The sequence below is a fragment of the Melospiza melodia genome, unplaced genomic scaffold, assembly GCF_035770615.1.
Source record: "Melospiza melodia melodia isolate bMelMel2 unplaced genomic scaffold, bMelMel2.pri scaffold_47, whole genome shotgun sequence".
Lineage (NCBI taxonomy): Eukaryota > Metazoa > Chordata > Aves > Passeriformes > Passerellidae > Melospiza > Melospiza melodia.
Window position 1 is genome coordinate 640,954 of NW_026948793.1, and position 71,791 is coordinate 712,744.

Below are 71,791 nucleotides of genomic sequence, written 5' to 3' on the forward strand. Positions count from 1 at the left end.
TACAACCACTTTAACACATTTTTAACATTTTTAAATTTTTTCAAAATATAATTTCAGAGTTTAATGTTCTACTGACTGAGTTAGTTGGGCTTCTGATATTTAAAGTCTCTTTTACAGTCTCTGCTAGGAAGAACAAAAAGTCCTTTTGAGTTAGGTGAAAAACGTCTTGACCGTAATGGTCCTCGGTGTCCTTTGTTTATTATCACTGGCTTCTTAATTGCAGTAGGAAGCTTTCTTTTGTTGACAAGAGTTACATTTATTAAGCTGTTAGGTCTCACACTGAAGCTTTTGCCAGCTGCGGGGCGGAGGGAGAGTGCTCCCGCTGGAAGAAGCGCTCCGGTCCCGCGGCGCTTGTGTCGGAGGGGGCGAACCCCCCCGAGGATGCCGCCGCTGCTGCCGCTGCGCCCATGCCGAGTTCGGAGCGGCACAGCCCTACAGCCGCCCTGAGCCACGGCTGCTGCTGTGCACTCAGAGATATGCTGAAGTGTATTGTATATCACCTGCCATGGCTTGCTCGGTTTCTTTGCTGACTTATCATCTTCTAACACTGCTTCCCACAGTATATCCCCAGATTTTCTCCATTCCGAAAGTTCATGTGGGTTAAGGAAAGTTTCTTCAGCATAAAGGTAGGCTAATAACAAATCTATCCCCTTTATCCCTCGCCATTCTAGATACGTGGCGAATAACTTATATGCTGCTTGCCATTTCATACCTCTTTCGTGAGCGCTCTTGCAGCTTTCCAGGCTTCTGGCAGCAAGTATGGCTCAGATCACCGATGTGAACCCCGAGGGTGCCTCAAAATTCTGGCACCTATGATTTAAAATATATTATGTTGTTCTCATTTACAGAATACACCCTGTGGGAAGAGGGATCGAAGTGTTTATTATGCTAATAGCAATGAGTATGTAAATAATGAGGCAAGGGCAGAATTGACAATCAACCATCTAGCTGGAGAAGGACAACACAGCCTACCAGATGATCAAGCAGCAGGTATCCTCAGAGAAGTATTGGATGATATCAAAGAGATGGCTTTGAAAGCTTTAATCCAGGTATTGGATGGCAGCACCCCCAATTTGGACTACCTTGGGTGGCTGCAGCTAAAGCTTTAGGACAATCAGACCATCTTGGGTGCCTGTTAAGTAAGTAAATGTGACCTCACTCACATTGCGTGGCCTGATCTCAGACATAGAGACCATCAGACATGCCACCTTGCAGAACAGCAATAGAATTTTTATTCTGGGCACATGGGCATGGCTGTGTAGACTCTGAGAGTATTTGTTGCATGAACCTCTCCAGCCACAGCGAGTCAATCCACAAGAGCATTCAAGTACTGAATGAAGAGTTCAAGAAGCTTCAAGTGGAAAACAAAGACTGGTTCAATAAACTCTTCCAATCCAAGGGATAAAAGGGTTGGATGATGTCTATCTAAAACAGGACATTTAATTTTCCTAGTTGTTGTTGTATTGTTAATTGTCTCATGTTTGCTTAGATGCTTTTAGAAAGTCTTACAAAATTCTTTCAGTTTTGTCTTTGTTGTAAAACAGAAAGCGGGAAGATACCCAACACAGGCTCCTCATGGACTCATTGGAGGAGAGAACTGGAGGTCAGGATGGCACAAAAACCTCTCAGACACTCAATTTTGGAAGGAAATTCCTTAAAAGTACCTAAAAGTATACCTAAATCCATAAAGTACCTTAAAAACCTTGAGTATCTAAAGCTATTAATGAGCCCCACTGAGTGTCAGTACAAAGCTCCCCAGGGACTCACTAAAGCAGATAATTGGGGCCATGATTGTAAAACCTCTCACAGAGTCAGTATCAAAAGGGAAACACCAAGTACCTTAAAATAACTTAAGTACCTTAAAGCATAAATGAGCCCCACTGAGTGTTGTTACTGAGAAAGCCTCTCCAGGGAATAATTACAGCAGATAATTGGAGGCCATGATTGCACAAACCTCTCAGAGACTCCAAGGCAAAAGCCAAACCCAAAGTTCTTTAAAAAACCTGCAGTCCCAGGGAGCATGAAGGAGCCCCCAGGGCCATTCCTGAGCAAGGCTCTCCAGGGACTCCTTCCAGCAGATCCTTGAGGCCACTGGTATGTGGGCTAGGGGGGGATGCTGAGGGCAGGACAAGGGGCTGACAGTGCCCAGCCTGGCTGGGGCTGTGCCAGGAGGCCCCAGGGCCTCAGGACAAGGTGTCTCCTCACAGCCCTTGGTGGCACAGACCCTGCTGCTGTGCCCCAGGGCACCAAGACTTGGCTTCTCTTTGTCCCCACCTGTCAGCACTGCCTCCAATTCTCTGCTCTGCCTGGGGCCTGGGGACACTTTCTCATTTGTGCTCCTCAGTGGGACCCATTAAAAGTCCAAGAAACTTTGGAGTTGGATTCTGCCTTGGAGTTCTGGAGAGGTTTCTTCAGCTCCCTCTCAGGGACTCATGTTCAGGGCCTCAGCACAAAGCCCCACAGGCTCATTAATGTTCTTGTGCTGTGTCTGTGCTGCTGAGCTGGGCTGGGCTCCTGGCACAGAGGCAGCTCCTGGTAACCAAGAAGAGCTTCAAAAGCACATTTCTCTTGATGAGAAGCTCTTCTGCCAGCCCAGCAGGGCTGGAGCACTGCCTGCAGCCACCCTGGGCCCAGCACAGAGGCACAGAGAGCTTCAATCAGTCAGGGCTGGGAAGGTGCTGAGAAGTGCCTGGGGCAGAATCACTGCCAGGCCTTGGCACAGGAATCTCTGGCTGCAGGACAATGCAGCTGCAGCTCCTGGAGTGAATTCCTAAAGCTGGACCATCCCAATGCCTACAGACCCTGTGAGTACATTCTCTGATTGTCTCTTGTGCAGAGCAACCAGGGGTGCCCAGGGCTGTCCTGCAGAGCAGGGTCCTGCAGTCCAGGGCACTGTGCTGGGGCAGGGACTCTGCTGCCTGCCAGGGACAGCTCTCAGCCAGCCCTGGCAACTGCTCCCAGCACGGGGGGACAAGATCTAGGTGGAAGGAGACAGCTGGTGCTGCTTGGAAGTGTTCTCCTTGTGTCTGGAGGTTGCTGCATTGTTCAGGACTGCTCCCAGCAGGGCATTTAACTGCAGAGCATTTCCAAGTAGATTATACAGGGAGCACGGCAAGGCAGGGGCTGCATAAAAGGGAAAAAATTATTAATCTACTGCTTTGGGTTGCTGGGATGGAAAATTGCATGTAGATATTCATCTCTCAGTTCATGTTTAGAAAAAAATAAATAATTTTATCTCAGCTCTGAATAAATCAAGCAGTGACAGAAATCAGCACAGGACCCCTCACAGGCAGTGTCAATATCACTTCTCCAGCCTCCTCAGGGTTGCACAGATGTTGCCATCAGAGCCTGCAGAGCCAGAACTGCCCCTGGGCAGGGAGGGGTCTGCAGAGCAGAGCTGAGCCCCCAGGGCTGGGCTGGGCTTTGGCAGCACTGGCAGGTCATAGCCCTGGGCACAGGGAAGCAGCTGCTGGCAGGGACAGCTCCAGGCAGCAGAGCCCTGGGCAGGCAGAGGGGAGAAAGTGCCCCCAGGCTGTGCTGGGATATTTAAAGTCCTCTCCAAACACAACTATTCCATGGTTACTTTTCTTACAGATCCCCATGCCAAGACACAGCAAATGTCCAACAGCAGCTCCATCAGGCACTTCCTCCTGCTGGCATTGGCAGACATGCGGCAGCTGCAGCTCCTGCACTTCTGCCTCTTGCTGGGCATCTCCCTGGCTGCCCTCCTGGGCAACGGCCTCATCATCAGCGCCGTAGCCTGCGGCCACCACCTGCACACGCCCATGTTCTTCTTCCTGCTCAACCTGGCACTCACTGACATGGGCTGCATCTGCACCACTGTCCCCAAAGCCATGCACAATTCCCTCTGGGACACCAGCACAATCTCTTACACAGGATGTGCTGCTCAGCTCTTTTTCTTTATGTTCTTCATTGGATCAGAGCTTTCCCTCCTGACCATCATGTGCTATGACCGCTACGTGTCCATCTGCAAACCCCTGCACTACGGGACCCTCCTGGGCAGCAGAGCTTGTGCCCACATGGCAGCAGCTGCCTGGGCCAGTGCCTTTCTCAATGCTCTCATGCACACAGCCAATACATTTTCCCTACCCCTGTGCCATGGCAATGCCCTGGGCCAGTTCCTCTGTGAAATCCCACAGATCCTGAAGCTCTCCTGCTCCAAATCCTACCTCCGGGAACTTGAACTCATTGTGTTCTCCATTTCTTTACTATTTGGTTGTTTTGTGTTCATTGTTGCTACCTATGTGCAGATCTTCAGGGCTGTACTGAAGATCCCCTCTGAGCAGGGACGGCACAAAGCCTTTTCCACCTGCCTCCCTCACCTGGCTGTGCTCTCCCTGTTTCTCAGCACTGGGTTTTTTGCCTACCTGAAGCCCCCCTCCATGTCCTCCCCATCCCTGGATCTGGCCCTGTCAGTTCTGTACTCGGTGGTGCCACCAGTCCTGAACCCCCTCATCTACAGCCTGAGGAACCAGGAGCTCAAGGCTGCTGTGAGGAGACTGCTGACTGGATGGTTTTGGAAATATTAAAGAGCTGGCCTATTTCTGCCAATCATTTGTAAAAAAAGTAATTTTTTATACTTTTTGTTCATTTGGTTGTGGGTTTTTTCTTTTATTTACTTTTTTTAATCTTGTCCACAAAGAAAGGTCACTTTTTATGCCATTTCCCATTTTGTTTCTCTCTACCATCCTATGGTCACAGACTGTGTCAAAGAGGGGCTATGCCCTTGCTTCCTTTAAACGAACTAAAGGATGTACCAGCAAAGTTTTCCGCAGAGATGCCCTTTTGTTGCCTTCTCTGGAGCTGCAGCAGCAATGTCTGTGTGCAGAGCTGGGGCAGATCAGGGCTGGCACAGCAGCTGTGCCCAGCAGCAGCAGCACTTGGTGTTGCCAGTGCTGCTGCCATGGCCCTGCCCCGCTGCCCTGGTGGCCCTGGTGTTGCTGTAGGGCCTGAGTGCTCTCGGGGCCGGGCACAGCCCTGGGGGTGGCAGTGCCAGGGCTGCAGCAGGGACAGGCCATGGGCACTGCAGGGGCAGCGCTGACGCCTGAGCCCAGGCCCTGGGGGCTCCAGGCTCCTTGCCCAGGCTCTCACAAGAACATGGACAGGCCAATGCTGAGCACAGAAAACCCCCGTGAGCAGCCCCAGGCTGGCCATGGGCAGGCTGGGGAAAAACAGCATGGCTGGGGCTCTGCAAGGGCCCTGGGGCAGATGGGAAGGAGTAACAGAGCAGGGGCTGATCCATCCCCAGTGCGCTGGACAGCCCAGGGCAGCGTCCCAGAGCATCCTCATGGATCTGCCAACAACATCCCCCCTCTGCAGCCCTGGCCTCTCCCCCAGCTCACACAGGTGCCCCATCCTTGCAGGCACGGACATGGCAGCACTGGCTCAGCTGCCCCTGTTTGCATTGCACACAGCAGGGGGAGCACCCCCATGCTGTTGCTGTGGTGACATGAACCTGAAGGAGCACAAATGCCATCAGCCCTGGGGCCAGCAAGGGCTGGGGGATGCCAGGGAAACCACTCAGCTTTGTCCTGGCCTCTGCAGTCAGCCAGAAAGTTTGTTCCCATCAGCTGGGAATTTCCTGTCCCACTGCAGACACTGTTGCTCAGAGCCAGGGCTGGCTGGCATCCACCCCAAAAGTGCCCTGAGCATTTCCCTTACTTCACCTTTGCTTTCTGTACTCTTTGCTTGTAGAAATTTCTTCCTCTTGCTCATCCCTGTTCCCTCCCCTGCAAACAGCCAATCCCTGTTTGTCCTTTCCTCTCTGGCCCCACTCCTCATTGCAGTTCCTGACTTGCCACCATGGGAATGTCCCTCGGGCAGCAGGATCATCCTACAAGTGCTGCAGGAATTGTCTGCAGGCTCCTGCAGTGCCTCCTGCTGCTCCCTTGCCAGAGGCACCCCAGGCCAGGGGGGCACATCTGGGCTGCTGTGTCTGCCTCTGGGGCTCCCTGTTCTGGGTAATGAGGAGGAGCTGCAGAGGCTCTGCAGGACTGACAGGATGGGCTTTGGGGCTGGCAGGAGAAGCTGAGGGACCTGGGCTGCTGGAGCTGCTGAAGAGGAGGTCCAGGACTCATCCTGCAACTGCTCCAAGGGTGGTTTCAGAGAACCCCAGAGTCAGCAAGGCCGGATAAGGCCTTGGATTCATACAGTCCAACATGTGCCCTGGCACCGCCTTGTCTACCCTGAGCTTCCTCTTCTCCAGGACAAACAACCCCAGCTCTCTCAGCCACTCCTCACAGCACTTCTGCTGCAGCCCCCTCACCAGCCTCGTTGCCCTTCTCTGGACACGCTCCAGCCTCTCCGTGTCCTTCCTAAACTGGGGGGCCACAACTGTACACAGAACTCAAGGTGCTGCCCAAGCAGTGCTGAGCAGAGGGGAAGAATCCCTGCCCTGCTCCTGCTGGCCACACCCTTCCTGATGCAGGCAAGGAGCCATTGGCCTTCTTGGCCAACTGGGCACACTGCTGCTTCATGTCCAGCCTGCTGTCCATCAGTCCCTGCAGGTCCCTTTCTGCCTGGCTGCTCTCCAGCCACTCTGTCCCCAACCTGCAGCACTGCAGGGGTTGTTGTGGCCAAAGTTCAAGATCCGGCACTTGGACTTGTTCAACCTCACCTTGTTGGATTTGCGCCCTGGATCCGGCCTGTCCAGGTCCCTGTGCAGAGCCCTCCTACCCTCCAGCAGATCCACACTCACACCTAGCTTTGTGTCATCTGCAAATTTGCTGATGCTGGACTCAGTCCCCTCATGCAGATCATCAGTGCAGATATTGAAATCCACGCTGGCTGGCTCTGATCCCTCAGCCATCCTGTGGGTGCCCTGGGATGGCACTCAGCGTGATCTGTTCCATAACCTTGCCGGGCACCCAGGTCAGGCTGACAGGCCTGGAGTTCCCCAGATCCTCCTTCCAGCCCTTCTTGGGGATGGGCTCACATTGGCACCTCCAGCCCTCTGGGCCCTCCCTGCTGAGACAGCACTGATGGTAAATGATGGAGAGCAGCTTAGGGAGCTCATCCACAGCTCCCTCATCCCCCTGGGATGGATCCCATCTCCTCCCAGAGACACCTGTGAGCATCTGAGTGGCTCAGCAGGTCTCCAGCTGCTTCCTCCTGGATTACAGGGGGCTGTTCTGCTCCCTGTGCCCATCCACATGCTCAGGAGAACTCTTGTCCTGAGGACAACCTGTCTGATTTTTGAAAATTAGGACAAGGAAGCGGTTAGGTACCTCAGCCTTTCCCTCATATTTGGAAACCATATTTCCCCCAATAATGAATGGATATTTGCCTTGTACCTCCTTTTGCTATTAATGTATTTATAGAAACATTTTTATTATCCTTCACAGAAATGGCCTGGTTAAGCCTTAAGCTTTCACCTCTCTAACTTTCTTTCTGCATGACCTAATAACATCCTTAAACATTTCCTGAGTTACCTGCCTCTCTGTCCAAAGGTGATGCACCTTCTTTTTTTACCCCAAGTTCCTGCAAAAGGCCCATCACGTACAGAACGTCACCTCTTGCCTAAGGTACACCTCACACGAGAAAAATACAAGAGTCTATAAAGTAAAAGAGGGAAAGCAATCTAGTAAGGTAACAGAAGAAGAGGCTGAGAAGGCTGACAAAAACTGGGACCCCCTTGACCACTTACTTCCTCCTACCCTTGCAGTACCTCAAATCCTTCCTCCAATTCCTCTTGCTGTAGACGCAGTTCCTTCTCCTCTCCCAGTTGTCATTCCTTTACCACCTGCTAACCCAGTTATACCTCCACCACCTTCCCCTCAACCCTCTGCTCACTCTCTTTACCCTTCACTACTGTTCCCTTACCTCTACCATTTCATGCACCCCAATTCACCAGCAAGTTCCTGCTCTGCCTCCCACAGCACAAATGAGAAGCCAAACAACATCTCAGAATCTCATGCCCAAGAGTGAAGTTACCCAGTCAGCCTCCACAGCTGATGTTGTAACACCCGGTCCAAAGTGGGTAAAGTGGAAAAATTGTTCCCCCTCAGAGAAGTTCCCATGTGCAGGGTGGCCAGTGAGATTGGCCAGTAGGAATAGCAAATCAAATAATCCATTTTTAGCCCCCAATATTTATATATGGGGAGAATTGAACTCCACCTTTAACATCCTATTTTCCCCAGAAAGGACTCGATTAATAAGAACTGCAGGAATGAAAATTTGGGAGCAAGAAAACCAACCCAGGCCCCCAGGTGACAAAAAAAAAATGCCTTTAGTGGAGCCTAGCTGGGACTCTAATCAAGAAGAGGGGAGAAGGAACATGAGAGATTACAGGTCCCTGATGACCAGAGGGATAAAAGAATCAGTCCCTAGAGGGAATAATACCAGGTTAGCGTTGGACGGCACCCAGGAAAAAGATGAGACCCCAGCACCATGGCTTAATAGGCTAAAGCAAAACTTCCAGATTTACTCTAATGTTGACCCAGACAGCCCAGAAGGCCAATCTTGGGTTCCCTGCAGTCGGGGATGACCCCGAGAATCCTTTTTTCTCAGCCTGATGTTTCCAAGAAGGAGTCTGAATTCTTCGGCTCTGGTTTCCAAGGTTGTTTATTGTTTCTTATCTATAACATTTTTTCTCTGGCCTGCCGAGATGTTTTTAGCAGGTCAGACAGAGGCACACTCCCCATCCCAGGGCTGGTGTCTACATTTTATACTATGAACTACGTGTAATTTATTTATCATTATTTCCCAATACCTATCACCTATGTTAGACAGTCTACTTCTACTCTAAACCAATCCTAAAATGCCACCATCACCAAGAACATGGAGACTAAGAAGAAGAAGGAAGAAGAATAGGACAACACCCAAGTCCCTCCATCTTGCCTCCTAGACCTCTATATAAAAATCCCCAAAATACCATTTTATACCCTGTGACAGATTCATTATCACTCTACTTAAATTTTGTGACTTGTAATTCTTCATACAAGGGTGGTAATTTGCTCCATGGGTTAAGATCAAAATCCCAGGTGTCTTTGGCTTCCTGCCAGGACTCCCCAGCCCCCTGCCAGGGATCCCCAGCCCCCTGCCAGGGGCACATGTCCTCCAGGGCACCCAGAGGTGTGTCCTGGGTTCCGACAGGCCAAGTCCTTCTCAAGGTAAAATTTGTCACTACATCCTGGCAAGATATCAGATGAAAGTTAGAAAGAATAGAGGACTGGCAGGAAAAAAGTATTAATGAACTGCTGTGAGAAGCCATAAGAGTATATATAAGAAGAGAAGAAGAAAAGACAAAAAATAAAAATTAAGATTATGGCAGCCATAGCCAGAGAAAGTGTGGGAGCCAACAAATACATGCCAGTAGAACCACTTAGAAGAGAAAAAGGTTTTATTGGACCAAAAGGGGCGAGGGCTCTACCCAGTGACAAATACTGTTATTACTGTGGAGAGAAAGGATACCTAAAGAGAAATTGTAAGAAACTCCAATTAGATGAAGCCATAGCCTGGGAGCAAGAAACTCTAGAGAAAAACTTAAAAAGAGATGAGAAGTATGTGGAATAGGTTCTATGCCCTGGAGAATTGAATGAATCATCTAGAAGAGCCCTTAGTAAATTTTGAGAATGGTCCCCAGAATGATGAATTTGAATTTTTAGTTGATACCAGAGCAGACAAGTCATGTGTGACTAAAATACCAACAGGAATCACAGTCGGTAAAAAGGTCGGCAAAGTACGAGGGGCCAAAGGAGAACCATTGGAGGCCCAGATTATAGAAGATGTAGAAATTACAGGAAATTTAAGAGAGTGTTGAGCTAATTTCATTTACATCTCCAAGTTAGGTTGTAATTTATTAGCACATGATTTACAAATCAAATTGGGAATTGAAGTATTACCAAAAGAAGGAAAAATGGTAGTACAAATAATGGTCTTAACTAAGGGAGACATGGATGAAATCAACCCAAACGTGTGGGTGGGGGAGGGAAAAATTGGTTGTTTGAATATTCCACCAATAGAAGTAGAGCTGCAGAAAGAAATCTCTGCCATTTGGGTAAGGCAGTATCCAATTTCCCCAGAGGGAAAGAAAGGACCAGCCCCAGTAACTGACCAGTTGTTAAAGGAAGGATTCAAGCACCATGCATGTCTCCACATAATACTCCCATACAAGCAGTGAGAAAAGCTGATGGAAGGTATCAATTACTACAAGATTCAAGGGAAGTTAATAAAAGAATGGTTGCGAGGCACCCAGTAGTACCAAACCTGTAAACCCTTTTAAGCCAAGTACCTGAGGAGCATGCATGGGTCTCTGTCATGGATTTAAAGGATGTCTTCTGGGTGTGTCCCCTGGCTGAAGAGTGTCGGAAGTGGTTTGCCTTTGAATGGGAGGACATTGAAAAGAAAACAGCAACAAAGGTGGACACATCTTCCCTAGGGGTTTAAAGAACCCCCAACCTCTTTGGCAAGCTCTAGAAGAAGTCCTAGAACAGTTTAAACCTGAGAATGGGGGACGTATTTTACAATACATTGATGATTTACTTGTATCTGGGCGAGAACAAGACAAAGTTAGAAGTTCCAGTGTACTAGCACCTAAATTTCTTATGGGAAAAAGGGCCTAAAAGTATCACAAAAGAAACTGCAATTTGTGGAACAAGAAGTAACATATCTAGGACATATCATGGGCCAAGGGTATAAAAAGTCAAGCCCCAAGAGATTTTTGGGAATTCTGTCCATCCCTGCCCCAAAGACCAAAAGAGACGTTAGAAAATTACTAGGTTTGTTTGGGTATGGCAGATTATGGCTTGATCAGTGTACTAAAAGTGTTAAATTTCCATATGACAAATTGATAGACTCAAAGCCTGAAATTTGGACCTCAAGTGACGATGAACAGCTTTGGAATCTGAAAATTAAATTGTCCTCTGCCCCTGTACTGAGCCTATCATACCTTATAAATAACTTTGACCTATTGGTAAATGTGGAAGAGGGGACAGTTTGCAGAGTCCTTACATGGGATTGTGGAGGATGCAGGAAGCCAGTCGCATCTCTCTCCAAGTTACCAGATCCAGTAGCCAGAGGGTGGCCAGCTTGTGTGCAAGTGATAGCAGCAACAGCCACCCCAATAGAAGACACACAGAAACTAATCTGAAAGGGGAAGATCCAGGTTCACACCCCACACAATGTAAAAGCTGTTTTAAGTCACAAGGCCCCTCAGTGGCTAACCGACTCCCAAATACTAAAGTATGAAGTCGTCCGAATAAGTACCAAGGGCCTTGAATGTGTCACTTCAAAATGTTTGAATCCAGCCCAGTTCCTCACGGGAAAGCTGTTAACAGACCTGGAGCATGATTGTTTAGAAATTATTGAAATGCAGACTAAAGTGAGAGAAGATTTTGAAAAAGGGAGAGAGAAGATTTAGAAAAATTGTCCCATATGGGACAATTTTATTTACAGATGGATCATCACAAATGGTAGCCAGTAAACAGGTCTCAGGGTATGCAATCATAGATGGGCAGAACATGCAAGTTGAGGAAATGGGAAAGCTACCCTCAAATTGGTGTGCCTGGTGCTGTGAAATCTGTGCCCTGAAGAGAGGGCTAGATTTACTAGAAAAAGACAAAAGAACAATCTATACTGACTCCCAGTATGCATTTGGGATTGCCCATACATTTGGAAAAACATGGGAAGAACAGGGGTACCTTAATTCTAAAGGCAAAAATTTAATACATTAAGAGCTAAAAGAATTCGTAATACAGTCCCTGAGGAAACCAACAGAGATAGCCAAAGTTCACATAGAAGGACATCAAAAAGGGGACATGCTTAAAATGAAAGGAAATTTATTAGCTGATCAAGTAGTGAAAGAAGTAGCCTTGGAAAAAGGTAGTCCAATTAAAATTCTTAAGATAGAAGGAACACCTAGTGGGGAAAGAACAGAGGAAAGACCCACCTTTGATGAGAAAGAATTAAGAGAGTTAGAAAAGATGAGAGGACAGCAAAAAGAAAATGGAGAATGGTGGACCCCTGATGGACAGCAAATTTTAAATAAAGCTCCAGCCCAAAAGGTGATGACATTGTATCAACTCCAAAAAGGAGTTGACCCATTGGGGAATACAAGGATTATGTGACCCCTTTCCAAGGGATCAAATGTGCATGGGAGTACGTACCATAAGAAAGGCAGTTACCAGGGGATGTTTAACTTGCCAACAAATTAATCAGAAACTAATGAGAAGAGTACTGTCTGATCTGGGGGAAGAGAGTTGGCCTTGCGGCCGTTCCAGAGGGTGCAGGTAGACATCACAGAAATGTCCCCTGTCCAGGGACACAGACACTTATTAGTGACCGTGGATCACCTCACCCATTGGGTAGAGGCGTTCCCGACCAAAACAGAGACAGCCCAAATAGGCACAAAAGCAATCCTAGAAAACATCATTCCCCAATATGGGTTGATAAATAATGTCGATTCTGACCAAGGTCCACATTTTGCTGCCAAAGTCTTACAACAAGTTGTTGAAGCCCTGGGAATGAAATGGAGGTTGCACAGCCCATTGGCATCCCCAGAGCCCCAGAAGAGTAGAAAGAATGAATAAAACCATCAAAAACACGTTAACTAAATTAGTTACAGAAACCCAGATGAATTGGCTTAAATGTCTACCCTTAGCACTGTTACAAATTACAACAAGGCCTCAAACAGGTATAAGAGTCTCACCTTATGAAATGATGTTAGGACTCCCCTTCTTGACAACCCCGTAAAGCATGGGAATTTATCCAGAAGGAGAGACAGCCACCCAAAAATAGGTAAAGGCCATCGGAAGGAGATTCAAAGATCTGAGGAAAAAGGGCTATGTCCTTCAAACCTCTCCCTTAGACACTAAGGGACATAACATCAATCCAGGAGACTGGGTGTTAGGTAAATCATGGAACTCTGCACCTTTTACATCTAAGTTTGAAGGCCCTTTTCAGGTCCTACTCACCACCAATACAGCCATACGACCCAAGAGAAGGGGTGGACACATATAACCCAGACTAAAGGACCTGCACCACCTCCCACTGAAGAATCAAAACCAACCACATCCCCTACTAAGTCTTCTAATGAATGGACTTGACCAATCACTCAGACAATCTAAAGCTAACCCTCCAGAGGAGACCTAAAGACTATTAGAGTGTTTATAGTCAAAAACTTGTTAAGAACTGTTAAAATAATCAAAACTTGTTAAGAACTGTTAAAAATTGCAGTTAATGTTATTTATATTTTACTTTTGAGTTTGAAAAGTAGATACTTTCCTGTTGCATTTATTATTAGTTAGTGTTTATTAATGAATGTACAGTTTTTAGTTTGTGTTGGAGCCTTTGTTTTGGTGTCTATTGTGATTTTGTAGGATTAGAGATAAGAGTTAATACCTCGTTATTTGTTTGGAGTATTTTTTCTATCATTTTGGATACCGATAATTCTTAAAGTCGTCTGATCATTGAGTTCAAGGTTTTTAGATGAATGTTTTTGTGTGAAAAAGTTTAAATACCCCAGTTAACTCCAATCTTAGTGTACAAAGTAATCTCCTATAAAACATCCCTCAAGGCAAAAATAAATTAGTAAAGAAAAGTCAAATGTGTTGACACTGAGAGAATAAAAACTCTGTACTAAAACCAATGAGCTCTTCTGTAGGAGAAAAGCATAACCAGGAGGCAAGGCTGGGTGAGTCTACATTCTGCCTAAAAACAGCCACTCCAATCACTGGGTGCAGCTCAGTAGTTGTAGAGTTTAGGGGAATGCCTCATACCAGACTCCTGGGAATGCTCTTACTGATCTAACTTGTTTAACATCACACTGGGAAGTCAGAAGAGCCCATGTGCTAAATGTTACTACCCCCTTTACAGAGGGGAAGAAACCAGATCTTTTATATGAGTACATACAAATTTAAACTTAAACTGTGCCAACATTCCTCTGTTAGCATCCTGTCTAGGGGAAGGCAAGACTTACTGGATTTCACAAAATACAGCCACTTAGCAGCAAGGACTGCCTGGGGAGTGTCCTATAGCAGATGCTTGGCTTTGCTTTGAACGTAAGTCCAATCAAAAAGGCAGAGCAGACTTAATAAAAGAGAAAGAAGTAACAACATCAGTAAATGAGAAAGAAGACCTAGAAACATCTCGTGGGAAAAACTTGTTCATAGATTTAGTGGAAAAGATCAGTAAAGAGTTAAATGTTACTAATTGCTGGATCTGTGTGATGCTGAATTTTGCCCCAAAAGGCGAGAATAACTGCTTAAGAGACTCAGCTTAAGTCAGATAAGCAGGAGGTATTTTATTGCGACGCATCGGAGAAATCACAAAGTGGATTTCTGAGTTTCTCGTAACAAAGCAAGCCTTTTATACAATTTTGAATATAGGATTACATCAGTTCATATACATAATCATTTCTTTGCATTGCATATTCATAGGGGGCGTGGTGTAGGCGGAGCGTGGGCGGGGACACCTCTTTTGAGGATCATCTTGGTGGTCGTTCTGGTTGCCTTCATCATGGGCTGGGGTCTCCTGATGAGTCTTCCTCCTTAAACTTTTGAACTCCTCTCCCAATTTGGTCAATTCCCAGTCTCTATGGCTTAGCAAAGTCTTTAGAGTCAGTTTGACATTGTTAGCTCTGAACATGCTTAGCCCATCAGTTCTTCTTATCCCTATCTCTTTCCTGTCATTGTGTTCCATGTTTAGCTGATTAATTGCTCTATGTGTTTCCTAATACTATGCTTTCTTCAAATGCCTCACATTCTATGTTTTAACTCATTATTTCTTGAAGACTATCTGTTTTGGAGCTTCAAGGTCAATCACTGAGAACCATTTAAACTCCTCCGATACAGATGTTAACAAGGTATAAGGATTAGCAACAACTGGATGTATGTCTTTCACTATTTCATTAATAGCACTTAAGTCCTGTACCAAACGGTACTTACCATTAGGTTTCTTTACTGGAAAAATTGGAGTATTATACTCCGATTCACATTCCTGTAATATTCCTTGAGCTAAAAATTGTTTCATTAACGGGGCTACTCCCCTCCTTGCCTCAAGCTTCAACGGGTATTGCTTTATCCTCACTGGTCGGGCTCCTTCCTTTAGTTCTACCTTTACTGGCTGCGCAGCTTTAGATTTTCCGGGGACCCCTGACTCCCATACCCAGGGTACTACAGCCTGCTCAATTTCTTCTGGAATAGGAGAGGCATCCACTTCCTTGGTCACAAAAATGCCTGCTATTTGTTCCTCAGGTATTTCCAATTTCACCCTTCCCCCTTCAAATATTATTTTCACATTAAGTCGGGACAACAGGTCTCTGCCAAGAAGGGGTGTGGGGCAGTTTGGCATATACAAAAATTGGTGATCTAATTCCTTCCCCCAAACCTAAGATTTAAAGGTTGTAAAACTGGTTGTTCCTCTAGCTTCTCTGTTGCCCCCACCACCTGTACCGTTGTGTCACTCAAAGGTCCCAATCGTCTATTGAGTACAGAATAAGTAGCTCCAGTGTCTACCATAAATTCTTGATCTTTTCCATCTATTTCTAAAACTACCCTTAAATCCTTTTCTAGTCAGCTTTGATTCTGATAGTTTCCTAAAACTAGTGCTTGAGCGACTTCTGCTGGTCTTCCCGTGAATTTTCCCACAGGAGCATTCCCCATTGGACCTGTCCTTAATCCCATGTTTCCCATGCCCATACCTCCTCTTACCCGGCATTCATTTTTCCAGTGTCCCAATTGTTGACAAAACGCACACTGGTTTGGATCCAACCTCCCCATGTTAGGTGCAAACCCAAATCCTCCCCGACCTCTTGCCAACCCCCTTTGTCCGCGATTAGCTCCTCCCCGACCTCGACCCCTAATGGGTCTTCCTCCTGCCCTTGTCTGTTGCATTACAGCTAGAATACTAGCTTGTTGTCTTTTTGCAGTTTCTTTTTCTCTGTTGCATACCTTCTACACTACCTCCAGCATTTTATCCAAACTCCTAGTATCCTCTCTTTCCAGCTTTTGTAACTTTTTCCTAATATCTTCTTGTGATTGCCCCATAAACAACAATGCCAACTGAAGTTTTCCTGATTGATCCTCTACATCTAAATTAGTAAACTTCTGAGCTATGTCTTTTAATCGTTCTAAAAATGCAGACGGAGACTCATTCTTGTCCTGCTTGACTGAATACAACTTAGACCAGCTCATAGTCTTAGGTATTCCTGTCCTAATTCCTTCTACCAACAATTCCTGATATCGTTTTACAGCCCTTATTCCTCTCGTAGAGTTTGGGTCTCACTTAGGTTCCTCACTTGGTACCAATTCATCAACTGTCTCATTTAGTTGTCTCAACCGAATTTCTTCACGAGCCTTTTCTCTAGTGGCTCTAATAACCATTTCCTTTTTCGTGGAATCTATTATAGTATCTAATAATACCTGTAAATCATTCCAGTCCGTATTCTGAGTCTTTATTATCATTTTAACCACCCTTGCCACCCTTTCAGGATCTTCCCGATAACTCTCCGCTGATTGCTTCTATATTACTAAATCCCCGGGGGAGAAAGGCACCTTTATAAGTATCCTTTCTCCCTGTGGTCCCACAGCTTCCCTCAACGGTGCAATTAACTGTGGACCCTTCTGCCCCTTCCTTCCCGTGTGAGTCCGCCCTGCTAACGGAGTTCTTTTAACACTCTCATTCTTTTCACCATCACCACCATCACTATCACTCTCACTAGATCCTGTTTTTATAGCTATATCCGCAGGGGGAGCAGGGGGCACATTAGGAGCAACCGGAACCCTCGGAGGTGCTATGCAATAAGACAAATCTTCCTCGACTGAAGGGTACAAATTACGCTCCTTTCTTTCTTTACATCTCACACACTCCCTTTCATCATTCACTTCTAAAACCAAGATACCACATTCCTTTTGCCATTCCTCTTTCCGATATAAAACGAAAAACAAATCCAAATATGGTATTTCATCTCATTTCTCATTTCTCTTTAAAAATTGCATCAAAGATTCCATTATCCCCAATTCCAGTGTACCATTCAACGGCCATCCCGCTTCCCCAATCTCATATTCAGGCCACCAATGATTACAATAATCTATCATTTTGCTTTTATCCAATTCTTGATAATACCCTTCATTTTTCTACCGTTTCAATATACAACCTAATGGTGTATTTCCAGGTATTTTACCATTGGCTTGCACTAAGGTTTTAAAAGTTTTAAAAGACATCATATTACAACCTTTAATTCCACCCTTAATCCCAATAAACCAATATACCTTAAACCAATATACCTTCTCGCTGTCCTTCCCTAAAACCAACAGGAGGCGAGTTCCGGTCCTGCGTCCTTAGACGTCTTATGGCCGGAGCCTAGGCTTTTTACTAACCACCAAATCCAAATCTAATTATCACCTTTTTCCAATATAAATCACCTTTGGGCTTACCTTGGCAGTTGTCCAACAGGCGCGGGGTGTCGGGCACGACCGATTACTCCCCGAGAAGTGCTCGGTGCCGGCTTGGAGTGGATCGGGATGCGAATCGCCCCAGCAGCCCTTGGAGTCCTGCCGCGGTCGCCAGAAAACTGTTGCCCGATTGATAAATGACACAAAACTTGGATAAGTTTTGTAGGTGCTTTATTAAGGGCCCGGAGAGCTTGGGGACTCACGTCCCAAAGTCCGAGCCCCCAAATTCAGGTATGGGTGCTTCCCTCTTATACATGCGATTCACAACAAAGTCTCCAAGAAACAGTTTCTCGTTCCCCTTGCCTAGTCACAGACCCCTTGTGATACATTCCTTAGTTCACAAACAAAGTCATTAATCCTCTGCTTATCTTATTCTAAGAGCATTGTATGCTGCCTCCAGACAAGTTAGCATTCTTACTTTCCTGCACTAGTTTAATTATTTATTAAATCCCTAAGACTACCTGCTAAGTTACACACAAACCCAACACACACTTTCAACGGCTACAAAACTACTTTTTAACAAACCAGTTCACACACAACTCACTATAATTAAATATTTTGCTAAATTTCATTTCTTTTCCAACATTACAATGGCCCTTTGGCTCCATGAGGCCCTGAAATGCAGCAATGGCCTCTTGGTTCCACAAAGCCCTTCTTCTTCACTCTGGCCCCTTGGGAAAATGCAGCCCAACAGACCCACAAAGATATCCTTGGTTCCACAAGGCCCCACGTGTCACACCGGCCCTTGGGATCCACCATACCCTGCAGGGTCACAATGTTCCTCTTGGTTCCTTAAGGGCCTACAGTGTAACAGGTTCCACAAGGGCCTGCAGTGTCACCATGGTCCATTGTTTCCACAATGCTCCGCAGTGTCACAATGGTCTCCATAGGAAGGAAACAAGTGAGCCCTAGTGGTGCAGGGGCAGTCACCAGAGAGGCAGTCACCAGAGGCCAAGCCTAGCCAGACTTGTGTCATCCTGTTTTTTCAAGATTTTCTAAGCCTTCTGATGTTGACATTCTTGTAGTGAACTTTCTCACACACTTTCTAGAAATTATTCATTGTTTTGCATTCCTTTATGGAGGAGGAGAGAGTTGAAGGGCTGTTGGTTTGACCAGTATCATTGGAGAGGTGTCACTGTCACCTTCCAATCCGCTGTCACTTTTGGAAAACTATAAATGTTGGAGTCAGAATATAAACTTCCCTTTTTTCTTTCACCTTGAGAACAGCCATGTGTGCTTCTGTTCTTTCCTGTCCTCTAGTGACATCTAGTGACTGCCAAAGTGTACTGCAGCCTAGGCTGAGACAGAGTCCAGATTGCCGGTATTGTCCCCCCTCTTTGGTGCTTTGCCTGCTGTTCTTGTGGTGATGGCAACCACTGTGGGTTTCGAGAAGGATTCCCTCATTTTGGACCTCTGGAGGGGGTCCTGGAGTGGAAACAGGTTTCTATTTCCTGGAATGATTTTGAGCGATTGTTTCTGTGGGCCCGAGAGCGAGGGCTCTTTTCGGACTCTGGGAAGGTGTTCTCCAAGGATGAGTGGTCTCTTGTGGGGGTCCGCCGCCTGGAGGCCCTCTTTGATGATTGCACTGTAGACGTGGGATTGCTGCTGGTGCAGTGGCAAAAATGTGAGGATCTTTGGCAGGGGTCTGGCTCTTGTACCCCTCGGAGTTCCCAGTGGAGCCCTTCTGTCTCAGACATGGAAGAGGGGGAGTTTGAGTTTCTGTGCAATGTGGAGCTCTCTCCCCACCCTGGGACGGTGTTCTAGGGGACAGGTCCAACTCGGGGCATGGCAATGGTTCCCCCGGGGTGGATTTGGCTGTGCCAGGCTCCCTTGTGCCGCTCTGCAGTGATGCGGCTCCACGGGCTGCACCTCTCTCGGCACCCCTCCCCTCCTCCATGTTGGGGACAGGGCCCCGTGCCGGTCTCGTCCTGTCGCAAACATCTTTTCATTAAAATCCTTTCATTAGGATTTTTCCTGCTGAAGCTGAGACCTTTCAGCAACAAAGTGTAAACAATGGTTATCTGCTGCTGTGCAATGCAACAGGTGCATCCGTGATTGGTCTCCTGTGGATGTTTGGATTTACTCACCACTCACGGCAGAGCTGCTCTTGCTCTCTGACAAGACACAGATCTTTGTTATTCATTCTTTTCAATTCTATTTTTAGCTTAGCCTCCTGAGAAACCTTTTCCTTTCTATTTCTTTTTAGTTTAGTTACAATGTAGTGTATATATAATAAAATAAACAATTAAGCCTTTTGATCATTTAGTCAACATTCTTGTCTCTCTCTCATCCTGAAAATCCCTGTGACCACAGTCACATGTACCAGCCCACATAGGGTTTGCAGGCAGTGCTGGCACCTGTGCCCTGCCGGGGCTGCAGCGCGACAGGGCACTGTGGTATTTACCTTTAGCGTGAGTGCCGACACAGCCAGTGGGAGGCCGGTGAGTTCCCAGGGCCGTGGCATCTCCTCATTGAATTTGTGGACGCTTCTGTCATGCCAGGTGACTCTCTGTGTCCGAGGGACCCCGTGCGTTTCTGGCAAGAAGCCAAAACTAAGACTAATGAGATGTCTGAGCCTGCCTCCTCGCGGCATCTGCTGGGTCATGGAGCAGGCTCCTCTGGCTCTGCCAGAGCTGCAGGGGGTAGGGGGGGCGAGTGGTGTTGACCTGGCTCCTAGTCAGTCATCCCCTCTTGTTCCTGTGGGGCCCAAGTAGCAGAACACAGCAGGTGCTGTGGCTTTGGCAGGGGGTTCCCAGGCTTTCCCTATGCTCAGGGGTTTTACTCACAACACTCATGAACCGCTTTTGTATAAGCTGGAGAGGGAAGTCCATGATGCGGTTGCTCAGCATGGTTTGGGGTCTGCTGAAGTTTTGCAGACTCTCCAGAGGGTTGCTACGGACATGCTGATGCCTCATGACCTCGATCGTGTGGCACATTCTCTTTTTGACCATGTGCAATTTGGTGTTTTTGAGACCAAGTGGGCTCGTCTGGCGGCCTAAGCGGTGGTGCAGAATGCTGCGCTGGTGCCACAGGACCCCAGGCATGGGGTTGTCACTGACATGCTGTTGGGCACGGGGCTTTATGCCAATGTTCAGGCGCAGGCTGGATTCAATCCCCTTGTGCTTGACCAGTGCCACATGCTGGGCACGGCAGCGATTGTTCAGACCCTGGAAATGGCTGCTCTGAGGCAGCCGTTTGCGACCATTGTCCAGGGGGTTGATTTGATGAGTCTTTCATGGCATTTGCGGCAAGGCTGACTGCGTCTGTGGAGAGGTAGGTGTCTTATCCTGTGGCAAAGAAGATTGTGATTGCAAACCTTGCGAGGCGCAATTGCAAGGATGCTTGTAGGAGGGTCATAGTGGCTCTGCCTGGTTTTCCTACTGTCTCCCATATGGTGGAGGCCTGTGCAGATATCATCCCCTCGGGTTGGAAGTTGGCTGCCATGGCTGCCGCTGTGCAGCCAGTCTGGGCAGCACCGCAGGGCAGGCAGCCACAGCAGGGGACTGCGCAGGCTGGCAAGAAGTGGGGTAAGAAAGTACAGGTCAAATTCCCCATGTTCTTATGTGGTCAGTGTGGTAGGCCGAATCACATGTCCAATGTCTCCAAGGGGACTCTTCATGTTAATAGCCAGGCTTTACTGGGCTTGGGAAACATGAAGCGGAGCATGCAGCAGGGACGTGCCCAGACACAAGCTTCTCTCCAGACCCTGGAGCCGATGGAGGTCTCCTTTGCCGGCTTGCAGCTAGCACCCACAGATCAGCAGGTGTGGATGTCTGCACCACAGCAACAGTTGTCTTAGAATCTTGTAAAATACACAAGGTTCCCCTGGATTCCTTTGATCCCTTGGGTGGGGGCATGAGTGCTCTCCTGATGGGGAGGTCTTGTGCCACCCTTCAGGGCATCATTGTGCCCCTGGGGCTCATTGATGCAGATTTCACAGGGCAGATTTGTGCCATGGTCTCCACACCCACCTCCTCCCGTCACGATCCGGAAAGGGACGCGACTTGCTCAACTTGTGCCTTTTAAGTCCTCTGTTGGCAGGACAGCTGACCGGTTGCGTGTAGCTGGTGGCATTGGATCCACTGGGCCACCTCAAGTTTGCTTGACTGCTGTCCTGACCAAGGACCATCCTGAGATGCTGTGTACCCTGTCTGTTCCTGGTGCGACGCCATCGGAAATCCACCTCCGCGGGCTTCTTGACAGCGGTGCTGACATCATGGTTCTCTCCCTTTCAGCCTGGCCCCCATAGTGGCCCCTGGATCCGGTGGGGACGTCTGTCGCGTGCCTGGGAGGGACAGTGCAATGCTACATGAGCCAGCGGCCCATGCTGGTTGCGAACCCAGAGGGACAGACAGCCTGGGTTAGGCCTCATGTTACTTCAACTCCTCCCAACCTCTGGGGGAGGGATCTTCTTCTGTTTGGGGGTTGTGCATAGGGATGGATTTTTGATGGGGGCCACTGCAGTGAAGGGCTCAGAGTGTCTTACGCCTCCTATTCGGTGTCTGGTGGACAAATCTGTCTGGGAGAAGCAGTGGCCCCTCCCTCAAGATAAATTGGTCGCCCTTCAGGACCTGGTGTAGGAGCAGTTGGACCAGGGTGAAGCCGGCAGGGGGGCTTTGTACAAACCACGAACCAGACAGGGCTGCTGTAGAACGTGCCTCGAACTGCTTTAATTTTCAGCATCAGTCTCATTATATGGTTATGACAATGGGAAGATGCCAGCAGCTCACATTCCAGGCAGCAGACCAGGAACTTAATGTTACAACTTACTTTATAAGTTTTTTGACCAATCACACAAAGCAAAAGCACACTGACAGCAGTTCTATCCAACCACTATAAGCACAAGTACCTTTGGTAAAAACAATACTTGCTTATTTCTTATACAATACTTGCTTGTAAACCTTAAAACACAATGCACAGAGCTCCATTATTAAGCTTTAATCTTCCTAATATCTTGCTAGATAAACTTTGTGTAGCTTACAAAGCTATTCCAGACAAGTGTTAATGCACACACCATTGTTCTATTTTCCCTTGCTTTTCTACAGTTTAAATAATTTTTCTGCTGACCTATCTCATGGCTGCTGCATAGCTCTGCTCACAGTTCTGCTGTGTCTGAGGCCTGCATCTTAAAGCTTTCCCAAAATCCTCTAATTTTGTGGATTCCCACACAAGGTCATCTGGAGCCTTCTACCAGTCTCTGGAACACTCCTGTCTTCTGCATCAAAAAGAAATCTGGGAAGTGGAGGTTGTTGCAAGACCGCCAAAAGGTTAATGCCGTGATGGAAAGCATGGGGACATTGCAGATGGGCATGCCATTGCCTACCATCCTTCCCCCAGACTGGTCGGTCCTCATTGTGGATCTGAAGGATTGTTTCTTTACGATTCCTTTGCATCCCGATGACAGACTGAAGTTTGTCTTCTCAGTGCCAGCGATTATCGAGGCTGAGCCCGCGCAGAGATATCAATGGAAGACATTGCCCGAGGCATGCAGAATTCTCCTGCCTTGTCTGGAGTTGGCAAGCAGATTCCTGATGCACGTCTGTATCATTATATGGACAACATTCTGGTGGCTATGCCCACCCAGGATGAGCTGCTGAGGATTCAGCCTCAGTTGCTCGATGCTTTGCATGCTCATGGGCTGCAGGTGGCTCCAGAAAAGGTTCAACAACAACCACCTTGGAAGTACTTGGGGGTCAAAATTCTGGAAGGGACAATCCGTCACCAGGAGGTGCAATTTGTGCATTCTGTGAAGACACTGAATGATGCTCAGAAATTGGTAGGTGTCATCACTTGGTTACATCCGTACTTGGGGCTAACCGACTCACAGCTGTCTCCTCTGTATGATCTGTTGAAAACAGACTCTGATCTAAAGTCACCTCACACACTGACCCCTGAGGGGCTTAAGGCGTTGGAGGTGGTTCAGCAAGCTGCTTCGGCTTGCCAAGTTTATCGCATTGATCCCTCCGTTCATGTCACTGTGTTCATCAGCACTCCAGATTTGTATCCCACGGGCATCATTGGCCAATGGAGTGACAAATGGTCCAATTCCTTGCATGTGTTGGAATAGGTTTTCCTGCCCCATCTGCTGCAGAAGATGGCAACTGCATTGTTTGAGCTGATTGCTCGCATGATAATCAAATGCCGGCAACGGTGTTTGCAATTGATGGGTGTGGATCCCACAAAGATCATACTCCCGGTGCAACGGGGGATTTTTACTGGAGCTTTGCAAACAGCGTGCCCCTGCAGAGTGCTCTGGAAAATTTTTCAGGGCAGATCATTTATCATCTGCCCAGTCATAGGTTACTGCATATGGCAAAATTCGCACAAATCCCTTTGCAGCCAAAAAATACCCAGGAACCTGTGCAAGGACCCACCGTCTTCACTGACAGTTCAGGGAAAACAAGAAAGGCCATTGTTACCTGGAGGGATGGATCTGAGTGGCAGGTTCTGGAAGCTCATGAGGATGGGTCAGCCCAATTGGTTGTAACTGAGGGCTGCTGTCATGGCATTTGAGAAATTTTCCCAGGAATCTTTCAACTTGGTCACGGATTCCGCCTATGTGGCCAATACCGCACAGAGCTTGGGTCATTCGGTTTTGAAGGAGGTCAGTAATCCTGCCTTGTTTCATTTACTGAAGACCTTGTGGTGTGCCATTCAGGCCCGGGTTCATCCATTCTATGTTCTGCATGTGAGGAGTCACACCAATTTGCCGGGCTTTATAGTGGAAGGTAACACGAGGGCTGACAAGTTGGCTAACCCAGTGTGGAGAGCGCCTCAGCCTGATACACTCACGCAGGCGGAGGCATTGCATGGGTTTTTCCACCAAAACGCACATACCCTGCAGAAGCAGTTTCAGCTGACGCCCACTAAGGCTCGTGACATTGTTGAGTCATGTGATGACTGCCATGCACTTGCTCCGCCTTTGCCGGCAGGGGTAAACCCCAGAGGCCTTAGGGCCTTGGAGCTTTGGCAGACCGATTGTCACGGTTTGGGCCTGGCACAGAGCCAGTGCCCCCATGAGAATACCCTCTCTCTGGTGTCTGCTGTGACATGTGACCAGGAATAAGCAAAGCAGGCTCCAGCTTAAACATAAAGAAAACATTATTACCTAAACTACAAGAAAAGAAGAAAAAAACTGTAAGGGAAAATTGAAAACCTTACAAAAAGCACTTTCCTCCTCTCCACCACCAAAATTTCCCAATCCGATACATTCCCCCAAATCACCAACTGCCCAATCTGGCACCATCCTTTAAAATACTCAAATTTCAGTCCATGAAGAGGAGAGGAGTCCTTCTTGCACCATAGGCTTCCCCTGGAAACATGCTGAAACCTCGTGTGCTTCCATGTCACTCAGCACCGTCCGGAAAGTCCTTTGCCATTGCGACATCTTCCTTCCATGCCCAGTGCTCTCACCACTGTGCATGGACCAGAGCTGCTTTTGGGGTTGTCTTTTAAGGATGCCTTGTCTCACTCCAAAAAAGGCACACTCTCTCCTTTGGGACATCTGTCCCCCCATTTTTTTTTCCCATCCCCTGGGGCCGAGGGGTACCCACAATGAACCCTCCTGGTTCTGAGGCACTGCCTCCCCCTAAATGCAGTGTCTGTGTCACAGGAATAAAACTGGTTCAGTCTATTGAAGCCCCAAAACAGATAGCCTTCAAGAAATCATGAGTTAAAACATAGAATGTGAGGCATTTGAGGGAGGCATAATGTTAGGAAACACATAGAGTAATTAATCAGCTAGAGCATGGAACACTATGACAAGAAAGAGATAGGAGTAGTAAGAACTGATGGGCTAAGCATGTTCAGAGCCAACAGTGTCAAACTGACCCTAAGGACTTTGCCAAGCCATAGAGACCAAGCCAAGTATACCGGAAATTGACCAAATTAGGAGAGGAGTTCAAAAGTTTAAAGAGGAAGACTCATCAGGAGACCCTAGCCCATGATGAAGGCAACTGGAACAACCACCAAGATGATCCTCAAAAGAAGTGTCCCCGCCCACGCTCCGCCTACACCACACCCCCTATGAATATGCATGCAAAGAAATGATGATGTATATGATCTGATGTAATCCTATATTCAAACCTGTATAAAAAGCTTGTTTTGTTACCGGAAACTCAGAAATCCATTTTGTGATTTCTCCGACGCGTCGCAATAAAATACCTCCTGCTTATCTGACTTAAACTGAGTCTCTTAAGCAGTTATTCTCGCCTTTTGAAGCAAAATTCGGCATCATTTTCTGGCGACCCAGATGGGACCAGACAGGAGATCCGGGCCTTGAGAGGTCCTCCCGGGCCGAGTCCGGGGTCAGGACTCTCCAGGCGCCCTGACAAATTTTTGTCAGAAGAGACTCCCCCCCCCGGACCAGCGTTTTCAGAAGACGAAGAGTTCCCTGCATCTCCTGCTCCAATTAAGAGGTATTTTAATTGTTTATTGGTTTTAAGATAAAGCGCTTTGTTGGGAAACGGGGGTCAGACGTGACTGCCCGACGAGAAAGCTGAGAGATGCTCCGGTAAAGAATCCCTACTGGGTTAGAGTCCCAGAAATATAAATGCAAGTTAAAGTCCTGCTACTAGACTGGGTTAGAGTCCCAGAAATATAAACGCAGGTTAAAGTCCTGCTATTGGACTGGGTTAGATTCCCAGAAATATAAACACAAGTTAAAGTCCTGCTGGAAGGAGTATTTGTTTATCTTACATCTGTTTTTTACTGTGTGAGAAACTGTTTTAAACATTGTGCATTGTGTTATAACACTGTAGATTAAAGGTTAAGAGCAATCTATAACACTGTGGATTAAGGGTTAAGAGCTAAAATTGCTCTCTGAGAGGTCTGTCAGCCAGTGATCTTTTGTGTCTGTTCTATGTGTCTGTTGCGAAATCTTACAAGAAACATCTTTATCCTGTCTACGGTTGCGATTGCATGAATCTAGCAAACCAGTATCTCACGGTCTGTAGGCAACCTCTCGTGACCAAACCTGGTAAAACAGTCTGTTCTGATATAGACCATAAGGTAGGAACTATTTCATAAAGGTGTGCAGGTGTGGGTGAGAGTGAATGAAACGCAGCATTGCTGCGAAGTGAGCAGGAGTCCCACTCTGAACTAGCATATAGTATCTGCGAGAAAGAGACTGATCCGATTAAATGGGCACAGAGAATAGCCATGGGAAGTCAACAGAGTAAGGACGTAAATATGAAAACCCCCTTAGGATGTATCTTAAAGCACTGGAAGGACTTGGGAAGGATTCCAGGGGGAAACATAAGTAAAAAGACACTCTTTAAATATTGCACACAGTGGTGGCCGTTGTATAAGTTAGATGACAATGAGAAATGGCCACTGGAGAGAACAACTAATTATAACACTATTTTGCAATTGATGCTCTTTCTCCGTCGACTTAATAAATGGGACGAAGTGATGTATGCTGACATGTTCTTTACCCTAAAGAACAAACCAGAGTGGCAAAGAGAGTGCGAGGTAAACGTAGCACCTCAAGACCCCCTGGTACTAGCCCTGGAAAAAGATAAGAAAAGTTCAAAGCCTAAAGAACGTTGCTGTGATGCATGTAGCATTGGGCAACAATGTCTTAAATTAACAAGAAGAGATAGTGGAAAGGAGAGCGAAATAAGCCTGTGAGAATACCATCCATTCGCCCCAGGACGGGAAGGGCCTCTTCCCAGGCCAAAAGAAGAACAAGGAGATCCTAGCCCATTAAAGGAACTAGAACGATGGTAGAAATCTAAGTTTGGGCACGGCCCCCAGAAATTAGACAACAATTAAGAAGAAGATAGCCCATTAAGATCGGAGATTGAAAAGAAGAAAAGCAGTCCGCAAGGACCAGATAGTACACAGGGATCGGGGAGCTACAGAGATGCTGACAGCCCACCCAGACTAGAAGCCGAGAGGGAAGAAAGCAGTCCACATGAAACAGAGAGCCGAGAGGAGACACGCAGCCTGCCCGAACTAAGCCCATGTAGAGATAGTAGCACACCTAGGAATGGAAGTTTAAGGAAATCAGGTTCCTGTAGAATAGAAACGAGCACACCAAAGACAGGAGACAGAAGTAACTCACTGGCAAAGTTGAAATATAGTGAGAAGAATGACAGTGAGACATGCGAGAGGGAGGCAGAGAACAACTCACAGAAGCTGAATATAGTAATTCAGATAGAGGATAAGAGAGATAGAAGAAGAACAGAAGATGAGAGGGACAGTAGCCCGGAACAAAATAGGCGCCGGCAGATGCGAGAAGAGAGGCGACAGATGCAGAGCAAGAGGCAGTTAGACTGTGTTAACCATGCTAGGAGAGTAGTAGAAAAAGAGTTAACAGAAATAGAAGAAGAAAATGAAGAACGAGAAAAAAGAAAGAGAAAGGAGAAGAAAAAGAATAGAAGAGACATTGAGGTGCAAGAAGAAGATCCCCGAGAGGGGACCAGCCATTCGTATTATACCAGATCTGTAGCATGGAAGGACGCACAGCAAAGAGAGGAGGGGAACCTTACCATAGCTACTCTCTGACAACTTATGCCAATGGTAGGGGAAAAGACTAGGATAAAGGTGCCGTTCTCCACGAGTGACCTGAACAATTGGAGAGAGGAGGCAAGAAACTTCAGGAGAAATCCAGAGGGGGTAGCAAAAAAGTTTGAACTAATAGCAAAGAATTTAGACATTGATTGAGAAGATATAGAAGTGATGCTGTCAGAATTGACAGATACAGAAAGAGAACTTGTATTAGAGACAAGAAAACGACATGCTCAAGTATTATCAGAGAGACTAGAAGATAATTTCCCCAGCAGTAAACCAGAATGGGACCCGGGCAACGAAGAGCATTATCGGCGACTAGTGCAGTATAGAAAACTAATAGCGATGGGCTTGCGTAATGCAATCCCTAAGGCTATCAATTGGTCAATGTTATATGACATCAGACAGGGAAAAGATGAGACCCCATCAGAGTTTTTAGATAGACTTAAGGCAGCTATGAGACAATACACACCTCTGGACCCAGCAACGGAAGAAGAGAAAAAACACTTGTTAAGATTAATGATGGGACAGAGTAACCCAGACATCAAGAAGAAATTACAAAAGCTTGAACATCCAGAAAATAAAAACCTGGAGGTGTTGCTGAATGAGGCATAGAAGGTATATAATAATAGAGAAGTTGAAGAAAAGAAAAAAAACGACAAGAAGATAGCTCAAGTAGTGACTGTGGCAGTGGCAGCTCAGAAGACAGGTTACTTGGAACCTAGAACTAAGAGAAGAGGTAGAAGCAACCCAGTAGGAGAGAGAAAGAGACTCCAACCCCACCCAACTAGAGTAGGGCCAAATCAATGTGCGCACTGCCTACAGATGGGACACTAGAAGCGAGAATGCCCCCAACTAAGGGAAAGGCTAATGGCCACTACTACTAGCACACATCAAGATAGTGAATGAGGGAGACCGGTAGGCCGTACCCTAGAAGACCCACTAGTTAAAATAGAGCTAGGGGAAGGTAAAAAGGAATTAGACTTTTTGATTGATACGAGAGCAACTTTTTCAGTCTTAAATCAAGAATTGGTACCTAAAAGTGATGAATTTGTACAAGTTGTGAGAGCAACAGGCCAACCAGAAAAGGCTTACTTTTTGAAACCCATTAAATACAAAATTAGGAAACAAATGAGAATTCATCAGTTCTTATATTTACCAAATTCACCAAAGCCCTTATTGAGAAGAGACTTATTGGAGAACTTGGGAGCCATAATAAAGTTCAACAAAGACAAATTAGAATTTCAATAAACGAAGAACGACTGATCACGGCCCTAAGCCTAACAATCAGTTGTGTAGAACCTAAACCTGAGAATCACAATTTCGAGTGAATCCTGAGCGAGGCATACCCATTAGTGTGGGCTACTAATATACCTAGAAAATCAAAACAAGCAGCACCGATTGTTGTTGAACTTAAAGACGGGACAAGACCGATGGTAAGAAAACAATATCCTTTGAAGATAGAAGACAAGAAGGGGATTAAGCCCATAATCAAAAAGTTTCTAGAACTGGGGTTATTGGTAGAATGTGAATCAGATTTTAATACACCAATCCTGCCAGTAAAGAAACCTAATGGAGCTTATAGACTAGTTCAAGATTTGAGAGCAGTAAATGAAATAACTAAGACATTACATCCATTAGTTGCTAATCCATACACGCTTTTAACTAGACTGAAGGATAATTTAGCCTGGTTCACCGTATTAGATTTAAAAGACGCATTCTTCTGCCTTCCCTTGGCTCCCGAGAGTCAAAAGATTTTTGCTTTTGAGTGGGAATCTGTAGATAAAGGAAGAAAGACCCAGCTTACCTAGACGGTATTGCCTCAAGAATGGGTTAACTCCCCTATGATTTTTGGAAACCAGTTAGCCAAAGAATTAGAACAGTGGGAAAGGCCGCCGAGAAACGGCACCCTTCTGCAGTACGTAGACACCCTCCTAATAGCAACAGCAACAGAAGAAGAATGCATTGAATGGACTATTTCCTTGTTAAATTTCCTAAGTTTAAGTAGATATCGAGTTTCTCAACAGAAAGCACAGCTGGTGCAAAAAGAAGTGGTGTACCTAAGATACGAAGTCTCCAGAGGACAGCGATCCCTGGGAGCAGCTAGAAAAGAGGCCATCTGTCAGATGCCTAAACCAGAGAGAGTGAGAGATCTGCGCGCCTTTCTGGAGATGATAAGTTGGGGTCAGCTATGGATCTACCAGTACGAGATACTTGCTAAACCACTGTATGATTTATTGAAGGAAGCTAAGGACGTTCTAGTCTAGACCCCAGAGGCAGAAAAGGCCTTCAAGAAGTTGAAGCTGGAGCTAATGAGAGCACCGGCCTTAGGCCTCCCAGATGTATCAAAACCATTCTGGCTGTTCTCCCATGAACGACAAGAGATGGCCCTAGGAGTCCTAGCGCAGCAGTTGAGACCACACAAGAGAGCTGTAGCCTACTTCTCCAAGCGATTAGATGAAGTAAGTAAAGGATGGCCAGGCTGTCTGAGGGCAGTGGCCGCAGTGATAATCAACATAGAGGAGGCCAAGAAGCTCACGTTAGGCCAAAAGGTGACTGTGTTAGTATCTCACACTGTGTCGACTGTGCTAGAACAGAAAGGCAACCATTAGTTGTCGCCTTCCAAATTCCTAAAATACCAGGCCATCCTGGCTGAATCAGATGACGTAACCATTCAAGTAACTAACATTGTGAACCCAGCTTCATTTCTAGAAAGGAGACCCCCAGCAGAACCCATCGAACATGACTGCCTAGAAACAATTGAAGCCGTCTACTCCAGTCGCCCAGATCTCAAAGAAGAGCCGCTCGAAGATGCAGACAACTAGTTCTCAGATAGCAGCAGCTTCGTGAAGCGAGGAGTAAGAATGGCTAGCTATGCAGTCACTACTACAGAAAGGGTAATTGAATCTAACCCCTTGCCTGCAGGGACTTCAGCCCAAAAGGCAGAGCTGATAGCTCTGACTCGAGCCCTAGAATTGGTAGAAAACATGCAAATTAATATATGGACAGACTCTAAATATGCCTTTTCCGTTGTACATGCTCATGGGGCCATCTAGAAAGAAAGAGGACTATTGACTACACAAAGAAAAATAATCAAACATGCAGAAGAGGTTCTGCGACTGCTAGATGCAGTCCAACTCCCAGCACAAGTGGCCATAATGCATTGTAAGGGACATCTGAAAGGTAACACTATTCCAGAAATAGGAAACAAGAAGGCAAATACAGAGGCTAAATTGGCTGCCACAAGAACTAAGGAAGTAGAAATAGTGGCCCTAATACCAAGAGAGCTGGATACCAATACCCAGCCAGATTACCAAGAATCAGATCATAGATAGATTCAAAGAAATAAGGGCAAAATGTTAGAAAATAGTTGAGGTCAATTAGAAACAGGACAGTTAGTAATATCAAGAAACGTGATGTGGCAGTTTGTAAAAGCAGAACATGAAAAGGCCCATTGGGGTCTAGACCCACTTTACCAATATTTGCAGACCAAGATAGCAAGACCGAAATTATTTACCACTGTAAAACACGTTACGTCCCAGTGCGAGCGGTGTCTGAAAAACAACCTGAATACGAGAACCAAAGTACACCAAGGAGCCATAAACCGAGGTAAATTCCCAAGTGAAATATGGCAGATTGATTTTTCTGAACTCCCAAGAAAAGGGGGGTTTCAGTATTTGTTGGTGTTAACTGATACATTTTCTGGGTGGCCTGAAGCATTCCCTTGCAGGACAAATAAAGAAAGAGAGGTAACTAAAGTATTGTTGAATGAGATTATTCCACAGTTCGAGATACCAAAGAGCATTTCTTCGGATAGAGGTACACATTTTTGTGCAAAAGTAGTGAGAGCAATAAGTAAAGCATTACAAATCAAATGGCAATTACACACACCTTATCGTCCACAGGCCAGTGGGCAAGTAGAAAAGATGAATCACCTTATCAAACAGAAAATTGCCAAAATATGCCAGGAGACTAATTTACAGTAGTATCAAGCTTTACCTATTGCTCTGCTAAGGCTGAGAGTCAAACCAAGATCAAAGGAAAAGTTAAGCCCATTTGAAATTTTGTATAGTAGACTTTATGCTATGCAAGTTGTAAATAGAGAAGCCATAGACCAAATCGGAAATCAATACATTTATGATTATGTAATTACAGTAGAGAAACAGTTTGATAAAAATGCTACTGTGATGATAGAGCACCAACCTAAACAACCTGACTGTAAATTGCATCCATTTAATCCCGGTGATTAGGTGTATGTTAAGAATCTTTTAAGAAAACCCCTACAAGAAAAGTGAGAAGGACCTTTCCAAGTGCTGCTGACCACCTTCACCGCGGTGCGGATCAAAGAGCGACCTACGTAGATCCATTATTCACGAGTCAAGAAAGCTCCGGAGAACAAACAAGAGGAAAAGAACAAACAAGAAGAAGAGAACAAACAAGAGGAGCAGACGTCATGATCCTGACTCCACCTCAAACCTTTGCAACTTTGATCATTAGACTCTTGATAAGTATAGCTCTTCCCCAAGACTCTTCCCCAATAGACCCATGGTCTCATGCACACCAGTGTATCCACCCAGAGTTAAGAATGAGCAGACCCTATTTCGAGGTTTATGCCTTACGTAATAATCAGCCATACGCAAGTGAAGTATGAGATCAGCCCTCCATGATAGCATACAAGGGAGACCAAATCCAAATTGAGTGTCGAGAGCTTGACCCAGTAGAAGGAAGAGAAGAAAAAACAAGGCGACTAGTATTAACAATTCAACCCTCGATGCCAGCCTCTGAACATAACCTTATTACCTTTAGTCCCGTGAGAATGGGTAAGCCCACTACTTAGATTCAGCAAAAGGGCCCAATTTCATGTCAATGGAGTGACTTCAGGGAAGATCCACCCGGATCACAACCCCGAACCTCAGTGATTTATAGAGAAGATTCGCTTAGAGAATTACATCCTCAAAAGATAACCTATAACCCTCACCCCCTTCTCTATCCTGCAAGAAAGATTGTAGCATCTAGTGGTCCTGAAGAAGAGAAAGCACAGTGTGAGATGGCATTTAGATTAGATCAGTCGATGACGTTCACATGTGAAAGGGAGTTGAAAACGCAAGAACAGAGTTTTAGCTTCCCCGGGCGTGCCGTCCAATATAGGGTAGAATTACCGAGAGACGTGATCCCATTGTATCCAGATCTAGACTTGCCCCAAGAAACCACCCTACCAGTAGAATGTAAAGCAGTACATAACCTAATCTTTATAAGGCCTCAGGTGATAAGAAAATCTAACGAACTAAAATTATTGTTAGACCCCACTTATTCCCTGAAAAAGGTGCAGATGAACATTCACACCAATATTACTTATTTGCAAAAAGATTGCCGACAATTTATACAGCAAAGCCTCAAGGGATGGAATGCATGGCTAGCGACAAGGTCTCATCACAGAAGAACAAAAAGAGATCTAAGTGAGTGGATTGGCACCTGATTTGGCATAGTAAACACAATAGATCAAGAGGTATTAGTAAACAAATTAAGTACCGTCACGTCGAGCTTCAGAAAGCTTAAGATGTCCCTCAGTTCATCCATGCTTACATTAGCTGAAACACAATCGCTAGTAGTGAAATTACTAACCATGGTAGCAAACCATACTGCAGAGGATTTTGTAAAGCTTGCTGACTACACAGGAGAACTTAGCAGAGACATTGCACTCGCTATCCAATGCTCTCAAACGCAACAATGAGTACAATCAGTAGCGGCAAGAATAATGAGAGAAGGAACGTCAAGTATATTACCTCAAGAAATAAGGGAAACGATATTAAAGGACAATCATACTACACAATTTGAGAGGGACCACCAGGCTTGGTGGCAATTAGCGAACTTCACTTATGAACCTCAACAAGAACACATTGAAGCTTATGTCCTCACCATTAGTGCAGCAGAAGAGAGAGCTATCTTTCCCATCCTCACTCTAGGGACAATACATCAAGATGTCATTGTCAAGCCAATAGACCATAACGTCTAGGCCAGTTATGATTACACCAAAAAGAAGTGGCAATCAGTTAGCACAGAAGCATGTATTCCCAAAGGACAATTAGGCTATGTTTGCGAAAATGCTGTAGTAGAAGCTGAAGATTTATGCTTAGATGCTGAAAATAGTGTATGTACCTTAGAAATGCTTCCGCATGATAGAACACAATCACAAGTTTACTATATAGGAAATGGGTGTGCTTGTGTAAGGACAGCTTGTGACAACGTCACTATAGATAATTGCCAAGAAGAGACTAACAATACTAACTTCTGTGTATGTAACTTTACCAAAATCGTAGGTTGTGATTTTCATTGCACTGTCCCAATAACTACCCAACAGCTAATTAACGCAGATTTCAACCTATATCAAGAGGTACCGAAATTACAAATAGGGATAGACGTCAAGATTCTTAAAGCAATGCTCGCACATCGCAAAGTAAAAGAATTAGTGCAAAAAGTAAATCAAACAACTAAACGAATGGTATGGCAAGTAGAACATAATTCAGAAAAGATAAAAAATGTCCTGACCAAAGTAGAACAAGTGAGCCAGCATCATTAGTGAGATATCTTTACAAGATACTCCCCAACAGCTACACAAGTCTTCCACTACCTAGTGCACCCAATGCTAATAGTCATAGTAGTTTTGTTACTATTAACTCTCACAAATATTTGTATGTGGTGGAAACTAAGAGTCATAATGAAAAAGACCCAAATGGTTTGAGCTATAATACGAGCATATCAGCGCCCTATAGAGCCAGAACTTGACGAAAGAATTCGTAAGTTATAAGAAAAAGGGGGGAATGAAGCCCCAAAACAGATAGCCTTCAAGAAATCATGAGTTAAAACATAGAATGTGAGGCATTTGAGGGAGGCATAATGTTAGGAAACACATAGAGTAATTAATCAGCTAGAGCATGGAACACTATGACAAGAAAGAGATAGGAGTAGTAAGAACTGATGGGCTAAGCATGTTCAGAGCCAACAGTGTCAAACTGACCCTAAGGACTTTGCCAAGCCATAGAGACCAAGCCAAGTATACCGGAAATTGACCAAATTAGGAGAGGAGTTCAAAAGTTTAAAGAGGAAGACTCATCAGGAGACCCTAGCCCATGATGAAGGCAACTGGAACAACCACCAAGATGATCCTCAAAAGAAGTGTCCCCGCCCACGCTCCGCCTACACCACACCCCCTATGAATATGCATGCAAAGAAATGATGATGTATATGATCTGATGTAATCCTATATTCAAACCTGTATAAAAAGCTTGTTTTGTTACCGGAAACTCAGAAATCCATTTTGTGATTTCTCCGACGCGTCGCAATAAAATACCTCCTGCTTATCTGACTTAAACTGAGTCTCTTAAGCAGTTATTCTCGCCTTTTGAAGCAAAATTCGGCATCACTATGGCCACACAAGAAAAGTCCAGCCAAAAGGCCACTCCAATCATCTCTCTCCCCACTCAGCCAGTCTTCTCCACTTCCCTCGGGCCTGGTGCTTGTTATCTCATCTCTTATCTCTCTTCTAATTCAGCTCTGAGGAGGATCAGCATTTTTTCAAGGTCCCAATCATGCAAGAAAAGGGTTAAAAATTTCAGTCTCTGCCTGTCCCAGAGCTCTGGCACTCCCATGCTGCTGCTGGGCACCTTCTCGCCACACTCCCCTCTTCTCCTCCTCGGCCGGCTGCTATGACGTTCCGTTGCTGGCTCTCCCCTCTCCCTCTCTCTCTCTTCTGGGGGGGTGGGGGGGGGGAGGGTGGCTACCCAATGTCTCTTGGAGCTCTTCCACCCTTCCATCCTCAAGGGCCTCCTCACCCCCCATCTCTGTCCAGCCCCCAGCAGCAGCAGCAGCTGGACAGGGGAGGGAGATTGGAGCTCTTTCCCTCGAAGTTCCAAGAGAGCCTCCCAGGGCCAAAGCTCTGGTTTTTAACCCCCGTGTGTTCTCGGAGGTGTGTCCAAACCCCCGGCCATATCAGGTGCCAATATCAAGATCTCAGCACCCATTGGTTTGACCACAACCCAGCACACCGATGTCACCACAAAACCAAACCAAATCCAGGCAATCAAACCAGAAATCAGCCAAGAACTCTTCCTGGGTATGTGTGAGACACAAAGACAGTGAGGGCAAAGATAAAAGGAATATGGGCCAAAAGCTTAACAGAGCTCAAACTTAACAGGACTTAACCTATAACTTAACTTTAACTGATACCTTCAACTCCCCAATTTAGCAAAACAACAGCACTTAACACTATTTAACCTAACTTAAAACCTATGAGTTAGAAATTTAAAAGAGGAATTACACTTCACAATCTTTAACTTAGCTAATAAATTAAATTTAACAACTTAGAAAAAGAACAACTCTTAGCAGCATTTAACTTTGTTTAGACCTCGTGACTTATACTTGCTTACTGATAACTGGATATCTGACTGACTCAGCTATCCAAGGCACTCCAACCCCTCAGAGAGCAGCATTTTTGCCACACTTCCCCAGCACAGGCACTTCTGTGTGCACACAGACGCAAAGAGTCAGTGCAAGGCACCTGTGAGAAATTCCCCTGAGGGCAGGGAATGCTCCCTGTGGATCCTTTGGCATCTCCCCAGTGAGTGAAGGGCTGAGCCTGGAAGGAGGGGGGGATCAGCCCAGGCTCCATCGTTGTTCGGGATCCCCGAGTGCAGCAAACGGGAGAGGCCCCACTCAGAGGGAGTCGCTGGCCCAGGAGAGCTCCAAGGGCTCCTTTTGGAGTGCTGTTTGTAGGGCCCCAAGAGAGGGGCTTCAGTCCCAGCAATGGCTCATCCTGGCTGCCCTTGGCACCAACAGCTTTCTTTGGCAGTGTGAGAAGAGGGATGTAGTGCCACAGAGGGAACAAAAACAGTTCCCAGGGCTGATCCTACAGAAAGCAGGAGCTGGCTGGGCAGCAGCAGTGGCTGGAGCAGACAGTGTTTGTGATGAGCTGCAGAGGAGCTGAGCCCAGGGGCTGCTGGCCAAGGCCGAGGCCCAAGGAGCATTTCTCAGCTGGCAGGGCGGCCTGAGAAGGGGAGGGGGGAATGCAGCAGCACAGGGCCTATGGAACCAAGGGACCATTGTGACACTGTGGGGCGCTGTGAGACCAAGGGACCACTGTGACACTGTGGGGCCCTGTGAGACCAAGGGATCATTGTGGCAATGTGAGGCCTCATGGAGTCATGGAGAGCACTGTGACGTTGCTGGGCCTCATGGAACTAAGGGGACCGAATTGATGCTGTGTGACTCCATGGAATGTAGGGATCATTGTGACACTGAGAGGCTCCATCAAACCAAGAGACCACTGTGACACCGCGGGGCCTCATGGAAGCATGGAGGGCATTGTGACCCTTTGGGGTGTCATGGAACCAAGGGACCATTGTGACACTGCAAGACTCCACGGAGCCAAAGGTCCATTGTGACATTGCAAGGCCTCCTAGAACCATGCAGACACCATTAAGAGACTTCACAGCCTCATGGAACCAAACATCCATTGTGACATTGCAGGGCCTGATGTCATCAATGGTCCATTGTGACACTGTGGAGCCAAAGGAGACCATTGTGACACTGCAAACCCCCAGGGTCCAAAAGTCCATTGTGACATCGCAGGGCTCATGGAACAGAGGAGTCACATGACATTGTGGGGGCCTGGGGAACCACAGAGACCATTGTGACACTGCAAGGCCTCATGGAATCATTTGCACCATTGTGACACTGCAGAGCCTTCTGGAACCCAGGGACCATTTGACACTACAGGACTTCTTGTAATCAAAGGACCATTGGGACACTGTGGGACTCTATGGAAACAAGGCACCATTTTGGCACTGTGGGGCCGCATGAATCCATTTTGGCTCTATGGGGCCTCACAAAACTAAGGGAACACAGAACAGGTTTGGCTGGTTTGGCCTCCCAGGGGCCACCTGACTGGTCCAGCTGACATTGGCATGTTGAGGGTCACTTCTCATCTGCTGCTGAAACACTGGGATTCCATGCTTTTCTTGCCATGGAAAAGAACTCTCCTCCTCCTCCAGGAACCCGTGGCCAAAATTGGGATTTCACCTCCATATTTCCTTATATCCAGAGATTGTTCCCATAGGAATATGGCCAGGACAAGTCTGGCTGGCAATGGTTTCACAAGGATCACCTCTCATTGGTCCTTGAAACACTGGGGAAGGCAGCGTGCTTTCCTTCCTATGGGAAAGAACTGTCCTGCTTCTCCAGGCACTCATGGCCAAGACTGGGCTTCCACATCTAAAATTCCCTATCTTCAAAGAATGCTTCCAGACAAAATCTGCCATTCATGACAAGTCTGGCTGGCCTAGGCCTAGTGAGGCTCTCACCTGCCTTCCAAACACTGGGGCTTGATGCTATGGAATAGAACTGTCCTTCTCATCCATGTGCCCATGCCCAGAATTGGGATTTTACCTCCAACAGTGCCTGTTGTGACAGACTGGAGGAGATTGTTGGCTCAAGACATTTCATGTGTGGGGGAGGAAGAAGGGGTAGGTCCCGCCTTACCCTGCCCTGTGACCCCAGAGCTGCCCTGCCCTGGAACCCCAATCCCCCCAGAGCCTCTATGCCAGCCCAGCAGTGGCTGCCAGTCCCTGGCACAGCACAGGCAATGCTCCACAGCCACCTCTGCAGCCCCCAGCCCAGCTCCTGAAGGACCAAATGAGCCCAAGGCCCACCTGGGGGAAGGGCCCAGGAAAACCAAGGTGTATTTAAGGCTGACCACAAGGCATGCACACCTCTGCATCCTAACTCCTCTTGGAATTTCCATCTGAACACTGCTGGAATCCAGGAGTTGATAGCTATGTGTGTGCTCCTCTAAATATTTTATGTTTTTCTCTCTTTCTGTGTCTTCTTCTTCTGTTTCTGTGCTCCTGCAAATTTTGATTAACATTCAATTAAACAGGCTTAGAGTTTGTGAAGTTGAATGGGCCAAGTCAATGCCTTGAGAAGTGTTTTATGTTGATTCAAAGTCTGTTATAGTTTGACATGAGAAGAATTTTAAAAAGTAATACAAAACTTTTTGTGTAACTGACAACCTGTTAAACCACTAAGATACTGAACACACCTCTGTGAAACACAAATGTTAAAGATGAAAAAACCCAGGAACCTCCTCTTTCTTTTCCAGTCAACAAAGAAGTAGTGAGCCCCAGCCCCAGCCCCCATCTCAACTAAAGCAAAGCAAAGCAAAGCAAACCAAACCAAGCCAAGCAACCCTGCCGTGGGCTGAGCCCCTTCCCCCCTCACCAGGCTGTCCCCTCCCCATCAGCCCCACTCTAACCAAACCTAACCCCAACAACTACCAAACAAGAAAACAAAAGAGGCTACAAAACCCCAACCAGAACAAAGCTAGCCACAGCTACTAGAATCTTACCATCAAGTCCCCTCTCCCCAAGACAATTAAAATAAAAAACCCCTACAACCGACAACACATACAAAAAAACCCTGCAACTAAAATTAAACACAAAACCTCACAAAAATGGACCATAAAACCAATCCTAACCCAACCACAACTTCTACCACAAGATACTGACAGGTCAGATGTTAACCCTTTCAATACTTCAATCCTCCCTCGAGTAAAAGAAAAACAAAATGCAAGCATATAAAAAAACAACACAAAGCCATCAAAGTCAGTAAAGAAGAAATTAAATCTCAAAAAATCTATTTTTCATTAAAACACATAAAACTATTGAAAAAATTCAAATTAATATCAAAGAAAAACCTCCATGCTAAAAGACAAGAACTGTTAAAATAACTGTAATTACATAAAAAGTTTAAACAGGGGAAAAAAGAAGTAATCCAGAATTCCCAAGAGAAGACACATATTCCCAGAGATAAAAATAATTTTAAAAGTAAATTAAGAAAACTTTTACCTTTAAAGAACTATTTTTAAAACAATACCCCATAAGTCAACATGGCCCATCAACAAGCTGTACAAAAGCTTGTAGCAATAAAAACAACTTCACCATAACAATTTCCCAGAAAACTGTTATCCATGACAAAATTAGGTACCACAAAAAAATTTTTTCCTCCTGTAAAAAAATCTCCATAAATTTACCAAGAAAAACATCCCTCCCAAAGTAATCTAAAAAAAAAGACTAGTCTAGAAAGAGTAAAGCAACGAGAAATTTTAAGTTTAGTTTCTTTACATTGTCAGTAAAAAAAAAAAGTTGTAAACAAAAATAAGTGTTCTAAAGTGTTTTATTCTTACTACCTTTTTCCTTGTAGTTACTTTTAATAAAATTTTCTTCATACCCTATTAAAATTTTAAGGCTACTTTACCTTTCTCCTAATCATATCTCACAAAAAAAGAAATACATAAATAATTAATTGACACTAAAACCCACCACACTCATCTATACATTACTTCAAAAATCCCAGGAACTCAAACATCTTTACAAACCAAAATCACTATAGTGCCATGAAAAATTTTTGCCAAAGTTTCTCTGATTTTCTAAAGTTCTTCTGAGCTCCTGAGAAATTCTTGTTGGTATTTCTCCAGTGAGTCAAAGTCACAATACTCAAATAATTTTAAATCTTTTTAAATGTCTCCTTGAGAGAGTTGTCTGGGAGATGGGGTTTCAGGGCTTGTGTGTCCTGCTTGGCACAGCCCAGGCAGGGCTTTCCCAGCCACATTCCACACTCCATTTCCCAGCTGGAGCCGCTGCTGCCTCTGAGATGTGCTGCCCCGGCCCCAGGGACGCTCTCCTTGTCTGCCCATTCCCCCACGGTCTCTGGGCAGGGATGGCCTCAGTGGGGGCTGCTGACATCCTCAGCACCTTGGAGGCTGCTGCTGAATTTTCCTGCTCCAGAGGCTTGTTCAGCCTTCAGCTCTTGAGTGCAGGAATTCAGTGTCCCAGGGCTCATTAACATTGAGAACACCTTAATAAGGCAAGCCCCTGGGAGTAATTTGATTTTAATTTTCAAATCTTTTGTGGTTAATTAGATGAATTCCAGTAGTCTATACAAGTTGAATAGATTCTATTTTAAAAGACAGTGAGAAACGATTACTTAGGTCAAATTTAGGGTTTTTTCCCTGTCAATTAATTGATACGTCCTATCTCCAGCTGACACTGAATCCAAGTACCTCCTCATGCAGTTTACATAGATATGAAAATCAAGACCCTTCATGGCAGACAATCAATCAGACTCTGTCCCTACCCCCACCCCACCATTACCTCCATCCAAGCCTGGCACTCAGAGCAGCCTTGTGCAAATCTGAGCTCCCTCCAGCCCAGGCTGCACCTGCAGCTTTCAGCTCCTTGGCTCCAACTCCCACCTGCTTTCCTTGGAGAAGGAGCTGCCTGACACACAGAGGGCTGTTCATTTGTTGTCAGCCAACAAAGCCAAGGCAAGTCACAGCTCCATCAAATGCAAAAGTCGTTCTTCTCCCTGGCTCTGCCCTGTCCCTGATCCCCACAGCCTGTCCTGTTTCCTTCATCCCTGCATTGCCAGGGACTTTCTGGGACAAGGGAGCTCTATTCTGCATGTGGAGGGATGTCCAAGTGCCACCACTGGAGAGGGAGCCACAACTCATCAGGTTTTTGTCTTTTGAGGGATCAGGAACTGGTGAGACTCAGAGGCACAGAAACATTCTCTTCATGGCCAACAGACCACAGTGGAACAGGACAGAATTTACTAACAATCACGCTCTTCCCTGAGCTATGCATAGTGTCTCAGCAGTACCTGATCAGTCCACCATCCATAAGTGATTTCCATACTAAAAAGTAATTTTAGACAAATGTGGTTCTGTGATAGATATAAACACAATTAAGTTCTTGTTCAAAAAAGTTCTATCAGGATGCTCATCCTGGAGTGCGGGAAAAACAGCTCAAACTATTCTTGATTTGCAAAGTTCTCAGTGGTGGATGGAGATGGGAGGTCAGGCTGCTCTTGGTATTGAGGAAAAGCTGAAACCAGCCTGACTCATTTCATCTCCTCATGCCCTGGCTGATCTCCCCTCTTTCCTCTGTCACCCATTGGCTTTTGTCTCCCCCCAGCCCCCTGTGAAGAGCCTGGCTCTGTGTTCTCCATCCCCTCCTCGCTGGCACTGCCAGGCTGGGATGAGGAGCCCCTCAGCCTTCCCTGCTCTGGGCTGGACAAGCCCAGCTCCCTCAGCCTCTGCTCAAAGCCCAAGGGCTCCAGCTCCATCTTGGAGGCCCTTCCCAGACCCTGCTCCAGCTGCCAGACATCTTTCCTGTCCTGGGGAGCCAAAACTAGGCCACAGTGACCTGGATAATCCCCGTCCTTGATGTCCTGGTCACACAGCCTTGATGTCCTGGCCCCTTGTCCCCTGTCAGGCTCTGGGGTGGATCCTGTGGAACATCCTTTGGTGGAGGCTGTGGCTCCAGGTGGGCCGGGGGGATCCCGGGGGACAGGGAACCTGCCGGGCATGAACAGCATTGGACTTGTTGGGAGAAAATGTGAGGGGGAGCTGGGGCAGAGTGACCAACCCAGTGACCTGACACAGCCCTGCTGGGATGTCACACAGCTGGTCTCTGACGTCACAGCCAAATCTGTGATGTCACAGCCCATTCTCCAATGTCACACAGCTGATCTCTGATGGTTGGTCACAGCTGGTCACAGCCAACTCTGTGATGTCACAGTCTCCTCTGTGATGTCAGACCTCTGCCCTCTGATGTCACAGATGGCTCTGTGATGTCACAGAGGCAGTATATGATGTCATAGCTGCTCAAACACCTCACATAACCCGCTCTGTGATGTCAAAGCCCACTCTGTTACCTCATGTTACCAGATGATAAATTGTCTCCACCAGGTGAGCTGACACCCGGACCTTGTTCTCCAAAACCCCAGGCCTGTGGAAACCACACAATGCCCATTGTGTGAGAAGGGGAACTGGAAGTTCAGCAGCCTCAGTGTCCTGCCAGCTCAGCCAGGCCCACGGGAACATTGGGGTCCACGACCACCAGGGACCACCAGAGAGACCCCAAGACAGAACAACACATGGGTGAAGGGGAGGGGAAATATGTGAATGATTTTGGGGTAACCATTATCATATTTATGTTTAGTCTGGGAAAATCAATGAATATGTGTGCAATATACAGAATATAAAGAGAAATTTTCCTTTACTCAGCCTGCATGGCTTTGGGAGGAGCTGTCCCCTGTGCATTCCCCTGAATAAATAATGCTGCTTTTTAATGCTGCATTGGTGTTAAGGAGTTTTCTGTTTTTCCAAATTTTTGGTAACACTCCCACTGCCAAGGAAAGTTCTGTCTGCTACTGTTCACAAACAGAGAAGGGCTGGTGGCAGATGTTGGGCTCAGAGGTTGCCTGGGGCACAGTGACCATGAAATAATCAAGTTTTCAATGTTCTGGGAAAGAAGGAGGGGCAGCAACAAAACTTCTACACTGGAATTTGGAAGGGCAGACTTTAACCTGTTATGGATTTTGATTTTGGGAGCACCAAATCAGGTCCCGATTTTTTGAAGGAAAACATCCCTTAAAAACAAAGGGGTCCAGGAAGGATGGACATATTTCAAGGAAGTAATCTTAAGGGGAAGGAGCAGCCTGTCCCAGTGTGGCAAAAAATGAGCTAGTGCAGAAAATGACTGGCCCGGCTGGCCATGGAGATTTTGTGGGAACTCAAGGGTAACAAGAGGTGCATCAACTTTGGACAGAAGGTCAAGCAGCTTAGGAAATGTTTAAGGATGTTGTGAAGTTGTGCAGAAAAAAAGTCAAGAGGTGAAAGCTCAATTAGAGTTTAACCTGACCATTTCTGTGAAAAAAAAATAGACAATGTTTCCACAATTAAATTAATAGCAAAACATGGGGTATGGAAAACCTCTACTCTTTATTGGATGCAGTGGGGAATATAGAAACTAAAGATAAGGAGAAGGCAGAGCTACTTAACATCTTGTTTCTCTCAATTTTCGATATTAGGGCAGGCTGTCCTCAGGACAAGTGCTCTGCTGAGCTGGTAGATGGGCACAGGGAGGAGAACAGCCCCTGGAATCCAAGAGGAAGCAGTTGGTGACCTGCTGAGCCACTCAGATGCTCACAGGTGTATGGGATTGGACGGAATCCATCCCAGGGGGATGAGGGAGCTGTGAATGAACTCCCCAAGCTACTCTCCGTCATTTACCATCAGTGCTGGCTCAGCAGGGAGGTCCCAGAGGACTGGAGGTGCCAGTGTGAGCCCATCCCCAAGAAGGGCTGGAAGGAGGAGCTGGGGAACTCCAGGCCTGTCAGCCTGACCTGGGTGCCCGGCAAGGTTATGAAACAGATCACCCTGAGTGCCATCACAGGGCACCCACAGGATGGCTGAAGGGTCAGAGCAAGGAAGCATGGATTCCAATGTCTGAATGGAATGGTCTGGATGAGGGGATTGTGTCCAACATCAGCAAATCTGCAGATGACACCAAACTGGGCGTGAGTTTGGATCTGCTGGAGGATGGAGGTAGGAGGGCTCTGCACAGGGCCCTGGACAGGCTGGATCCAGGGCCCAAATCCAACAAGGTGAGGTTTAACAAGTCCAAGTGCTGGGTCCTGCACTTTGGCCACAACAACACCTGCAGCACTACAGGCTGGGGACAGAGTGGCTGGACAGCAGCCAGGCAGAAAGGGACCTGCAGGGACTGATGGACAGCAGGCTGTACATGAGCCAGCAGAGTGCCCACGTGGGCAAGGAGGCCAATGGCTCCTGGGCTGGATCTGTAATGGTGTGGCCAGCAGCAGCAGGGCAGGGATTATTTCCCTGTGCTCAGCACTGGTTGGGCAGCACCTCGAGTGCTGTGTCTAGTTCTGGGTCCCCTGGGGTGGGGAATTAGAAGGAATTTGTATCAGGAAGAGTAAAGAAAGCCAAGGTGAAGCAGAGGAAATGCTCAGGGCATTTTGGGAGTGGCTGCCAGGCTGCGCTGGCTCTGAGCAACAGCGTCTGCAGTGGGACAGGAAACTCCCAGCTGACGGGAACAAACTTTCTGGCTGACTGCAGAGGCCAGGACAAAGCTGAGTGGTTTCCCTGGTGTCCCCCAGCCCTTGCTGGCCGCAGGGGCTGATGGCATTTGTGCTCCCTCAGGTTCATGTCCCCACACCAACAGCATGGGGGTGCTCCCCGTGCTGTGTGCAATGCAAACAGGGGCTGCTGAGCCAGTGCTGCCGTGTGTGTGCCTGCAAGGATGGGGCACCTGTGTGAGCTGGGGGAGAGGCCAGGGCTGCAGAGGGGGGATGTTGTTGGCAGCTCCATGAGGACACTCTGGGACACTGCCCTGGGCTGTGCAGCGCACAGGGGATGGATCAGCCCCTGCTCTGCTGCTCCTTCCCATCTCCTCCAGGGCCCTTGCAGAGCCCCAGCCATGCTGTTTGCCACCAGCCTGCCCACGGCCAGCCTGGGGCTGCTCACGGGGGTTTTCAGTGCTGAGAATTGGCCTGGGTGTGTTCCTGAGAGAGCCTGGGAAAGGAGCCTGGAGCCCCCAGGCCCTGGGCTGAGGCGTCAGCGCTGCCCCAGCAGTGCCCATGGCCTGTCCCTGCTGCAGCCCCGGGACTGCCACCCCCAGGGCTGTGCCCGGCCCCGAGAGCACTCAGGCCCTGCAGCAACACCAGGGCCACCAGGGCAGCGGGGCAAGGCCATGGCAGCAGCACTGGCAAAACCAAATTGGCGCAAACAATGACATCACTTTTTAGAAAATATTTAAAATTTTAAACAAGGACAAAGAACCTCCAAAATGAAACTAACAAGAAGTATTAAAGGTTATGTTAATTACACATGATTTGCAAATACTGGCCAGCAGTTTAATGTTCCTGAAACCATCCAGTCCTCAGTCTCCACACTGCAGCCTTGAGCTCCCGGTTCCTCAGGCTGTAGATGAGGGGGTTCAGGGCTGGAGGCAGCACTGAGTACAGAACTGACAGGGCCAGATCCAGGGATGGGGAGGACATGGAGGGGGGCTTCAGGTAGGCAAATGTGCCAGTGCTATAGAAAAGAGAGACCACGGCCAGGTGAGGGAGGCAGGTGGAAAAGGCTTTGTGCCGTCCCTGCTCAGAGGGGATCCTCAGAACAGCTCTGAAGATCTGCACATAGGAGAAAACAACGAACACAAAACAACCAAATGATAAACAGACACTGACAGAAAGCAGCCCAAATTCCCTAAGGTAGGATTTGGAGCAGGAGAGTTTGAGGATCTGTGGGATTTCACAGAAGAACTGGCCCAGGGCATTGCCATTGCACAGGGGCAGGGAAAATGTATTGGCTGTGTGCACCAGAGCATTGAGAAAGCCACTGGCCCAGGCAGCTGCTGCCATGTGGGCACAAGCTCTGCTGCCCAGGAGGGTCCCGTAGTGCAGGGGTTTGCAGATGGACACATAGCGGTCGTAGCACATGATGGTTAGGAGGCAAATCTCTGTTGCAAGAAAAAAAAAAATCAGAAAGACTTGGGCAGCACATCCAGTGTAGGAGATGTCCCTGGTGTCCCAGAGGGAATTGTGCATGGCTTTGGGGACAGTGGTGCAGATGCAGCCCAGGTCGCTGAGGGCCAGGTTGAGCAGGAAGAAGAACATGGGCGTGTGCAGGTGGTGGTCACAGGCTACAGCGCTGATGATGAGGCCGTTGCCCAGGAGGGCAGCCAGGGAGATGCCCAGCAAGAGGCAGAAGTGCAGGACCTGCAGCTGCCGTGTGTCTGCCAGTGCCAGCAGGAGGAAGTGGCTGATGGAGCTGCTGTTGGACATTTGCTGCTGCTGGCCATGGGGACCTTTTCATGAAGAAAGGACAGCAAATATTTAGAGGAGATACTTGTCACCAAAATAAAAGCCATTTTCCATATACCCTCCTCTGGAATAGACACACACACTCTTTTTTTTTTTTTTTTTGGAGTTCTGGGGTTCTTTTCAAAAGCTTCTCCCTTTCTCTGCTGCTATTCTTGGATATCAGAAAGCCTCAGAATTTCTGTTCCCCCCAGGGAAACAGAGTGCATTCTGTGAGGTAAAGTGATGAATGGAAAGTGATGGTAGATGGTCTCTCATTCTGACCTTTTCAGAGATTCTCTGGGCTTTAACCTTTCTCAGGTGGAGGGGGGTCACATTCCAATGATTCCCCTGTAATGTCACCAGGTCCCGGTGAGAGCAGATGGATCCACCACAGCCCAGCTCCACATTTGAAGCCAAAACCTCATATTGCTCATTTCTCCAACCCAGCAGCATTTTCTGTGTCACAACACCTCTGCCTTTCCCCATCAATCTCATAACTCAGAGATGCTCTAGGACAGGTTTGCACCCTGGATGGAATCTCCCCGCTTGGATTGAAATCTCAGGGAGATTTCCAAGTGTCCTTATGCTGACATTGGATGAAGGGAGATGTAGCTCCTTCCCTGGCTGCACTGACAGCATTGCCCAGAGCCGGGCACTGGGGACAGCGTCACCCTGAGCCAGCTGTGCCTCCTGCCAGAGCCCCCAGGGCCGGGCAGCTGCTCCCAGCCCTGTGCTCTGCAGAGGGAACTGGGCCCGGGGCTGCAGAGCTGCTCCACGGCTCTGCTGCAGCTCTGCCTGCACAGGAGGGGCTGCATGCCTTGGAGCCCCAGCCCTGAGAGCAGAGGCTTGGCTGGGGCACAGGAGGGAGGGGGCTTGTTCAGAGGGAGGGGCTGCACTGGAGGGGGTCCTGTGGGCATCTCTAAACTCTCCCTGCCACAGCATTTCTGGGTTTTGCTTTCTCTCCTTGCCTGATCTTCTCTCTGCTTCCTGCAGATTTTCCTCCTGCAAGTGTTTCCCTGTGCCTGATCTTTCCATGCCAACACTCACAGACCCCAAATCTCTGTGCACTCTCCTTGCCCTGACAGAACCCTGCCTGTTTGCAGGGCACTGGCTGGAGGCAGGTTCTGTTTGCAGCTTGGAGAAAAGACAGCTCAGACTGAGTCTGTTGGCTCCAGCAAAGGTGACGCTGGTGCTGTCCATGGGCAGAGTGACTGAAAGCACATTAGGGATCTCCTGTGACCCTATAATCACCAAAAGTAACAGTTCAGATGTCTCAGACACTTGTCAAAATTCATAATTAATAATTCATAACCTACCTTTAATATTTATCCCCCCTCCCTGCCATTCTCCAAAAGCAGGAAACTGATTTCAAAGTCTTAGGAAATTTTCTCATTTTTGTTAAAATCCTTGACTTGGAATTATTCCATGACTGATTAGAACCCCTCAGCATATCAGAGTTTCATGACGATTTCACCTCTCCTGCACCAAAAATACTCAGAGTTGTACTCACAGAGTCTGTAGGCAGTGGGATGTTCCAGCTTCAGGATGTGGCTCCAGGAGCTGCAGCTGCATTGTCCTGCAGCCAGAGGTTCCTGTGCCAAGGGCTGGCAGTGATTCTTCCCCAGGCACTTCTCAGCACCTTCCCAGCCCTGACTGATTGAAGCTCTCTGTGCTTCTGTGCTGTGCCCAGGGTGGCTGCAGGCAGTGCCCCAGCCCTGCTGGGCTGGCAGAAGAGCTGCTCATCAAGAGAAATGTGCTTTTGAAGCTCTTCTTGGTTACCAGGAGCTGCCTCTGGGCCAGGAGCCCAGCCCAGCTCAGCAGCACAGACACAGCACCAGGACTTTAATTAGCCTCTGGGGCTTTGTGCTCAGGCCCTGAACATCATTCCCTGAGAGGGAGCTGAAGAAACCTCTCCAGAACTCCAAGTCAGAATCCAACTGCAAGGTTTCTTGGACTTTTAATGGGTCCCACTGAGGGACATGACTGAAAAAGTGTCCCCAGGCCCCAGGCGGAGCAGAGAACTGGAGGCAGTGCTGAGAGGTGGGGACAAAGAGAAGCCAAGTCTTGGTGCCCTGGGGCACAGCAGGGTCTGTGCCACCAAGGGCTGGGAGGAGACACCTTGTCCTGCGGCCCTGGGGCCTCCTGGCACAGCCTCAGCCAGGCTGGGCACTGTCAGCCTCTTGTCCTGCCCTCAGCATCCCCCCCTAGCCCACATCTCAGGGGCTTCAAGGATCTGCTGGAAGGAGTCCCTGGGGAGCCTCGCTCAGTAATGCCCTTGGGGGCTCCTTAATTCTCCCTGTAGGGACTGCAGGTTTTTCAAAGGACTTTGGGTTTGGCTTTTGCCTTTGAGTCTCTGAGAGATTTGTGCAATCATGGCCTCCAATTATTTGCTGTAATGAGTCCCTGGAGAGCCTTTGTCAGTAACAACATTCAGTGGGCTCATTTATGCTTTAAGGTACTTAAGTTATTTTAAGGTACTTGGTGTTTCCCTTTTGATACAGACTCTGTGAGAGGTTTCTGCAATCATGGCCCTAATTATCTGCTTTTATTATTCCCTTGAGAGCTTTGCACTGACATGTAGTGGGGCTCATTAATACTTTGAGATACTCAAGATTTTTAAGGTACTCTGCATTTTCCTTTCCACACTGAATCTCTGAGAAGTTATTGTGCCATCCTGGCCTCCAGATCTCTCCTCCAAGGAGTCCATGAGGAGCCTGTCTAGCGGATGGACCTTAGTGGGATGCATCCATGATTTGAGACACTTTGGGGTTTTCTTCTGACTTTGACTCCTAGAAATGTTTCTGCAATCTCCTCTCAGACCCTGAGGTTCCAGGGCTCAGCTCCAAATTCACCACGGGGCTCATTAGGATCAAACAAGTCCTGATAAACCATGGCTCTGCCTTGATTTCCCTCTGCTCTAGTGCAGTTCATCAGAAATATTTCTGTAGTGATTTTGGTTCACCAATTTGTGATTTCTTGGAGAATGCAGCAATTATTGTGGTGGCTTAGGTGTTGGCTGATTACCGGTGCACTCACTAGAATATACTTACTCATTTACTCCTGTGTGATAAGATTAGGAGAATGGTAAAGCAGGCTCAAAACTTTAAGAGGGTATAAGGAAAAGTTCATTAATAGCAACTAAAAGAAAGAGTAATAAGAACACAACTTTCAGAAAACTTCTCCTCTTCCTACAACCTTTTCTTTCTTACTGACAATATAAAGAGACAAACCTAGAATTTTCAGTCAGTTTACCCCAACTAGAATAGTCTTTCTTGAGTTCTCTTAGGGAGAGGAGTCTGTCTCTCATGCTATGGAGACTTTTCCAGAAGAGACACTTCTCTTGTCACTCTCAATTTCCATGAATAGCAACTGCCCAGAAAAATCTGCAATTGTGACATCCCTCCCAGTTGTTCAAAGCTCTTTTACAGTTGTGTTTATGGGCCATGTCAACTTATGGGGTTTTAGTTAAAAGATGAGCTGTGTAAGAGCAAAGATTCTCCTCATCTATTTCTGAAATCATCTTCATCTCTGAGGACATCTTTTTCTTCTCCCTGTGAAGGCACAGGATCTCATCACACTTCCCTTTTTCCATGTTCAAACTTCTCATGGGATCACAGCTACTTTGACATTTGCTACTTTAGCATGGAGGCCTTTGCTGAACAAGTCATGTCCCCATACTTTTCAATGCAATACAGGGAAAAAAAGAGTCTGATGTATTAGTTACATCGTTCTCCATAGCTTTACAAGAGGATTTCAGCCCCAAGATCAGGACATCTCCTCATCCCTCCCATCTGGGACTCAACTTCCTTTTCACTGACCTTGGTGTCTTCATGTTGCTCCTCTATGTGCCTGCACTTTGTCCTTTTCTCTCACTTGAGGGAGGATGGAAGCACTGAAAGAGTTCATATATCACCTGGGGCCTGCAGATGGTTCCGTGACCCCGGCTGGGCTCAGTGCTTGCAGCCAGATCTGCTCCCTGTTCCCTTGGTTCCATGGGGCCCCACAGTGTCCCAATGGTCCCTTGCTTCCATGAGGACCTGAGATGTCATAATGCCCCCTTGATGACATGAGGCCCTGAAGGGTCACAATGGTCTCCATGGTTCCATCAGGCCCCACAGAGTCATAATGGTCTCTGGGTTCCATGAAGCCCCGCTGTGTTACAATGGCCCCTTGGTTCCATGGGCTCCAGTGGTGCCACAATGATCCCCTTGGATCCATGGGCTCCAGTGGTGCCACAATGATCCCCTTGGCTCCATGGGCTCCAGTGGTACCACAAGGATCCCCTTGGTTCCATGAGGTCCCAACAGTGTCCCAGTGATCTCCATGGGAAGGAAGGAACCCAACCCCAGTGTTGCAGGGGCAGCCACCAGAGGCCAAGGCCAGCCAGACTTGACGGTACTGAACGATTTACCTAGAAGCGACCCTTGGTATAGGAAATTTTGGAGGTGGAATCCCAATTTCAGACATGGACACCTGGAGGAGAAGGACGGTTCTTTTACATAGGAAGGAAAGCAGGGAACACTGATATTTGAGGGGCAAATGAAAGGTGGCCATCAGAGGCCTGAGTCAGCCAGACCTCTCTGTTCTAGTTGCTTTTGTATGAAAGCAACCCTTGGATATAGGGAATTTGCGAGGTGGAATCCCAATTTTGGCCATTTCTTTGTAGATAAGAATGACAGTTCTTTTTCATAGGAAGGAAAGCATGGAGCCCAAGTGTTTCAAAGGCAAAAGAGGAGACAGGTGGCTCCTGTCCTGGCTCCCAAGCCAGCCAGGCCTGATTGTCATGGCAACTTTTGTCATGGAGGGTCCTTGGATATCAGAGGAGAAATCTCACTTTTGACCTTGGACTCCTTGAGAAGAAGGATGGTTCTTTTCCATAGGAAGGAAAGCATCAAGCCCCAGTGTTTTGAGGCAGGTGAGGGACAGCTCCCAAGTGGCAAGGGCAGCTAGACCTGTCTGGCTTTCATTTGGGAGCAATCCTTGGATGTACAGAGATTTGGAGGTAGAATTCCAGGTTTGGCCGTGGGCACCGGGTCAGGATGGATGGTTCTTGCCAATAGGAAAGAAAAATGCCAAGTGTAAGTGTTTTTGAAGAAGATGAGAGGTGGCCACCCTTAGGCCAACAAGGCCACCACACCTGTCTGTCCTGGCACCTTTCATCTAGGGACTCTCCTTGGACATAGGGCATTTTGGAGGTGGAACATCAATTTTGGTCGTGGGTGCCTGGACAGAAAGAAGAGTTCTTTTCATTAGGAAGGAAAGTACAGAGCCCCAGTGTTTCAGAGGCAGAAGAGTGCCAGCCCTCAGGAAGCCAAGGCCAGCCAGACTTGTCAGTCCTGGCAGCTTTTGTCTGGGAGCTATCCTTGGATATTGGGAATTCTGGAGGCAGATTCTCAATTTTGGCCATGAGCACCTGGTCGAGATAGATGTTATTTTCCCCTAAGCAAGAAAAGCACATGGTCCCAGGGTTTCAAAGGCAGATGAGAGGTGGCCCCTGGGTGGCCAAGGCAGGCGGACCTGTCTCTTCTGGCAGATTTCATCTGAGAACAATCTGTGCATATATGGAAATTTGGAGGAGGAATTCAAATTTTGGCCATGCTCCCCTGGAGGAGAAGGACAGTTCTCTCCCATAGGAAGGAAAGCCAAGAGCCCCAGTGCTTCAGGGGCTGATGAGAAGCAGCCCTCGACATGGCTTCCTGGTTCCACAAACCTCTGATGTGTCACCATGGCCCCTCGGCTCCATGCGCCCTCGCCGTGTCACAGGGGCTCCTCTGTGACACTATGGGCTGCACAAGGTCACCATGGACCCTTGGTTCCTTGGGGCCCCCAAGTTTCACAATGGTCTCCTTGATTCCATGAGGCACCACAGTGTCACCATGGCCCCTTATTTCCACGAGGTTCCGTAGTGTCACTGTGGTGTCCTTGGACATGCATTGTCACAAATGACCCTTGGTTCCATGAGGTTCCATACTGTCACCGTGGTCACTGTCAGAGACTGCATGAGAACAATGTCCCAAGACACCTTGGGATGCTCGGAATGCCCATGTGGGGCCAGGGCCGGGTCAGGTTTGTGGTGGGACAGAGCCCCGCCCCCAGCCCTGGTCTGGCAGAGCTGTCAATCACACAGCAGGGACTGTGCTAACCCAGCTCTGATTAGCCCAGATGTTAATCAATCAATCACACACTAGCAGCTGGTGCCTACCCTGGCTCTGATTGGACATGCAACTGGCATTCCCACCCCAGGGGTGGGCCCATGAAGGAAATATGTAGTCCTATTTTAAAGGGTGTCTTTTATTGCTGTTCCTATTACACAAGAGGTGATTGCAGCATTCAGTGACTGATATTGATGCAGGGACTCTCCTAAGGAGGTCTGGCCTGCTCAGAGAAGCGGTGCCTTGAGCTCTGAGCCAGTGTGGACAACCTTGCTCCACTTTCCCCAAGCCCATTGTGTCTCTCCTCACTCACCTGGAACCTGCTTTGCTTGGAGAAGTGGCTGCACACAGCCAAAGAGGGATTTGCCTTCTTTGATTTTTGCAGCAATCTAAAACTCCTGAGTTTCCCCATTGCAAACAGACATCCTCCTCAAGTGTGTGCCAAGCCCAAGCTGCCACCAGGAGCACTCCAGACCTGCCCTGGGCCAGCTGTGAGGGTGGATCATCATCCCAACATGCAGTGGTGCCATTGCAAGGGACTGTTGCCATGGACACTGCAATGACCCCACTGCTGGGTTTGGGTCCCATGGCAACCCCTATCAGTTCAGGTTTCCTTGGAAACCAGCCCAAGGAGCCATTTCTGAAACCAGGTTCCATGACCACTTGCCTGCAGAGCTGGTGCTGCCCTTGGCTGCCATGGCAACCCTGGGACAAAGTGGTGCCAGGGCTGTTCCAGGTACAATTCCAGTGACAATTGTACCTGGAATTGGTGCCACCAGGTGCCATGGCAATGGCCACGGGGACCCGGTCCTTGGTTTGGTGCCATGGCAACCAATGCTCGGCCCCGTTGTGATGGTTGGTGGCCATGGGAAGCTGCCCTGGCCCCTTGCTAAGGGCTGGTATCAGTGCCCAGAGCCAGAGGGGATCCCTTGCTGCCATGGCCACCTGCCCTGTGCCGCGCTGGCCGCTCTGGCACCAGGAACCAGCAGCCACGGGCACTGCCAGGGCCAAAGGCCAGGTCAGCCAGACAGAAAGGGGCAGGGCTGGGCACTTTTGCCATGGCAACCGGCACTGGGGGGACACCTGGGTCACCTGGCCTGGCAGTTGCCATGGAAACCCCTGGCAGGGACTGAGGGCACAGCCCCTGGCACTGAGACACTGCTGGGCCGGGTGCTGAGCACAGGGCTGGGCACACAGAGATGGTTTTGTTCTTGCTGAGCTGCAGCACAGCCAAGGCCTGTCCTGCCCCTCATCCAGCCACGCTGGGGAGGGGCTGAGGCTGCGGGGGAGCTGGGCAGGGGACACAGCCAGGACAGGGAACCCCAACTGACTCTGGGGTACCCCAGACCAGAGGACATCATGCTCAGGGTGTGAAGGGGGGGAACAGGGAGGAAGGAGGGAATTTTGGAGGGAGGGCTTTTGCCTTCCCAGGTAACACTTAGGCAAGAGGGGGCCCTGTTTCACCAGTGGGCAGGGTCACTACCAAAGACACAGACACCAACTGAAGGAATTGTGTCATTTATATCATGCACAGCTGCAGAGATTTACAAAAGGATAAGCTCAGCAAAGCACATCATCATTAGCAAAGAATTACAAAAGAAGCTCAGCAATCCATCATAACCTATCATGACATTTTGATGACCAATTCCTTGGTGAAACACTAGAGGTGTTTGTGGCAGACAAAGATTCTGGCTGACTATCAAGGTACACCTTACAGACATCAGCAGTACTTTAGTGACACTGTTCTTCATTCTTTTTTTTTCAATCTCATTCGAGTTAGGAACAAGAATTCTGTTGTGCATGGAGCTGGCACCTTTTTAATTCCAGAATAATGCCCCCAGGCCCTTTGCTGTTCAGCTTTACCATGCTGTCTGTTGCTAACAAGGCCTGGGGGCCCCTTTCCCCTCTGGCTGGAAGGGGCCGGGTCCCAGTCCCTGAGGGGCACCCAGGCTCCTGGATGGAATTCCTGTGCACGTCCCTCAGTGTCACAGCAGCCTTCCCATGGAGCCCCGTGGATCAGAGCATGTTCCAAAGGAGCCCTTGGGGCAAACAGGGAGATCTGGTCTGGCAGGATGTGTAAAACAATATCCTGGCAGATCTACTTGTTCTCACACAGAATCCTTGGCTGCAGGGACACATTCCCATTGTTCCTGCCCAGGTTTCAGGACTCAGAGTTGTCTTTCCTAGGAGATGCTCCTTCAGCTGCCTCGGGAGGGACATTTGGCCTCCAGACCCACATTCTGGCTCCATTATTAGAGCTGCTGGATCCAAAACCTTTTTCTCGAACAAAGGTGGTGACTGGAGCTGGATCTCCTTTTTTCATCAATTGCTCTTAAAGTTGCAATATCAATAATTGTGCTACCCTTTCATGGGGTTGAAAAATCCAATAATCCAATCCAAGCCAATTTCCTCCCTTTCTCCCTTTTACATTGTATACAATCTCAAAAGTTGACCACTGACATGAGGGTCCTGGCCAATTCTGTTCTGTAGGGTATTTAGTGTTACATCCCTGAGCAGCCAAAGCTACAAAATTAGTATTATCAACACTATTTGACATTATTATTATTTTAAATATAGATACACATATTGATATACATATAGACAGATAGATACAAACATATATATATAAATATATATATAAAGACATATATATTAATGCCTTCTTATTCTATAAATACATATATTGTTATTTATTATATTGATATTTCACTTGTACAAATGTGTTGTGGTGTGCTGTAATGTCCCATTTTGGCCTTCCAGGTCATTTCCCCAAGTGTGCCTATACCTCTCTCCCTTCCCCCTTGCCCCCATGCTGAGTGAGTCCTGTCAATCAGGCTTAACATTCCAGCAAGGCGTCATGTGGTTGGTCAAGTTCAAAGGATGCCCCTGTGCCCAGAGGTCATTGGCCTTTCTGGGTGTCATCTTCCCCTGAGACCCTGCCCCTCTCACCTGGTTGGTGGCTCACCTGTACCTCCCCTCCCCCTGTCCCTGAGCTTAAAAAGGTGAATGAGACCATGCGATCTGGATTCTGTTGGAGCAGTTCCTCACGTTCAAACCTCTGTAACCATGGAATAAACCTCTGGACATTAAACCCTCCAGCAGAATCCTCTCCTTTTTCTCTTCACCATCGCCTGAAACTATTCCTCCTGAGGTAAATGGGGTTCCTAACAAGCCTGGACTTTCTCAGTGCCCAGCTGCAACCACCAGCAAGCCAAGGTATCTCTGGGGTGATACACCGCAGTTGCTGCCTTTGGCCCAGCAGCGAGGGTCAGACTGGCCCAGGCACAATCTAACTGGTAATACTGGGAGCCTTTTTCCAATACAAATGCATCTGAGCTCAGGATTGAAACCTTTTTCTGTTGCTCCATGTGGGAGTATTCCAACAATAATTGTTCCTTCTGAAGGTGCTGTTTCCTATGTACTCCTAACAAATTCATCTTTATCTGCCCAAACCCACAAGGTCTTTTCCTTTTCCATTTGCAATTTTTGGGTGCATTTGAAGCCATCCAGGGGTGCAGCTTCTTTTACCCGACTCCGCCACTACTCACACAGGGCTGCGACCTCAGCCCACTCCAGAGCCAGGGAACTCCAGGGAAGGGCTTCCCACCTGGGAATTTCTGATGGGACTGATTCCTCACACTGACACTGAACAAGTGACATTTTGTTGGGATCTGGCCAGACTGTGCCAGTTTTGTTTTACCAGTGGGCAAAGTCAGCACCAAAGACACAGACTCCAACTGAAGGAATCAGTGTCATTTCCTGCAGCTCAGAGCAGCAAAGAATCACAAAAGGAGCAGCTCAGCAATGCACCCAACCATCCCCACCAAAGATTGCCTGCAGTGATTAAGAAAGATCCAGCAGCATTTACCCTCAGCCTTTACCATCCCCCAGACCCACACAGCAGCTGGGGAAGCTGTCACAGCCAAGGGCTGCACAGCCACTCCTGGGCACTGGGAATTCCTGCAGGTGCTTCCAGCCCCAGGTGGGGCTCCAACCCCGCTGGGAGAGGGCCCAGCTCTGACAGTGCTGAATGAACAAACTGACAGCACTGCTAGTGTGGCAACATCTGCTTTCATCCTCCTCTTGAGTCCCTCCCAAAGCCTGGCCAGGGCTCAAGGAGGAACCAAGGGAGCTGACTTTGATCCTTCAGCCCCAAACAAGGCCAGATGTCAGATTTCATGGCCTTGTCTGGCTTCTAAATACACAAAGGTCAATACATGTTGTTGCCTTCTAGATCAAGGCAGGCGACATGGTTCTGAGGTACAGCTCAACAGCCCACTCTCCAGGGCCATTCGGGCCAATGATATACGCAGACACCAATGTGGTGGACGGTCAAATGGTGTTTATTACTTCTTCTCCTGGGGTTTTATAGTCTTAGGGGTCTCTACATCAAAAGGGGTTTGTCTTTCTCATCTATGGTTAGTAGGGAATGGAAAAGTACTGAGTAAGGGGTAGAAAGTTGCTGACTTCAGTGGGGCAACATTCCTATTGTTAGTGGGGCCACATTCCTATGTTAGTTTCTTATCTATGAGTAACTGAGGGTCTTATCTACAGGAAACAGAGGGTCCTGGCTTTCCGTGACATCGCGACAATCTTCCGCAGCGCCTCTTCCCTAGCTACCACAACATGTTTCACTAATGAGTGGCTACATCTATCACACTGCTAATGACCATGCATCTCTCATCAGGGAGCAGATACAAAGATAACCTTTGCTTGGAAGGTTCATCCAGAGGCCACCTTTGGCTCAGGGCCTGCTGTCCAGGCCTCACTCAGGGCTGGTGTCCAGGCCTTGGCACTTCAGGGACGTGGTTTAGTGCTGGGCTTGGCACTGCTGGGTGAGTGGCTGCACTGGGTGAGCTCAGAGGGCTTTTCCAACAGAAAGGATTCTGTGATTCCATGATTCTATCCACTGCATGCAGCTGGGGCTATTTTAGCAGCATTCCTTTGCTCCAAAAGTTCCCTCTTGCCCAGCTCCTGTGGCCTGAGGCTTCAGCTCCTTCAGCTCCTGGTGCTGAGCTGCTCATGCTGAACGAGTCAGCTTGGAGAGAAGAACACAGTCCATGCAATTCCTTCTGGGACACGGAGAGGGGAGGCTGTGCAAACAGGAGCATTGTTTGCTGTGGCCTCCTCTCTGCCCTTCACGCCTTTCACTGCTTTGAACCAGCCAAGAGCTTTCTCCAAGAGTGCAATGGAGCAGCTGTTCCTGCTCCCAGGCCTGGCTCTTCCCAGTCTCTGCCCTTGCCTGCTTCTGTCCCTCTTGCTGTGCCCTCTGTTCCCCCAGGGCTCGCTGGCTGCTGCCCAGGACTGTGGCACTGGCACAGATCCAGCGCTCCAGAGCCTCCTTTCTGTGCCCTTGCAGCTGCCTGGGCACAGCAGCCTTTTCCATCTGGAAGCTCCCCATGGACAGGGAGTGCCCAGCTCCATTCCTTGCACAGCCTCCAGGAGCCCAGGGCTGCCATCTCCAGTCCCTGCTGGCACTGGGGGCTCCCAGGTGCCTCAGGCTGCTGTGACACCGCTGCACACGGGAGGGAAGAGGGGCAGGGGCTGTGTTCAAAGTCAGCTCCATCTGCTGCTGCTGCTGCTGCTGCTGCTGTGGGGTCATTTGTGCAGCCCTGGCCCAGAGTCAGGGATCAGATCCTGCGAGTCTCTTCCAGCCCTTGCTGCTCAGAGTTTGGGCCTTGGAGCCTCATGTGGCCAAAGGCAGCTGCTGCTGGTCCCTCTGTGTGCCCGTGTTCAGCAGTGCTGCTCCATCAGTCTGTGCCCAGCAATGGGGAAAAGCCTCAGCCCTGCAGGGCCAGGAGCTGTTGGGCTCTGCCTGAGCAGCTCAGCCAGCAGGAAGGGAGCTGCTCCACACAGGAACCAGGAGCAAAGGACATTTCTTCTGTAGGACATGTTTTCTATTGAAAGGGAAAAAAAAGGAAAAAGGAAAAAAATAGGTAAATTGTAAAAGATAAGAATAAAATCCAAGTGCTAGTGAAAAAACATAACACAATATTAGTGAAAAAACCAAAACATAAATGCAAAGATACATTCTTTGCATTAAGAGGTAAATGATCTTTTTCAAAAGAGAACTCAGTTCTTTACATTGTAAATGTGCTGATGGCATGGATCCATTTTACTGACCTCAGCAGCCTCTTAAAAGATTTTGGGCTTTGTTCCCAACACTGGTATTTGAAATTGTGGTCGAAGCAAGAGGAAATTGCTTTGTGCCCTTCCAGCTCCAAGCAGGACTGGGAATGGAAACTCTGTCAAAGCCCAAATCCTTTACAAGATGACCTTCCTTCTCAGCCTGGGAATGAGCTACACATTCCCTTTGAAACTGCCAGGAGTTTCTTAGAGTCACAAAGTCCCACTTACGGCTTTTTGCTCTGGCTTGGCACTGCAGAAGGGCAATTCTCCATCCACCAGCTCCAGACTGCACTGCCTCAGGAACATGGCCCACTCGCCAGCTTTGGCCCACTCGTGGCACTGCTAGAGGAAGAACAAAGTGCAATTGCACAATTCCAGCCAGTCAAGAAGGAAGAATGGGACAGACAAAACACCCGATGCAGATCCAGGTGTTCAGCCGGGACTGTGGAGAGTTTGGGTCCTTGCCAGTTGGATGTGTGTCCCCAGCTGCAATCTCTGGGCCTGCAGCACAGTCTCACTCACCTGCCAAAGCAGAAAGCTCAGGCGCTGTGCTCGCAAGGGGCTCGTCTGATGCAGAGCTGTCAGAGCAATGTGAGGGCAGAGCCAGCCCAGCTGGGCCCAGGGCTGAGCCCAGCAGAGCCCTGGCAGAGCCCAGAGCAGCCTCAGCACCCGCGGAGCCCGGCTGCAAGGAGAGAAAGCAGAAACCGCCCGTCAGTTGAGGGCTCCTGTGCCCTTGTGCCAAGGCCTGTGGTGCCCAGGCCATGCTGGCTGTGCCCAGAGCTGTGCCCAGAGCTGCCCATCACTGCTGCCTTTGGCGCAGAGCAGGAGGGCAGGACATGTGCCCAGCCTGCAGCCAGCCACGGCACATCCAGCCCTCAGCAGCTGCCCAGAGCAGGATGCTCCTGTGCTCGCTGCCAGCTCCCAAAAGCTCTGATCCCACCATGCCAAGCACACACGGACCCACCTCACGCCAGCCACGGCTGCAAGAAAAGCTGCTCCCAAACCATGGCCTCAGCCTTCTCCAAGGGCATGGCCCATCCACGCCACAGCTGCTCCCAGGCACTTCCCCATCCACACTGGACCACCTCAAATGCTTCCTGTGGAATACCAAACAACACATTATTGAAAAGAGATTAGAGACAAAAAGGGAAAACAAGAAAAACAGTAAAAATTCTTATCTCTGTCAGGGCCTTGAGGAAGGCCCAACCCCTACATGGTAGGGAAAAACCCAACTACGGCTGTGAGAAACCCACATTTTCTCTCTTCCCCCCTGCACTGCCCCCCAAAATCACGGTGACCCCGAAGCAAACAAGGGCAGTGGAGCAGCCCAGCCCCTCCTTGCCTGCACAGCAAAGCAGCTGTGCACAGGTTCTGGAGCCCCACCTCTGCTCCCACCATGGAGGTTTGTTTGTATCGGGCTGGCTGCCACCGCCCCAGCCCCAGCCCGGGGCACGGTGGGTGCTTGGGGCTGTTGGCAGGGCCAGGAGCCCACTCCCATTTCGTACCCACCCCAGCCCATCCTCCCAGCCCTGCCAAAAGCAGTTGGGCAGCGACTGAAGAATGAGCTGCATCTGCCCCAGCAAAGGGGGAGCCTTTGGTTCCCCGCCACCCTGGGTCATGCCCAAATCTGGCAGAATTTCCTCGGGTGGGGACTCATCTGCAAATTCCCTGTGGAGTTCGGCTTTGAAGAAGGTGCCAGAATCAAAGTGCATCACCTTCAGCCTCCCGTGGCCAGGCTGAGGAAGAGCTTCTAATCCTTGGTGTCATCCTCACTCTCTCCAACAGCAGCAGCAGCAGCAGCAGCATCCCCACCTGGTACAGCTTCTCCAGGGGCTCCTTCTCCTTCCCTGGGGGCAGACCAGGCTCTCAGGGCTCTGCCCAGGGCCCCAGCTGTCAGGGAACCAGGACAAGCAAAACCAGCTGGGATGGCGGCCACCAGTGCTGGGCAGAGAAGCTCAGCTCCAGCACAAGGGCTGTGTGTTCCCATCCCATGACCCCGGTGCAGTGACACTGGCAGCACAAAAAGCTCTGGGTTCCTTTGCTTCTCATTGCCAAGGCATATGTGGAGTAGGAACTTACCAGGGCTCTGGATCAAAGTGTGCCTGTGGCTCTCTCCCTTCTTCTATGGCAGAGGAATATCCCACATCCAAGGATCACAGAACAGGTCTTCCAGTGTGGGTCTGTCCAAGGAGTTCACAGATAAACACCACCTGATCAGGTCTTTGCACTCTGGGCAGAGAAACCAGAAAGTGGCGGTCAGCCAGAGAAGGCTCCTGTCTGCTTTACCCCACTATTCCCGTGCCCAGGCCGTGCTGGATGTGCTCAGAGCTGGGCCTAAACTTTCCCATCAATTCCCTGTTTTGGAGGAGAGCAGGACATGTGCCACCTCCTCAGCAGCTGCCAGAGTGGGATGCCCATGACCCCGCTGCTGGCTCCCAGCACTGGGATTCCCCCCATGCCCAGAGAAGAGGATCCACCTTGAGAGAGCCATTGTGGCAGCGGGAGCTGGCCCCAGCTGAGGTTCTGGCCCCTCCTGAAAGGGTGCTCCCCGCAGACCATCTGGTGCAGCAGGATGCCCAGGGACCAGACCGTTGCTGCCTCGCCATGGTACCAGCCAAAGTCGTTCCATTCTGGGGGGCTGTAGGACAGTGTTCCTATGGAATACAGATGGAGTTCATCAGGGGGATGCTGCTGCTCCCAGAGCCTGGCCCTAGCATCCCTGCGCCTGCGGGGGCTGCATCAGGGACACACAGGGTGACCACTGCCCTCTCACCAGCACCTGGGACTTGTGCACAAAGTTAGGGTTGGAAAAGAAGCCTCTGGTGTTGGAAGAGGGCAGCCCTGGCTAGGCCCGACCATGACATGCAAAGGAAAAACCCCCTCCATGCTGGGGAAAAAAACTGCCCTTATCCTCCCTGCCTGCATTGCCCCAAAAATATTATGAAGCCAAGGCAAACAGGGCGAGTGGAGCAGTCCAAGCCCTTCCTCTCATCTGCACACCAAAGTGGCTGGGGCACAGGTTCCAGCCCTCCTCTCTGCTACCCCCACCCACGGGGGTTTTGGTTGGGCTGGCTGCCCCAACACAGCCCTAGTCCTGGGCAGAGTGGCTGGCAAAGGCTGCCAGCAGGGCTGGAAGATGGCTGCCCACCCAGCCCCGCTCTAAAGCAACTCAGCTGAAGATTCAGTGCCCTGACTGGCAGCAAAAGGGAGAATCCCCGCTGCCACAGCCAGCTAGGGCTCGGAGATGTTGGGCCATGAGATGTCAGCAGCGGGAGCACAGCCCTGGGTAGGCTCACCTGCAAAGTGAGTGTAGACTGTGTCCTGCAAGTAGGTGCCACAGCCAAAGTCAATCAGTTTGGCCTGCCCGGTGTCCAGGTCAACCAGGATGTTCTCTGGCTTGATGTCCCTGTGCAGGACCCCGCAGCTGGTGCAGTGCCGCACAGCCTCCAGCACCTGGCGGAACAGCTCCCGCGCCTCCTCCTCGGGCAGGAACCGCCGTGCCCGAATGAAACGCTGCAGGTCCTGACACTGCTCTGGCCGCTCCAGCACCATCACGATGCAGTTGGGGAGCTCGAGCCACTCCAGCAGCTGGACCACACCGGGGAAGCCAGTGGACACCTTGGCCAGCAGCACAACCTCCAGGGGTGCGCTGGTGCCATCGGGCTGTGGGAGGAGCACGATGCCGTCAGTGGGGCTGATGCCGTGCCAGGCCTGGGGAAGCCCTCAGCCAGGCCGGGGTGCTCTGAGCCCTGTGCTAGCCCCACGCCCGCTCTCCCTCGGGGCGTCCTGGCGGCTCCCACCGTGCCGGGCCCCGGCTCATCCCTGGCCGGCAGCCCTGGCTGCTGGCCCCGCTCACTCACCAGCTCGCCCCAGTGCCGGACGCGGTTCCGTGGCACCCTTTTGATGGCCACCTGAAAGCCAAGGACAGCAGCGGGGTGAGCTCGCCGCCCGCACTGCGAGCCCCATCCTCCGCCCTCTGCCCTCCTCCTCCTCCATCCCCTCCTCCTGCGCCCGCTGCCGGCCCCGCCGCTCACCGGGGCGCTGTCCGAGAGCCGCGTGGCCGCGAAGACTCTGCCGAAGCCGCCGCGCCCCAGCAGCGAGCCCAGCCGGTACCGCTCCTGCAGGGCCTCCTGTGCCGTCCCTGCGGGCGGGACGCGGCTGTCAGCGCTCGGCCCGGGGCCAGCGACGGTCCCCGAGCGCCCCTCACCCGCCCCGGGCCGGCCATGCCCAGGCGTTCGCTCCCGGGAACGCGGCACGGGAGGCTCGGGGCCGGCGGCCGCGCTGCCGAGCAGCGGAGCTCGGGCCGGGGAAGCCGCAGCGGAGGCGGCGGGAGCGGCCGCGCCGCGTGTGTGCTCCGCTGGCCCCGGGAGGAGCCGGGGCCGGGGCCGGGGCCGAGGCCGGGGTCGGGACCGGACCCTGCGTCGGGTCTGGGGCCGGGCTCGGGCCAGGCGGAGGCAAAGGGCGGCGATGCCGCCCCCGCCCCAGGCACTGATGCCCGCCCGGCAGCGCCACCGCCAGCACGGCCAGAGCCGGGCGGAGGCGAGACCGCGGCGGGACGGCCGGGGCCGGGGGCGGGCCGGGGGCATGGCCCAGCCCTGCAGGGGAGAGGGAGGCGGGGAGAGGAGAGGGACGCCGGGCAAGGGACCCCGAGAGAAGGGTGCCCGACAGCGGAAAAGGGAGAGAAAGAGAAAGAGCGAGAGAAAGAATGATTTTTCTAGTCTATCTGCTTTTGCTGCTGCTGCCGCCGCTGCTGCTGCTGCCGCCGCTGCTGCTGCCGCCGCTGCAACTGAAGCACCGGGGCCGTTCGTCCCCGTGTCCGTTCCCCGCTCGCCCCACGAGCCCCACGTTCGAGCCCCGCGCGCCCCGGGGACAGCCCCTCCGTCTGCCCAAACACGGGAACTTTGCAGTGCTGAGCCCGGATGCAGAGCCCTGACTCCTGCACACTGGCACAGCGATCCCCTTGCTTGCTGCTGGGCATTGTCCTTGCTGAGGGGCAAACACTGTCGGGCCACCTTCCCTTGGGGTAGGATTCCTACCTGACCCGAGCACTGCACTGACACCTCCAGTGTTGCTTTCCTGTAAAAACTCAGGAATTTTAGTGGCTAAAAATCACTAAGTCACAGATCTTAGAGGTGCAGTGCATCTGGAATTACTGGGATGGAGAAGTAGTGCAACATAGAAAAGGGGAGCATAGAAATAAATAGAGGAAAGCATCTTGGATTGTTTCTTTCATTTTTATTTCACTTCTGGAAAGCTGTTTCAATTTTCCAGGAATCTTCTCCTGTCTGCTCTTCCCAAGAATCTCTCATGGAGAATAGGGTCAATTTTCTGTCACAAGATTTGCCACCAGGAAATGATGCCACTGGTGAAATTTTCATTATGACTGTTTGTGCTGGCTTAGGGCAAATTTTGGGAGGAAATCTCCAAAAGGGGTCTGTCTAGAAAGCAAGTTCAAGTGGCCCCTCTCCCTACTAGTTCAGGAAAAGACTTCCCTTGAGAAAAGTGAAAAAACCCCAGTTTATTTAACAAGTAAAGTATTCACAAGCATGAAAAAAGAATAATACTAAATAAAACCTCTGACAGTGGTGAAGAGATGGCAAATTCAGAAAGTCCTTTTTGTGGGTTGCAGTTGGCTCCCTCAGTCTCTTCTAAGTCCCTCTGGTTCTGGAATGCAGCGTCCCAGAGCTCGGTGGGCCACAGGTGTGAGCTGCTGCCGGTGTTTGTCTGGGTTTTCAGTCCAGAGCAGGTTTAAACAGTTCCAAGAAAAAGGAAAGTCACAGACTTCTCTGCCTAAGCTAGCTAAAAACAAATTGATAGACCTGGGCTGTGAAGGCATCGGGAAATTTCCAAATCTGGGCACTGGCCATCCCAGCAACCACCAGATCTGGATAGTGCTGGTGCCAGAACCTGCAGATTTCCAAACTTTGGCTTTCTGTGCCTGCAAATCACTGGACTTGGGCTGTGCCAGCACCAGGAAGTTTTCAGATCTGGGTGCTGGCGCTGCCAGCAAACACCAGATGTGGGTGATGTCATTGCCGGCAACAGAAATCTGCCAGACTTGGGCTCTGCTGGCACTGGGAAATTTCCATATCTGGGTTCAGGTTACATGAAACACAAGATGTGGGTGGTGCCAGACCCAGTAGCAGGAAGCTGCCACAGGTTTTGGATTTCTGTGCCAGCAAATTGCTGCACTTGGGCTGTGCCAGAATAGGGAAATTTCCAGATCTGGGCACTGGCAGTGCCAGCAAACAGCCCATTTCAGGCTCCAGGCTCCAGGAAGGACTGGATCTGGATGCCTTCCTCTTTTCTTTCCTTCTTTCCTTCCTTCCTTCCTGGGATCCTGCTGCCAACAAACTCCAGATTGGGCAGTGCTGGCAAGGGGAAATTGCCAGGTTTTAACTTTCTTTGCCAGCAAATTGCTGGACATGGGTGGTGCCAGAAAAGGGAAATTGCCAGATGTGGGCACTGACAGTGCCAGCGCACACCAGATCTGGGTGGGGAATGTGCCGGCACAGAGAAATTTCCTGATGGTAATTTTCTGTGCCAGCAAATTGCTGGAATTGTGCTGTGCAGGCATCTGAAAAATTCCGGATCTCGGTACTGGCAGTGTCAGCAAACACGAGATCGGGTTGCTGTAGGTACCAGGTATTTGCTTGGTTTTGGATTTCTTTGCCAGAAAATTGCTGCACTTGAGCTGTGCCAGAATATGGAAATACCAAGATGTGGGAACTGGCAGTGCCAGCAAACATCACATTTCAGGAAGGAATGGATCTGGACCTGTTCCCTTCCTGCCTCCCTCCCTCAACAAGGTGCCAAGAGGGGCTGGAGAGCAGCCAGGCAGAAAGGGACCTGCAGGGACTGATGGACAGCAGGCTGGACAGGAGCCAGCAGTGTGCCCAGGTGGCCAAGCAGGCCAATGGCTCCTGGCCTGGATCAGGAATGGTGTGGCCAGTAGGAGCAGGGCAGGGATTCTTCCCCTGTGCTCAGCACTGCTTGGGCAGCGCCTCGAGTGCTGTTTGCAGTTCTGGTGCCCCCAATTTAGGAAGGTCATGGAAGGGCTGGAGCGTGTCCAGAGAAGGGCAACAAGGCTGGGGAGGGGTCTGGAGCACAAGTCCTGTGAGGAGCGGCTGAGAGAGCTGGGGTTGTTTATCCTGGAGAAGAGGAGGCTCAGGGGAGACAAGGCGGTGTCAGGGCACAGGTTGGACTTGATGATCTCCATGGCCTGTTCCACCCTTGCTGATTCTGGGATTCTCTGAAACCACACTTGGAGCAGTTGCAGGAGGAGCCCTGGGCCTCCTCTTCAGCAGCTCCAGCAGCCCAGGTCCTTCAGCTTCTCCTGCCACCCTCAAAGCCCATCCTGTCAGTCCTGCAGAGCCTCTGCAGCTCCTCCTCATTGCCCAGAACAGGGAGCCCCAGAGGCAGACACAGCAGCCCAGATGTGCCCCCCTGGCCTGGGGTGCCTCTGGCAAGGGAGCAGCACCAGGCACTGCAGGAGCCTACAGACAATTGGTCTGAAGGCCAAAGCTCCTTAGCTCCTTCTGAAAGAGCAGGAACAGTTCCTCATTCCAATGTGGTGGAATGCTGGGCACCACAGCTCCAGGCGAGGACTGGACACAAGTTTGCTCCCACTGAGTGCTGGGATGGGTTCTGCAGGAGCTCTGGGCTCCTGTGCTTGCCAGGCACAATGAGGAGAGAAGGAGCCAAGTGCACTGATGTGGGAAATGGATATCTAGAAAGCTTTTAGGGCCTAGTAGAATGCCCACAGAGTATGAATCTGTATATAAACGTTGAGACAAGAAATACTAACTTAAAAATGCCATGGAATAGGACAGATATTGTTGAGAGAGAAATGGAGGTGGAAAAATGTTCCAAAAGATGGCCTTGCAAATAAGATTTTGGAAAAACAGAGCTATGAAAGATGCATTGTAGTGGGACCCACGAGGGGCAGTTTTAATAATTGGCTTTAAGGCATTCACAACGTGGCATGGCAAAAGGCTGATAGACCAAAAAAACTAATTATAATGTATTATAATTAGGAAATAGTTGGCTTCTGATTGTGATGGCGTGAATTATAACATCTGTATTGTCTCACCCTTCTCATAAGACTGAAAATTGAATAAAAGTTTTTAAAACACCTCTCAGTGTCCCCATCTCTAGGTCAAGTAAAGAGTATTATCCAACACACTGAAACACATTTGCCTCGAGCATAACCCAGCCTGGACCAAACACACTGCAAGGTTTCCCCCGTGGCCCATGTCTCGAAACATCAGGTCTGCTGTTTGACAACTCAGGTTGGTTTGGTGTCAAGGAGTTCCCTCAGAAATACTGGGTTTGTCTTCCTCTGTGCCTTCCCCTCAGCAGCCTTGGGGATGCTCCTGTGTGAAGCCATCTGTCTCACACAGTCTCAGACAACTTCAAACTGGATATTGTGCAATAAATCATTTCCTCTGAAGTGTTCCAACAGTCCATTTCCAGCAATAGGAAATTATTACTGATAGATGGAAGTGAAAACCCCCAACAGTTTATTAACAAACAGAATCCCCCCATGATACACGTTCCAAGAAGGCGCTGGGGTCTCTCTCGGAAGAACGGGAGCTGTCACGGAGCAGTTCCAGCAGCTGATTGAAGATCGGGGCTCGTCTGGTGTCGGCTTTCTCCCGTGGCAGAGCTCCATGGGGCGGGCAGGGCAGTGAAGCAGCTGGGCTGGAGCCCCTCGCTGCCTTTTCTCCCCGGCGTGGCTCAGCTCACAGACTCTCGGGCTGGGAGAGGGGCCGCTCCGCTCCTGCCGGCACCATGTCCCTGGGCTTGGACAAACAGTTTCCTGCCAGGAGAGCCCTGCACACTGCTCCACAGATCTTTCATAAAGGCCCAAACCAACTCCAAACACTCTGTCAGCTGCAGCTTTTCACAAAGGGCTGCAGCAATCCAGGACAGCTGCCCGTGAGTGTCGGAAGGCTCTTGTCTTGTTCCTGACAGCAGAATTCTTGATGATCTTGTGCAATTTTCTTCAGATGTAACATGAGAGATGAGGTTTTTTTGTTAAAATACTTTATGATGAGTAACAAGCCTTGGGAGCATGAGGTGCAGGACTGACATGCGAAAGCATGAGCATATCCTCCAAAGTGGCCAGTTTAATTGTCCATTTTATTACTCTTGTATTTACTCCACACTAATGAGGAAAACCAAGCTCTGCTTGGAGGGAAAACAGGCATGGGATACACTCTGGTCCCTCGCAGGCTCAGCAGGGCTGGCAGTGACACAGCAGGCAGTCTGCTTCATTGTGAACCACTACAGAGCTGCATCCCAATCTGGTTTAAGTGGCGTGGTATTATTAAGAGCTCCTTTTCTGCATGAGATACAAAAAGGACATCCCAAATTATCTTCATGCAAGCATGCAGTAAAGAACTGGTGCTGCTATCCTAATGAAGTGTTTGCTTTGGCAATTACACTCTTCCCATTCATCTTTTGATGCAGACACTTCAGGTTTTCCCCTACACCCCTGCAGGGCTGGCAGTCGCTGTTTCCCAGTTCCTGTTCTTCCCTAGAGATGGTGCAGTGGCTGCTTTGAAACAAAAAGCCCTGGGATCTGGAGAGCTTGAAGGAGCATGAAATGCTAATTAAGTGCTCATATCGGTAACACCCAGGTCTGACCTTCCCAGAGCTCTGCAGCAGCAGCAGCAGGACCATGCATCATTCCTGTTGGTGGATGTTCATATTTCTGGTGTGCAAGAGCAATGACTTTGAGGAGGGACAAAAATGCCCCTCTTCAAACAGTGGGTGTGCAAGGAGATGTGAAGTTTCACAGCCTTTTCTAGGATATTTTAGAAAGATCTAAGAGAATATTGTGGCATGGGGTAGGTCCCTAATTTTGTCTCCAGAGGAATCCCCACAGGGCACATTCACTCTGCTGCTGATGGCAACCCCATAAGCTCATGGACCAGTTTTCCCTGCAACGTGCCACCCTGCCTGGGCTTTACTAGGCCGAGACTAGACCCAGAGCCAAGCAAACACATGCAGCCAGGTGACATTGTGTGACATCAGAAGCTGGCAACCATGAGGACTTTGCTGTCAAAAGGTTACAGTTTGCACTGGGCCCAGAAGTGTTTTTCCCTAAGGCAAAGCAAATTGAAATGTGAAGTTTCAAAGCTTCAAATGACTATGAAAGGAAACTGCAGAATAATTTCTGGAAGGGCAGCATTGTCAATGATCATGCAGTCCACCAAGAGCTGGAGCTGAATCCAGAATTGCTTCTTCCAGCTGTGCAGGAATTCATTCCACTGGCAAGCACTGGTCCATGGGAACAAATGATCCCCTAGCTCTGGGCTGAATGGCACCCAGGCTGCAGTGCAGATTGGAGGAGCCCTTGTCACTTGTTATTGGCCTCCCAGTGCACTCATCCTTCTGCAAACAAGGGGCAAACAACACAGCTGGACTGCTGTCCTGGGTAAATATACATACAGGTGACTTTGCCAAAGCAGTGCATCTTTTCCCGGTGAAATACACGACCACTTCTTACCTATGGAATTGTGATTGAAGACACCTGTGAGCCAGATCTGTGGGAGATTGCAAAGGAGCAAAGCTTTGGGATTTGGGCACACTTCTCTTGGTTTCTTTGCTCAGGCCTTTGGTGAGCACAGAACACACCTAGGTAGAAAACCTTTGACTAGACAGGATCTTTTGGATCCATTGTCCCTCAAACAGGTCAACAGGTGACTCTGTTGTAATGCTAAGTAACAAAGAGCAGCACAAATGACACAAAGAAACCATGGCCAAAGAGGAAGAGGAGAGGCCCAATGAGGAAAGGATGTGGTGAGACACTGGCACACCGAGTGAGCTGCACTCCCATAATCTCTAGGCTGGCAGGTCATGGTCTCACATTTTCCTCTTGGTTTTTTCAATTTTGTTTATTTATTTACTTTTTTTCATCATCAAAATGAAATATATAGAATTAAAAACATGTCATTAAAACTTAAAGACAGAATCAAAACACATTAATTCAAAACTACATCTAAAGATCAGAACATATGTACATCTGTAACTATCAAGCCTAACGCATCAATCCTATTCTTCAAACACTCTCCATACAGGCGGCAGCTTCTTCCTGAGCTTGGAGGACAGAGAGCTTTTCTGGACAGGAGGCAAGGACTTTGTGGGTGAGGGAACATGGAAAGTGTCCCGAGAAATCTTCTCGGTAAGACGGTAACCAGTCAGATCTGCAAAGCGGAGACACAAAGTTTAACAGAGGCCACCATGCAAACCTAAAGCATCTGAAGCTCCGTATTTCATGGGACACATTTCCTGGAAATGTCCAAACAGCTGCACAGGGAAACATGCTCCTGCTGGCAGACACTGAGGCAGGCCAGGGCAAAACCCTGAGCCACTTGCCCAGAGCTGGCACAGGCACAGCCTGGCCTCTGGGCTGCCCTGGGACAGCAGGGAGCCCAGAGCCCTGTACTCCCCAGGAATGGCTCAGCTGCACATGCACCCTCCTGCTCCTCTGCCTGCCCCACAGCTCAGCAGCCCCACAGCTCCAGGGGCACTGGCAGCAGCACAGCTCATTGCAGGGGCACGTGCAGGGCACAGCTGTTCCCTGGCAATGTGCACAGCCTCTCTGGGCTGCCACAAGACCCTTCCTCCCAGCAGAGATTGGCCCTGCTTCCCCCTCCCCTCTGTGTGAGGCTGAGCCATGATTGCCTTCACCTTGTCCTCAATCTGGAGCTGCTTCAGGCCCCCCATGCCATGAGTAGGAAGGGCAATGGAGAGAACAGGGGCAGATGCACACCACAGAGACCTGCAGCAGGACTGAGGATGTTTTCACCCATGTATCCCCAAATCTGCAGAGTTTTGGAAAACAACAAATGCAGGGAAAACACGTGGTGGGCTGTGAAGTTGCAGAATATCCAGCAATGCAGCCTGTTTCTTCTGTGGGGCTTGGCAATGGATCCATCTGAATGTTTTACCCTATTGCAAAGCTGAGGAAAGGGTGGCAGGCAGTTTAGCCAGGCTGTCCTGTTCTAGAGAGTATCTCTTGGGAACTATCAGGCCCAGCACCAACATTTAAGGCAGCATTTGCTTCAACTGTCCCATGGCAGTCAGCCTGTGAAGGTGCCTGTAAAGTGATTTATCATCTCAAGGCTAACATGAAACATCACTTTGAATAGAAAGTAGAGCTCTAAGGCCATGACAGTCATAAAAGACTCCTTTGGCAGGAGCTGCACCTGCTGTGCAGGCTGTGCCACACCCAGCAGATTGTCCCCCCATGTGCTCCATGAGGGCAAGGATGCTCTTCGTTTCCCAAGTTAGTGGCATCATGAGGAGACGTGGTTTTCCCAGGGCCTCAGTGGTTAGCACTTTGAAATACAAAACACTGCTCACAGCTGCAATTGCAATTGTCCCTCTGCTCACAAAAGCACAAGGCTCTATCCTTGGCCTTTGCAGGCACTTTCCCTTCCCCATCAGTCACCACATCTAGGAAAATCTGACAGGCTGGGAGAACTGCAGGAAGCAGCAGGAAGCTGAGTCAGAGGAGCTTTAGTTTGGATATCAGGAAAAAGGGTTTTTCACCCAGAGGGTGGCTGGGCACTGGAACAGGCTCCCCAGGGCAGTGGTCACAGCACCAAGCCTGACAGGGTTGAAGAAGCATTTGGACAACAATCTCAGGCACTTGGTGTGACCCTTGGGCTGTTCTGTGCAAGGCCAGGAGCTGGACTCGATGGTCCTGATGGGCCCCTTCCAACTTTCCATATTCTACACTTCTGTAATTCTGAGAACTGATGGGCTGCAGGAGGGCAGAAATAGGTGACAAGAGGAGAGAAGTGAGGTTGGTTGGAGAATCAAGTCACTGAGTCCACAGAAGATGCAGGA

General features: G+C 49.0%; 1 protein-coding gene across 1 annotated transcript; it reads right to left on the reverse strand.

Annotated features, from left to right (window-relative positions):
- Nucleotides 1-22,282: 22,282 nt before the first annotated feature.
- LOC134434761 (olfactory receptor 14A16-like) lies at nt 22,283-46,517 on the reverse strand (the record flags this gene model as incomplete). Its single annotated transcript, XM_063183375.1, has 2 exons — nt 22,283-22,312; nt 45,741-46,517. Coding segments are annotated over 2 exons (807 nt in total), but the record flags the coding sequence as incomplete, so codon positions are not given.
- Nucleotides 46,518-71,791: the final 25,274 nt, after the last annotated feature.